The sequence below is a fragment of the Oncorhynchus kisutch genome, linkage group LG22 (assembly GCF_002021735.2).
Source record: "Oncorhynchus kisutch isolate 150728-3 linkage group LG22, Okis_V2, whole genome shotgun sequence".
Taxonomy (NCBI): Eukaryota; Metazoa; Chordata; class Actinopteri; order Salmoniformes; family Salmonidae; genus Oncorhynchus; species Oncorhynchus kisutch.
In genome coordinates this window covers 1,963,514-2,028,995 of record NC_034195.2, presented here as the reverse complement: position 1 = coordinate 2,028,995, position 65,482 = coordinate 1,963,514, and the positions used below count along the sequence as shown (strand labels likewise).

Below are 65,482 nucleotides of genomic sequence, written 5' to 3'. Positions count from 1 at the left end.
AGCGAGCCCAAGGGCCTGCATTTATATGCCCTCCAAAGAAAGATTCTAAGGTAAGATAAGGAAGGAAAAAGTGGTGTTTGATCGGTTGTGCCTAGTACATTGTACATTGAACTCGTCATTACATCTGGTTGGCAAGCAAGTGAAGGGTTTCTGTGCAGATTGTATGGTTGATGAAACACTGAAGAATGTAAGTACCAGTATGTGGAAAAGAGGAAAATATTGATGTGTAGGGTTATTGAGGTTGGTCAGGGATGGGGGGTGATTTTGGGGAGGGTTTGTTAGTAGTTAGTAAGGCTCTTTTTTAATTTATTTAGTTCAGGATTAGGTAGGAGGGTTTGTTTCTTTCTTTATTTAGTATGTATGCTGTGATTATCTACACACTCCAATACAGTAGGTTGTGGCATGCACCTCTAACGTTTATTTGGGGACATAGATGAGGACCGTTTTGCATCGGGACATTGTCGTAAGAGATTGGATTATTGTACCAGTGTTGAATGTCCAAATGGAAAAAGTGAACTAGTTAGCATGTTAAGGTTGGAATTATTTGTGGTAAACGTTGTTGCTTTTTGCTTTGTTTGTTGAAACTGTCACTGGGCAATGACGTTGTTAGCATTATCTTGTTAACTAATGTTAGATAAAACAGATCAAAGGGGACCTTGGTTAAAAGTTTCCTTTTGTGAATTTTTCTGCAGGTCATTCTATGCATCCTTCTATGCATCATTCTGTCTGTGTCTAACAATGTTAGACGTCGAACATACAGTAGGTACTAGCTAGCCACCTAGCTAGCTACATTAGCTTGACAGCTAGCTAACGTAAACACACTCACTTTTGTACATCGCCTTGGTCCGTACAATTGACCTTATTTTAGCGCCCCAAAAACGTAATACTTCCAGATCAACTGTAATGTCAATACCATTGTAAAGCACCCCTTTCCAACCAAATTAATGACATGACCCCCACACTGCACGTTTCTGCATAATTCAAGGAGACAATGAGCGCCGTCGGGTCTTTTTAAAAATGGTGGGTGGGGAAGCGAAACTAATGTGTGATAGTGAGAAGGAGAGGAGATGTGTGGGGAAAACTGTTTTTTTTCACTCGATCTGTCCAACTTATCACCTTATCGCCTCTAAAATGTGAATAAAAACCTATGAAGAGTTTATATAATGTGTCATTACATACCTTTTTGAAGGTTTGCGTCGAATTTGAATCGTGTTTTTAAGGCGGTGCTAAAGTGATCTTCAGAAGTATACAGTGGCTTTGAATGTCACTGTCCATTTCTTATTTTTAAACAATGAGAAAAGTGCTACACCTGGTGGAGAGAGATTGTAAGACAGAAATAGTTGCTTGATGTGTGCTGTACGTTACAGCATGACACGTCACGATGTAACGGAGGGTTAGTTTTTTCAACTTTTCTCCAATACTACAGAGCCATTATCATGTTAATCAACGCTTGAATAGAAACGTAGTTCACACCCCAGATTTTGAAGTCAACACAGTCGCCACAGTCCCATTAGTTTTCTTTGTAGTCTCGTTTGAATGTCGCGGTTGCGCACATTTGTACGGACTGTGGTAGGTTACTTTAGGTTAGATAACGATGTTTGAATGTTGACAGCTAGCTAGCTCCCGGAGCGAAGAGGCTATCCTGTTAGCTGATAGTTTTTCCTGTCAGTAAACACGTCTAGTTACAAAAACATATGATGTTGGATACCTACCCAGTTATTTAGCTGGCTAATTAGCTATTTAGAGAGCATTAGGAAAGTATTCAGACCCCTTGACTTTTTCCACATTTTCCAGACTTATTCCAAAATGGATTAAACTGGTTTCCCCCCCTCATCAATCTACGCACAATACCCCATAATGACAAAGCAAAAAGTGTTTTTTAGAAGTTTTTGCAAATGTATTAACAATAAAAAACAGAAATACAGATTTGTCCAGCATCGTCCGTGTTAGGGTTTGGCTAGAGTAGGCCGTCATTGTAAATAAGAATTTGTTCTTAACTGACTTGCCTAGTTAAATAAAGGTTCAATTAAATAAAACATTTACATAAGTATTCAGACCCTTTGTTTTGAGACTTGAAAATTAGCTCAGTTGCATCCTGTTTCCATTGATCATCCTTGAGATGTTTCCACAACTTGACTGAAGTCCACCTGTGGTAAATTCAAATGATTCGACATGATTTGGAAAGGCACACACCGGTCTATATAAGCTCCCACAGTTGACAGTGCATGTCAGAGCAAAAGCCAAGCAATCAGGTCGAAGGAATTGTCAGTAGACTTCCTTGACAGGATTGTGTCGAGGCACAGATCTGGGGAAGAGCGGGTGGTTAGGGCTCCACAGAGCTCGCATTTCACTCGCATTTGTAAATAAAAATAGCAAAGTATGATCTAATTTACAGCAAAATATATCCTGCAGTAGCTGTTTTCAAAGTATTTCTGCTGTTTTGTTTTGTAGCTGGTAAATTAATCACATGACAAGTCAAAACTAAGAATCCTATAGCCTATCCCACCTCATGCGGAAAACCTGCCTTGGGGCTGTGCAGACGTGAAATGCTGAGTGAAAGATGCATTTTTAGAAGTGCTGTACACAGGCATAACAGTTGGTCTTATTTACTTCAAACTAAAGTCTACTTAGAGTTTGTCCTTGTGTTTCGTTGCTATTTACATTGTTTTGTTCACAAGCTAGGTGGTTTTTCAATGTTTGAGTTTCAACTGCTAGGGAAGTGAAGATGAAGTGGCTACTAGTCAAACTCTCTCAATCTCACAGGCACAAACAAACACCATTAACATCCCGCCCTTAAAGGGGCAGGTAAAAATGTTTGTCTCATCTGCGATTTAGGTTAAAAGACAAACATTTATAGAAATTCAACAATATACCACCTTACTAAATATGAAGAATTGTTTGTAGATAGTGTTATGTGTATGTGTGTGTGTTCACAGACGCAGCGATCAACTTGTAGGGGGTGAACTGGAAGCACATTGCTGTAGCGATGGGACAGAGGAGATGGCAAAAGAGAGGGCTTCGTCCTGAGCCCTATATACAACTTGAGATAACAGGTACCATGAAAGTGTCTTGACCTTTAGCCAGGAACATTTCTATGTCAATGAATCCTTCAGGACTGAACTGCTGTGGGTCATGGCTAACTCATGGCCAACTCCATGTATCCTGAATGAAGTGTTGAGGACCAATGAATTCAGATACCCTCCCTCTCACCAAGATTGTCGTCATCCCTTTATGGGAGCAAGACGACTAATAAAATATTTTATTAATCAAATGTTTTTTATGTGTGTAAAAAAAAAGTGATGGTAAAATACCTATTATACATCTAGTAAGGACAGCATTTGCTTTCCAAACTGTACATTTCTCCACAAGTGTATTTGGAAATTTGTGAAAGGCAAACTGACAGGCGCAACCAACAACATTCAAGTCAAGACAGTCAGCCATTGCGAGTGTACCCATGAGTTTAACAGTCAAAATGCCAGGGTTAGAGGTTCCAAAACCCTTCTAGGGATTATATGTCTATGGCCACGACCCAACAAGCTGTTCCACAAGGAGCAATAGGAGTGGGGAAAAAGGTGACAAATTTGTTCAGTTTCCTGAGGTTGAAGAGGCAGTATTGCTGTTGCGCCTTCTTCACCATACTGTCTGTGTGGGTGGACCATTTCAGATTGTCAGTGATGTGTACGCCGAGGAACTTGACGCTTTTCACCTTCTCGATATTGATGGGGGCGTGCTCCCTCTGCATGATCAGCTCCTTCGTTTTGTTGATGTTGAGGGAGAGGTTATTTTCCTGGCACCATTCCACCAGGGCCCTCACCTCCTCCCTTTAGGCTGTCTCATTATTGTTGGTAATCAGGCCTGTGTGTCGTCCACAAACTTGATGATTGAGTTGGAGACATGTGTGGCCACGAAGTCGTGGGTAAACAGGGAGTCAGGAGGTGGCTGAGCACGCACTCTTGTGAGAGCCCTGTGTTGAGGATCAGCGTAGTGGAGGTGTTGTTGCCTACCTTCACCACCTGGGGGTGGCCCGTCAGGAAGTCCAGGACCAAGTTGCACAGGGAGGGGTTTAGACACAGCATTCTTACAAAGGTATTCCGCTTGTCCAGAATGGATAGAGCAATTGCATCATCCATGAATCTATTGGGGTGGTATTATTTACCTTTATTTAACTAGGCAAGACAGTTAAGAACAAATTCTTATTTTCAATGACGGCCTAGGAACAGTGGGTTATTTTATTTATTTATTTATTTCACCTTTATTTAACCAGGTAGGCTAGTTGAGAACAAGTTCTCATTTGCAACTGCGACCTGGCCAAGATAAAGCATAGCAGTGTGAGCATACAACAAAGAGTTACACATGGAGTAAACAATTAACAAGTCAATAACACAGTAGAAAACAAAGGGGGGGTCTATATACAATGTGTGCAAAAGGCATGAGGAGGTAGGCAAATAATTACAATTTTGCAGATTAACACTGGAGTGATAAAAGATCAGATGGTCATGTACAGGTAGAGATATTGGTGTGCAGAAGAGCAGAAAAGTAAATAAATAAAAACAGTATGGGGATGAGGTATGTGAAAAGGGTGGGCTATTTACCAATAGACTATGTACAGCTGCAGCGATCGGTTAGCTGCTCAGATAGCTGATGTTTGAAGTTGGTGAGGGAGATAAAAGTCTCCAACTTCAGCGATTTTTGCAATTCGTTCCAGTCACAGGCAGCAGAGTACTGGAACGAAAGGCGGCCAAATGAGGTGTTGGCTTTAGGGATGATCAGTGAGATACACCTGCTGGAGCGCGTGCTACGGATGGGTGTTGCCATCGTGACCAGTGAGCTGAGATAAGGCGGAGCTTTACCTAGCATAGACTTGTAGATGACCTGGAGCCAGTGGGTCTGGCGACGAATATGTAGCGAGGGCCAGCCGACTAGAGCGTACAAGTCGCAGTGGTGGGTGGTATAAGGTGCTTTAGTGACAAAACGGATGGCACTGTGATAGACTGCATCCAGTTTGCTGAGTAGAGTGTTGGAAGCCATTTTGTAGATGACATCGCCGAAGTCGAGGATCGGTAGGATAGTCAGTTTTACTAGGGTAAGCTTGGCGGCTTGAGTGAAGGAGGCTTTGTTGCGGGATAGAAAGCCGACTCTTGATTTGATTTTCGATTGGAGATGTTTGATATGAGTCTGGAAGGAGAGTTTGCAGTCTAGCCAGACACCTAGGTACTTATAGACGTCCACATATTCTAGGTCGGAACCATCCAGGGTGGTGATGCTAGTCGGGCATGCAGGTGCAGGCAGCGACCGGTTGAAAAGCATGCATTTGGTTTTACTAGCGTTTAAGAGCAGTTGGAGGCCACGGAAGGAGTGTTGTATGGCATTGAAGCTTGTTTGGAGGTTAGATAGCACAGTGTCCAAAGACGGGCCGAAAGTATATAGAATGGTGTCGTCTGCGTAGAGGTGGATCAGGGAATCGCCCGCAGCAAGAGCAACATCATTGATATACACAGAGAAAAGAGTCGGCCCGAGAATTGAACCCTGTGGCACCCCCATAGAGACTGCCAGAGGACCGGACAGCATGCCCTCCGATTTGACACACTGAACTCTGTCTGCAAAGTAATTGGTGAACCAGGCAAGGCAGTCATCCGAAAAACCGAGGCTACTGAGTCTGCCGATAAGAATATGGTGATTGACAGAGTCGAAAGCCTTGGCAAGGTCGATGAAGACGGCTGCACAGTACTGTCTTTTATCGATGGCGGTTATGATGTCGTTTAGTACCTTGAGTGTGGCTGAGGTGCACCCATGACCGGCTCGGAAACCAGATTGCACAGCGGAGAAGGTACGGTGGGATTCGAGATGGTCAGTGACCTGTTTGTTGACTTGGCTTTCGAAGACCTTAGATAGGCAGGGCAGGATGGATATAGGTCTGTAACAGTTTGGGTCCAGGGTGTCTCCCCCTTTGAAGAGGGGGATGACTGCGGCAGCTTTCCAATCCTTGGGGATCTCAGACGAGATGAAAGAGAGGTTGAACAGGCTGGTAATAGGGGTTGCGACAATGGTGGCAGATAGTTTCAGAAATAGAGGGTCCAGATTGTCAAGCCCAGCTGATTTGTACGGGTCCAGGTTTTGCAGCTCTTTCAGAACATCTGCTATCTGGATTTGGGTAAAGGAGAACCTGGAGAGGCTTGGGCGAGGAGCTGCGGGGGGGGCGGAGCTGTTGGCCGAGGTTGAAGTAGCCAGGCGGAAGGCATGGCCAGCCGTTGAGAAATGCTTATTGAAGTTTTCGATAATCATGGATTTATCAGTGGTGACCGTGTTACCTAGCCTCAGTGCAGTGGGCAGCTGGGAGGAGGTGCTCTTGTTCTCCATGGACTTCACAGTGTCCCAGAACTTTTTGGAGTTGGAGCTACAGGATGCAAACTTCTGCCTGAAGAAGCTGGCCTTAGCTTTCCTGACTGACTGCGTGTATTGGTTCCGGACTTCCCTGAACAGTTGCATATCACGGGGACTATTCTGAACTGCCTGTTCAGGGGCAGAACGACAGATTTGTACCTTGTCAGCTCGGGGATGTGAACTTGCAACCTTCCGGTTAGTTCAACGCTCTAACCACTAGGCTACCCTGCCACCCTGTATGTGAATTGCAGTGGGTCAAGTAAGGTGGAGGTGATCCTTAACTAGCTTCTCAAAGCACTTTATGATGATAAAAGTGAGTCCTATGGAGCGACAGTCATTTACATAGTTCCATTCACTTTTTTGGAACAATGATGGACATTGTGAAGCATGTGGGGACAGCAGACTGGCATAGGGGGAGATTGAATTTGTCCGTAAACACTACAGCCAGCTGGTATGCGCATAGTCTGCACACAAGTGTGGGTTTGTGACAGAAATGTGTTTGTGTAAGAGGAAACTAAAGGAGCTGTTTATAACACAAGCACAAAAGATCCACCCCCGTTTTATAATGGAGTTCATAGTGACAACCAAACCCACGTTCCATGTGACAACCATCCACATTTTTTCCTGGCTAATATCCTTTCTGAATTTACAAGTATTCCAAGAAGTAATCATCTAGTATATCTGTAATCCTATTACAATATTTTAGCTGGTAACGTAACTGTTTACAGGTCCAGTTTTGGGGGGATAATCAGATTACATGTAACTGATTACATATGTTACTCCCTAACCCTGGCCGAGACACAACACTAGCAACTTCAAACACACTTCAAACAATATCATGAGAGAAAGTGAGACTAAACAAAGTTGTCAAATTGGTAGAACAAAGGATAAAAGTGTATAACATGAATGTAAGCTCACCTGTTCTAGGGATTTTCATACAAATTCCTTGCCAACCACCACACTCTGTAGGTCCCCTTTTCCTGCTCAAAATCATTAACCCCTCACTACAAACCTTCATCTGGGAGTGTGATAAATAAGTTATCTAAATCTCTAAATAAGTTCTGCAATATCTTTAAGTGGAAACTTGTCACCACAGAAGACGTATGTATGTTTGATTTATGATTTATTAGTTTTTCTGATTATCATTTTTTAGAGTAACTGATGTAAACAGGCTTAAAATGACCTCTTGGGGCTAGGGGGCAGCATTTTCACTTTTGGATAAATAACGTGCCCAATTTCAACTTCCTGCTACTCATGCCAAGAATATAAGATATGCATATTAGTAGATTTGTATAGAAAACACTCTAAAGTTTATAAAACTGTTTGAATCATTTCTGTGAATATAACAGAACTTATGTAGCAGGCAAAACCTCAAGGACTAACCATTCAGAATTTTGTTTTGTTTTAGGTCACTGTCTATTCAATGAGGTCTCATTGGGAAACGAGATTTCTAAGGCACTTGTTTGCAGTTCCTACCGCTTCCACTGGATGTCACCAGTCTTTGGAATTTGGTTGAGGTTATTCCTTTGTGGAATTAATAAGTACGGCCAACTTGGAACAGGGTAACGTTATGTGTACTGTTTGAGAGTTGCGCAAGACTTGAAAAGTAGCGTTAGTATGTGATCCTCCTGTATTGAAAACAGGTAGACCCGTCTTCAATTTGATTGATTATTAACGTTTAAAAATACCTAAAGTTGTATTACAAAAGTAGTTTGAAATGTTTTGGCAAAGTTTACAGGTAACTTTTGAGATATTTTGTAGTGACGTTGCGCAAATTGGAAGCATTTCTTTTCTGTATCAAATGCGCCAAATAAATGGACATTTTGGACATATGTGGATGGAATTAATCGAACAAAAAGACCATTTGTGATGTTTATGGGACATATTGGAGTGCCAACAAAAGAAGCTCGTCAAAGGTAAGGCATGATTTATATTTTATTTCTGTGTTTTGTGTGGTGCCTGCAGGGTTGAAATATGCTATTCTCTCTTTGTTTACTGTTGTGCTTTCATCAGATAATAGCATCTTATGCTTTTGCTGAAAATCCTTTTTGAATCTGACATGTTGGCTGGATGAGTGTAGCTTTAATTTGGTATCTTACATGTGTGATTTAATGAAGGTTTGAATTTTATAGCTTTTTTTTTTTTTTTTTGGCGCTCTGCATTTTCCCTGGCAATTGGCCAGGTGGGACATTTGTGTCCCGCCTATCCCAGAGAGGTTTTAAAATGAGTGTCTGTGTGCCTGGAAGGTGATATGAGAAAACAAGTGTATAAGAACACCACCAAATATCCTTGCTATGTGGCATGACACGCAACCCCTTGGGCCCAGTTCAACATCTATTTTTCATTTGTCAACTAATTGGAATTCAATGTGAAATCAACATAAAATGTCATCATGTCGTTACAAAAAAATATGAAATTCCCTTGAGTTGAAGATGTTTTACAAATCCAATCAGTTCTCCACGTTGATTCAACGTCATCACATTGACTGTTTTGGTTAAAAGGACGTGGAATCAATGTTAATTCAACGTGTTGATGCACAGTAGGAAGGAATGATTTGTTCCTAGTATTTTTCCTTCTATATGCTTGGTCAGCATAAGTTGAAAATTTACTGCTGAGTAATTGTAGATACTTAGCCAGTCATTTCATTATATATTAACCAAATATGTTAACACAGTATTTCTTTCATCGCAGTACCATTACTCAAAGCCCCTAAAAACGTTGGGGTTATTGGGTTAAATGTTACAGGCTCTGCATACTGTCCAAAGGATATCAAATAATACTCACAACAATGCAAAATATTTTAGAATTTTATTTTGACATAAATATGTAATGTATTTAGTGATTCAGATTCTCAAAAAAATTGTTAATCTAAAAATTTGAACTTTGATTATTTGCTTCAATCATATACACGTACCCATACTGTGAATGCATTCATCAGATTTTCTAAGAGTGAGGCTATACTTGAATAACCATTGGCGTCATGGGACGTGATAACTGGGGTGAGCAGCTACTGCCTGTGTAGCACTGGCAGGTGAACTTGTCTGCTAAGGTGAGTAGGTCAGCAGAGGAGGGTATTCCGATGGCCACGTACTTTCGCTGGGACTTTAGGAGGCGGAAGTTGTCCGGGTTCAGGTGCAGGTAGTCATTGGAGTTGTAGTCCTTTCTGACACAGCGGCCATTGCCCTGGCAAAGGACGTCACTACAGAGTTTGGCGGCAGCGGTCACGTTAGCAATGTATGGGTTGAGGGTGGATGTCAGGTATGTGGATAATGCTTCACATGAAGCCTGAAAGGAGAGAGAGGGGGTGGGGGATGAGATATTAATGAACTTGTTCGTGGGATGGAATGTTGGATGAATTATATAGAGGATAGAAAGAAGGGGGCTACAAATGGACATGTCATATCCAAGTGTTGTGCCACCTGACAACATGTGAAAGGTGATATGATAAGCATAAACATTCCGTACTTTCCGTTTTTTACATAAATAGCTAATGTAACAGCGTGCCATCATTGGTCAGCACTTCCTTACGGAAAAAACACATGAATTTCACATTTCAGCAATTTCATATTTCAACAAGTAGTGATGAAGTCCATCTATCTTCCACGTTGAGCCATGAGAGATTGACATGCATATCATTAATATTAGCTCCCTGTGTACATTTATGGACCACCCGCTCTGTTCTGAGACAATTGTAATTTTCCTAAGTCCCTCTTTGTGGCATCTGACCACATTACTGAACAGTAGTCCAGGTGTGACAAAACTAGGGCCTGTAGGACCTGCATTTGTCACGCTCGTCTGATGGAGTGGACCAAAGCGCAGCATGGTACATGTTCATGATATCTATTTAAATCTGAACACTAGAACAAACATAACAAAGCGTGAAACTAACAGTTCTGTAAGGTAACTAAAAGTATACAGAAAACAGATACCCACAAACCCAGGTGGGAAAAAGTATGATTCTCAATCAGAGACAACGATAGACAGCTGCCTCTGATTGAGAACCACACCCGGCCAAACACAAACATAGAAATAAAGAAACTAGCATGCCCACCCTAGTCACACCCTGGAATAACCAAAATAGAGAATAAAAGCCTCTCTATGGCCAGGGCGTGACAGCATTGTTGATAGTGCTGTTAAGAATGCAGGGCAGCGATTTATTATAGACAAACTTCTCTCATCATAGTGCTGTTGTATCAATATGTTTTGACCAGGGTTACTCCAAGCAATTTAGTCTCCTCAACTTGCTCAATTTCCACATTATTCATTCCAAGACTTAGCTGAGGTTTAGGGTTTAGTGAATGATTTGTCCCAAATACAATGCTTTAAGTTTCTGAAATATTTAGGACTCACTTATCCCTTGCCACCAATTCTGAAACTAACTGCATCTCTTTAAGTGTTTCTGTCATTTCAGTTGCTGTGGTAGCTGACGTGTATAGTGTTGAGTCATCCGTATACATAGACACAGTGGCTTTACTCAAAGCCGATGGCATGTCGTTAATACATTTTGAAAAAAGTAAGGGGCATAGACAGCTGCCCTGGGGAATTCCTGATTCTACCTAGATTTTGTTTGATAGGCTTCCATTAAAGAACACCCTCTGTGTTCTGTTAGACAGGTAACTCTTTATCCACAATACAGCAGGGGTGTAAAGCTATAACAAATATGTTTTTCCAGCAACAGACAGTGATCGATAATATCAAAATTCACATTAAAGTCTAACAAAACAGACCCCACGATCTTATTATCATCAATTTCTGTCAGCCAATCATCAGTAAGTGTTCTGCTTGTTGAATGTTCTATCCCTATAAGCATTCTGAAATCTTTTTATCTTTTGAAACATTTTATCTGGTCAAACACAATTTTTTCCAAAAGTTTACTAAGGGTTGGTAGCAAGCTAATTGGTTGGCTATTTGAGCCAGTTAAGGGGGCTTTACTATTCTTAGGTAGCGGAATTTGTTTCCCTCCAGGCCTGAAGGCACACATTTTCTAGTAAGCTTAAATTGAAGATATGGCAAATGGGAGTGGCAATATCATCTGCTATTATCCTTAGTCATTTTCCATCCAGGTTGTCAGACCCCGGGCCAGGTCGATTAGAAAGGCCTGCTCACTGAAGTATTTTAGGGAGCGTTTGATAGTGATGAGGGGTGGTCATTCGACCATGGACCCATTACGGACGCAGGCAATGAGGCAGTGATCGCTGAGATCTTGGTTGAAGACAGCAGAGGTTTATTTGGAGGGCAAGTTAGTCAGGATGATATCTATGAGGGTGCCCATGTTTATGGATTTATGGTTGTACCTGGTAGGATCTTTGATAATTTGTGTGAGATTGAGGGCATCTAGTTTAGATTGTAGGATGGCCGGGGTGTTAAGCATATCCCAGTTTAGGTCACCTCACAGTACGAACTCTGAAAATAGATGGGGGGCAATCAATTCACATATGGTGTCCAGGGCACAGCTGGGGGCTGAGGGGGGTCTATAACAGTGAGAGACTTATTTCTGGAAAGGTGGATTTTTAAAAGAAAAGTTCAAACTGTTTGGGCACAGACCTGGATAGTAAGACCGAACTCTGCAGGCTATCTCTGCAGTTTATTGCAACTCTGCCCCCTTCGGCAGTTCAATCTTGACGGAAAATGTTGTAGTTGGGGATGGAAATTTCTGAATTCTTGGTGGCCTTCCTAAGCCAGGATTCAGACAAGGCTAGCACATCAGGGTTATATATGATAGATGTTAAAACTATGTATTGCTACCACTGTATCATCAAAGGCATTATCTACATTTCCGAGATAGTCGAAATGTAATCTGTTACAAGCAAGTTATGAACTGTCACGCCCTGGTCTTAGTATTTTGTGTTTTCTTTATTTATTTGGTTAGGCCAGGGTGTGACATGGGTTTATTTTGTGGTGTGTTTTGTATTGGGGTTTTAGTAGGTATTGGGATTGTGGTTTAGTGGGGTTGTCTAGTAAAGTCTATGGTTGCCTGAGGCGGTTCTCAATCGGAGGCAGGTGATTCTCGTTGTCTCTGATTGGGAACCATATTTAGGCAGCCATATTCTTTGAGTGTTTCGTGGGTGATTGTTCCTGTCTCTGTGTTAGTTTGCACCAGTTTAGGCTGTTTCGGTTTTCACGTTACGTTTATTGTTTTTGTATTGTTCGTGTTTCATCTTCATTAAAACCTCTTGATTCTAGCCATCCCGGATCCGGGATCGTGAATACAGCCTCAAGCTCATTAGCATAACGCAACGTTAACTATTCATGAAAATCGCAAATGAAATTAAATAAATATGCTAGCTCTCAAGCTTAGCCTTTTGGCTACCCCAAAAAAACGCCAAACTTTTTTCCAAATTAACTCCATAATATCGACAGAAACATGGCAAACGTTGTTTAGAATCCTCAAGGTGTTTTTCACATATCTCTTCGATGATATATCGTTCGTGGAAGTCTGCTCTCTCCTCTGAATCACATGGAAGAATGCTTGCAGCTGAAGATTACGCACCAATTTCGACAAAGGACACCGGGCGGACAACTGGTAAATGTAGTCTCTTATGGCCAATCTTCCAATGATATGCCTACAAATATGTCACAATGCTGCAGACACCTTGGGAAAACGGCAGAAAGTGTAGACTCGTTCAGGGCGCATTCACAGCCATATAAGGAGACATTGGAACACAGCGCCTTGAAAATCTGGGCCATTTCCTGTTTGAAATTTCATCTTGGTTTCGCCTGTAGCATCAGTTCTGTGGCACTCCCAGATAATATCTTTGCAGTTTTGGAAACATCAGAGTGTTTTCTTTCCAAAGTTGTCAATTATATGCATAGTTGAGCATCTTTTCGTGACAAAATATCTTGTTTAAAACGGGAATGTTTTTTTATCCATAAATTAAAAGAGCGCCACCTATATCCAAGAAGTTAAAGATGTATCGAATTAACCACGCTGCATTTTGGTCCGACTCTCTTTCACCCGAAGAAAACCGTAACATGAACCTTGTTTCTTAAGCTACATCGCCTATTTTTAGCACCTTTCTGGATTGTTGGCGCATACAAAAATATATTTTGCTGTTTGAAAAAAAAAATCTCCATAATTCTGCATAAGAATGGAAGGTTGGGGATTGGCCCGGAAATTTCTATGAGCTGAAGAATCTAGATTACGTTTCTTCAGAAGGGGATTCACCATAACAGTTTTTAGTGCGGTTTGGAAAGTGCCTGTGAATACGGAGTGATTAACAATACCTTGCAATTAAAAACTGTTTTGAAGAAGGTGGTGGGGATATGATCGAGAAGGCAGGTAGAAGGCCTAAGTTGTGATGTCACTTTCCTGAGCATGTCTGAGTAAAACAGGGAAAATAAATCCACAGTGCCTTTACATGTTAGGCTAGGGCACATATCATCACACTTCTCTTCAGGTCTTGCTTCTTTAATTTATTCTGATTAATAGTGATCAAGTAAGAAAAATGAGTCAGTCTGGCATTTCTAATGGCCTTGTTAAATATGCCAAGATGCTCTCTCAGAATATCATAATGGACCTGCAACTTAGACTTTCTCCCCTTCCACTCTGCCTTTTTGCAATTTCTCTTTAATTGATTTAGTTTCCTCACTCATCCAAGGGGCTCTCCATTTGGACTTTTTCAACTTTACTGGAGCTATGGTATCAATGGTTACCCTTAATGTGCTATTAAAATCATCAACTAAATCATTATAAGAGGAAGGCAGAATAGGTAGTGTTGTTCATGCACTCAATAAAATCTGTAGCAACTTCAGAGGTAAGATAGCGTTTCTTAATAATGTGTTCAGTATTACCCTGCGCTATTGGCAACAAGGTAATAAAATACACAGTGGTGACCAGATAAAGCTACATCAACTATAGAGGATATGTCAATAGAAAGCCCCTTGGTAATAACCAGGTCCAGAGTATGGCTGCAATTATGGGTGGGCCCAGTAGAAAGCCCCTTGGTAATAACCAGGTCCAGAGTATGGCTGAAGTTAGGGTTGGGCCCAGTAACATGTTGGATAAAGTCCATAGAGCTCAAAATATTCATAAATTCAATTACCTTGGAGTCAGTCTCTTTGTCGACATTTATATTAAAATCGTCCAACACAATGATTTTATCATAGTTCTCCGGGACAATAGACAATAGCTCAGATAAATCAGTAAAGAAAGTTGGTTCAGTGCTTTGGTGGCCTTTACAGGGTTTTGGCCAGCACTGGTGGCTAACATTTAAACAGTATAGCATGATGCTCAAAAGGCCCAAAGTCGACAAACTAAATTTCCTTACAGCCGAGAGCATTAGTAAAAGTAGAGGCTGTCCACCCACCCCTTTTCCCATTTCTGATAGAGTATCAAAAGCTGTAGTCCAGCGGGGAGGCTTCAATAAGAGCGGCACTAGAGTCTGACAGCCATGTTTCAGTGAGAAACATGCAATCAACTTTGCGCTTAGTAATGATGTCATTCATGAGAAAGGTTTTACTAGTGATTGCTCTAACATTTAAACGCATATTCAACGGGGCATCTGCCTCGAGGTGACACATGGAATAACATCCAAATTATTAACGTTACAACCATGTTTTCTGACCGTCTCCAATCTAACAGAATGGTAGGAGATGACAGTTTGTATAAACTCACTAGAAGGCGGAGTTAAAGGAAGATAAATTAGGTTACTCACAATACCCGTAGTGACATTTCCATAAGATTTTGTATGCTTTCCAAGTCTTTTGTTACTTATTCTGACAGGGAGAACTGGAGCACTACCAGACCCTGTCCGCCAGTCTCAAAAACAGTTTGCGATGATGGTGGAAATAATCCTGAAACATCTCCGCACTTAGTAAAACTATGCTAAAAGCACTTGTGTGTATCATAAAGACTCATTTTTGTTTGCAGGGCATCGCCTGTGAAATCATGTGTCATATCATCAAATGGGAAGTGTTCCAAAAACATACTGTATAGTTTCACATGATTTCACAGGTGAAAAAATAATAATAATAAATAGATTTTTCACCTTGTCGGCTCAGGTATTTGAACCAGCAGCCTTTCGGTTGCTGGCCCAACATTCTAACCCAGGGCTCTTCCACCCTGTTCCTAGAGAGCTACCATCCTGTCGGTTTTCCCTCCGACCCTAATCTAGCGCAACTGATTATAATTAATTAGCTGGTTGATAAACTGAATGAGGTTAGTTCTAACTGGGGTTGAAGAGGAAACCTACAGGAGGGTAGCTCTCCAGGAACAAGGTTGGTGAGCCCTGCTCTAACCACTAGCCTACCTGCCGCCATGCCAAGATCATCACATATGAAGGGTTCCAAAAACATGTTTTCACATGATTTCACATGTGCAGAACTGGTGTATGTCATGTGAAATCATGTGATTTCTCTGTGAGGGTACTGCACCACCACTCAAAAAAGCTTTTTACATTGAAGTATTCAATGACATTTAAGCAAAACATAGTACAAATTAAATAAGTGTACTTTAAGTAAATAAGTGTACACGGGACATAAAATAAGAAATGTGGAGGGGTGTATTTGAGATTACCTTGTCAGTATAGTCGGCACTGGCTCCCCAGAGCACTGACCCGGAAGCCCCCAATGCTGCACTTTCTCCAATACTTCTGATCAGATCCTCCTGGGAATGACAGACACACAGAAACTCCTGCATGAAACTCAGCTGAAGTAAAAAATACATTTGTAATAGTGTGTGCACTGCATGTCTTAAATGTTCTTGTGAGTTATCAGCATTTAGTGAGCACACGTTTTAATAGCACAAAGGTAAAGATAACATAAAAGTCCATTGAAATTGTGTAGCACTCAATATTGAACTATTAAATAATTGACATCTAATGCCCTCACCGTACTGAGAAACTTATTTCGGTCACGGTAGAGTGGGCATGAGTACACATAGATGGGCACAGTGTAGGGGCGTTTGGGCAGAGCTGCCACCCTCACTGCCTCCTGAACGCGGTTTCGGACGAAAAGTGCCACGTTGGCGCTGTTGTTCAGCGACGCAGGCAGGTAGACTGAAGGGTACAAAGCCGTGCTGGACTCCCAAAGCCACAAAAGCTCGTCGTTCTGGCTCTTGGTCTTGTCGGAGCATTGCCCTGTGTAGTCTGGCTTCTCCCAGCCATAGTTGTAGCAATCGGGGAACAGATAGAACCCCCATTGCTGGCTGGGCCGCTGGCTGATACCTAGCATCATGGTTCCCTCCATGTAGTTGCGGGCTGCAGTCTGAAACTGCTTCTTGGCCTCAGTCGTTGCTTGTGATGGGGACAAAGAGGGGTCCTTCTCTCGAGCGTAGGCGATGGACAGTTGACGGTAAATATTCTTGGACCCCCAGTTTCTGTCCCACAGGGGGCGCCAGTCTTCCCAGTCGATGACGGCCAGACCCGGGATCGTGTCAGAGGGGATGTAATGATTGATGTCACCGTAGGCCTTAATCAGGTGGGCCGTCAGGTTGCCCTTTTGGGGGATGCCACCATTGAACTGGCGATGGTTGTTGGGGTCAACGTGAGGGTACAGGCCCAGGCGGTCGACGTAGAACAGGGTGAGGAACTGACCGGGAACAGCAGCAGGCGTGGTCACTGCTTTGAAGGACCAGGTGTCCAGTGGGATCTGCAGCCTCTTGCATGTAGGGGTCGGGGTATTCCATATACCCACAAACGGATGACCGTCAAACAGTGGGGGCTCCGTTGTAGGTAGGGGGGAGACAAAACTAAGACACGCCAGAAGGGAGAGGGCAAGGGTGGGGAGTAGCTGGGGAGCGCCCCTTTTCATCTGGGGGAACTGGTCCATCGTGACTCCTCTGTGAGAACAAAAATACATAAATACATGTATGTGGCAACTGGCAGTGGAGGAATGTGACTTCCCAACCATCTCTGTATAGCTACAGTGAGGTACCTTATTTACATGTCTTTTCAGATATCTTTACATCTTAGCCAGTGATGGTCATAGCAGAGAGAAAAGGTGATAGAGCCAGTGGTGGCAGTTATTAGAACATTCAGTACACAAGCTGTTGATGACGATGTTCAACTGTTACAAAGTCAGATGACAGACTAATATTACGGATGTTACCAAACAGCCAAAAGGCGGCCTACTAGTCCTTACCTGTGCGAAATACGCGGTTGGAGCACACTGACACAGTAGAGAAATCATATTTTTATACATTTGGGTTAATCTATCCCATTTGATGTAATCTTGTGTCAAGTGCTCATTAAACATGTTCCTGTTTGTTGTACATTATGGTTTATCATTCAAGAGCTTTATCTGTGGTTCCAAGAAGGACTGTTATTGAATAGACCGATTAGAGAGCGACAGAGCAGAGCAAGGACATACAATGGTTCATATTTGCAGAATTTCAATCTGGCTGTCAAGGTATACTTGTCTCTGGTATCTGAAAATAACAGGAGATGATATATCACCTGTTATTGTGAAGCTATTGCTCAACCTTTTGACAAACCTCAGGTCTTGAAGGAATTCTTGACATATGAAATGGGAGTGGGTAGAACAAAAACCTAGTACTTTAGGCCTAAGTTCCAAAGCCGGCCTGATTGGACAATATACCCTATGCACTTATATCACTTTCTGCAAATCAAAAATTTTCCATGACCTGATAGATAAAAAAAATAGGCATATTAATAATATAATTTTCTTCTCCTCTGGATGGGAGCAAGTTGCGGGCACGTCAAGCTCCGAATCAGATTGCAGGCTTTGGGTTGAGAGAACAGTTAAGTGCTATGATCAAGCAGCCACCACACTTATGTCAACCAGTCCAACAGGTCTGGTACATTTCTGTGACACTATTTATTTTACTGTTATCTGGTCTCCTATCTCTTTTCTGTACTCAGGAAAACACAGATGCCCTTCAAGGCACCTGACCTCTGGAGTGTGCGGAGGATATCAGTGTTTGTCTGCAGTTAACAGCCTAATACACTGTTACTTTGCGTGTGTGTAAGAGACAGAATGTGGCCAAATAATCATGTAATAGAATCCAAGTGTTAGAGGTCACTTTCAGGGACACTTTAATGGTAATTTAATGGCTTCTAAGGGCTGATTTAAGTGCTACTAATGGCTAATTTAAGGGCTACTAAGGGCTGATTTAAGGGCTACTGTACTAAGGGCCAAGAATCTTTGAGAATCGTCATTGATACATTAGAAAATAGTCAGCCATGGTTCTTGATATAAGCATCCATTTACTGTGATTTAATTAAGTTGCTTTGATCAGGAGGAAAATGAAGAGACAAATGAATGTATTCAAAATTATTTACATTTTTTGGTAACACTATATTTTAAGATGCACATTTTAGCTACAAATGTGTGGTTTATAAGCGTGTATACACGTAGCTAATAAGTCCTTTATTATGTCATATAAGCCTTAGATAAGGCCTTCATTTGTGTTTTTTCTTACTCCAACATTATAAGTCATGTGTTAATTGCCAATCCTTAACCTCATTGTCAGTCATAATAAAGACATATGAGTATTTAATAAAGAACAAGTTACACAGTAAACAAACTCATAGTATGCTGTCTCAATATAGACCTAATAAAAGCATAGTATCGTAACATATGTTCCCTAAAGTGCTACCTTACATTCTCTAATATGTTGACATATATAATTGTTTTAAGATGGTCATACCATGGATCATTTAGCTATGTGATTTAACATTGTACGACCCTTTTAGGTATCCCCCCAAAATATCTACAAAAATGTTTGATAAAATATTGAATTTGACCTTTACTACCGAATCCCATAAAAAACGCATTGAGTAACACATGCATAAAGAAGGCAGTCAACATTATTTTATAAGGAATAAGTGTTTGTCCTATATCTAGGAGATATAATAAAGCTTTAACAAGGCACACCTGTTAATTAAAATGCATTCCAGGTGACTACCTCGTGAAGCTGGTTGAGAGAATGCCAAGAGTGTGCAAGCTGTCGTCAAGGCAAAAGGTGGCTACTTTGAAGAATCTCAAATAGAAAATATATTTTGATATGTTCAACAATTTCATAGTGTTGATGTCTTCACTATTATTCTACAATGTAGAAATAGTAAAAAATAAAGAAAAACCCTTGAATGAGTAGGTGTCCAAACTTTTGACTGGTACTGTGTATATATATAATTTTTGTACACATTTAACACCTTTTTTGGGGTAGGGACAAAACTACCTCAATACTTCCATTCATTTTTTTAACCGTTACCGGTTACTTTCAGACGAGTCCCGTGACACTTGTGGGGGTCGTAGAGCAAAACGGAGAACACCATGTTTGGAATCTCCCCTTCCCACATTAGTTTGTAGCTCAAATGCTTCAGGCGCTACAAACAGAAGATGGCACATCAACGATACAGACTTCAGATGAGTCCTGTGGGGCTGGTGGGGGTCAGTCGTCGTGTTCTTTCCATAGAGTGGTCATAAGCCATTCAGACTCTACAGCCATTTTCATGAGAAGATAGATTTTCGGGATGACAACACTGCTGTGTCTTGGCCACCTTCCACCACAGTTGCGGAAGGCCTCCATAGGCGGATGCGATGGATTGAGACGCAGCTCATGCAACAGATGTCTCTCTAGCTTCAAGCAACAGATTTTAATGGGGATTTTTTTTTATGGTACTTAGATTGGCACACCGGTAAATCCATAGACTCTAGGGGTAAGGATTGGCCAGCTACACTTGACTAATAATGTTCTTTATGTTTTTTTATGGTACTTAGATTGGCACACCGGTAAATCCATAGACTCTAGGGGTAAGGATTGGCCAGCTACACTTGAAGAAAACATTTAATAAAGGCCTTATAAATGTCTAACAAGATATAATAACAACCTTATTAGGAATTTACACACTTACATCTACAAATTAGTTTCTAATATGTGTCCCTTAATCAAATAAAGTGTACCATTTGTATGCATTTTTTTTCAGTACATTTACATTCAATCAACACTTTTCACATGTTGCATAGTGTATTTGTTTTACTATCTTGGAATCTTTAAACAAAAAAAAATCGCAATTTGGCTGAGATGAGTAAGTTACCGTGAGCTACCGTCATCATCAATCACTTCACTTAGTACACTTAGTAATTATATATATATCTTTTTTTATTTAACCCTGAATTAACAAGCAAGTCAGTTAAGAACAGATTCTTATTTACAATGACGGCCTACTGGGGAACAGTGGGTTAAATGCCTTGTTCAGGAGCAGAACGACAGATTTTTTTTACCTTGTCAGATCAGGGATTCAATCCAGCAACCTTTCGGTTACCTGCTCAATGCTCTAACCACTAGGCTGGCTACCTGCCGCCCCAATATACTGTATGAGCCAGCTCCATTGCCTGCCAATCAAGACTGATGTGATTCTGAGATTAAATCATCCACTCATGCATTAAAAAGTAGACATAATGATAAATATATGAAATGTTTGAACTACTTACAGTTGAAGTCGGAAATGTACATAAACTAGTTTTAATGACTCCAACCTAAGTGTTTCAACCACTCCACAGATTTCTTGTTAACAAACTATAGTTTTGGCAAGTTGGTTAGGATGGTTCACAGACAGATTATTTCACTTATAACTCACTGTATCCCAATTCCAGTGGGTCAGAAGTTTACATACACTAAGTTGACTGTGCCTTTAAACAGCTTAGAAAATTCCAGAAAACATCATGACTTTAGAAGCTTCTGATAGTCTAATTGACCATTTGAGTCAATTGGAGGTGTACATGTGGATGTATTTCAAGGCCTACCTTGGAACTCAGTGTCTCATTGCTTGACATCATGGGAAAATCAAAAGAAATCAGCCAAGACCTCAGAAATAAATTGTAGACGTCCCCAAGTCTGGTTCATCCTTGGGAGCAATTTCCAAATGCCTGAAGGTACCACGTTCATCTGTACAAACAATAGTACGCAAGTATAAACACCATGGGACCACACAGCCGTCATACCGCTCAGGAAGGAGACGCGTTCTGTCTCCTAGTGATGAAAGTACTTTGGTGCGAAAAGTGCAAATCAAACCCAGAACAACAGCGAAGGACCTTGTGAAGATGCTGGAGGTAACATGCACAAAAGTATCTATATCCACAGTAAAACGAGTCCTATATTGCCATAACCTGAAAGGCAGCTCAGCAAGGAAGAAGCCACTGCTCCAAAACTGCCATAAAAACAGCCAGACTACGGTGTGCAACTGCACATTGGGACAAAGATCATACTTTTTGGAGAAATGACCTCTGGTCTAATGAAACAAAAATAGAACTGTTTGGCCATATTGACCATTGTTATGTTTGGATGAAAAAAGGGGGAGGCTTGCAAGCCGAAGAACAGCATCCCAACTGTGAAGCACGGGGGTGGCAGCATCATGTTGTGGGGATGCTTTGCTGCAGGAGGGACTGGTGCACTTCACAAAATAGATGGCATCATTAGGGAGGGAAATTGTGGCTATATTGAAGCAACATCTCAAGACATCAGTCAGGAAGTTAAAGCTGGGTTGCAAATGTGTCTTTCAAATGGACAATGACCCCAAGCATACTTTCAAACAACAAAGTCAAGGTATTGGAGTGGCCATCAAAAAATCCTGACCTCAAACCTATAGAAAATGTATGGGCAGAACTGAAAAAATGTGTGCGAGCACGGAGGCCTACAAATCTGACTCAGTTACACCAGTTCTGTCAGGAGGAATGGTCCAAAATTCACCCAACTTATTATGGGAAGCTTGTGGAAGGCTACCCTAAAAGTTTGACCCAAGTTCAACAATTGAAATGCAATGCTACCAAATGCTAATTGAGTGTATGTAAACTTCTGACCCACTGGGAATGTGATGAAAGAAATAAAAGCTGAAAAACACATTCTCTCTACTATTATTCTGACATTTCACATTCTTAAAATAAAGTGGTGATCCTAACCGACTTCAACTGTATATGAACCGCTTATCCATACACATTACACATCAACAAAAAGTAAAGCATCCACAAATAAACTTGCCTTATATTGTTGCTACATCAGTTATAAGACTAGCTGTCACGTTCTGACCTTTATTTCCTTTGTTTTGTATTTATTTAGTATGGTCAGGGCGTGAGTTGGGTGGGCAGTCTATGTTTGTTTTTCTATGATTTGGGTATTTCTATGTTTCGGCCTAGTATGGTTCTCAATCAGAGGCAGGTGTCATTAGTTGTCTCTGATTGAGAATCATACTTAGGTAGCCTGGGTTGCACTGTTTGTTTGTGGGTGATTGTCTATGTTGTAGCTTCACGGTCGTCATTTGTTTATTGTTTTGTATACAGTGTCAGTACTTGCTTTATTAAAGATTTACCATGGACACTTACGACGAAGCATTTTGGTCCGATCCTTCTCGCCTCTCCTCTTCAGATGAAGAGGAGGACGGCCGTGACACTAGCCCTTGGAAAGAACATTTGGAGTACATTGTACAGTGCCATCGTGGGTAAACAACAACATGAGCAAAACTTGCAAGATTTTAAACATTTCTATTCTTTCCATTCAAATAAAATATTGGCCATATGTGACATATAATGGTTTACATTCCAGTTTAGTATGAAAATTGTACATAAATCATTTTACACAGTTTTCAACACACATTTCAAGAGTAACCTGTGTAGAAGACACTGAATTTGATGTTGAAAAAAAAAATAGCTTCTAAGTGTCCTAATTAGTATTGACAAAAGTACTAAGGATGAAAGGCAAAGGGTGATGAGATCAAATACCTTGTCTCTTCAATTGCTGGTTACCCTTTCTATCTGCACTTCAAGCTTCAATGTCAGAGTGATAAGTTTGGGATTATTTTTTGAACGGTGAATCGATGAGATGTTCCGTCTGAATATGACTTTGCTTGAACACCAATGTTTGCAGAAAGGTGTGGGAAGGAAACAACTGTCAACCTCCATAGCACCGATGTTGCACAACATTCTTATGTCACCTATTACACATGTGGAAGGTCTTGTGGCCCAAATGTGGTTCCTAACATGATCGCTAAAAAAATACACAAGGCTTTTTCAAATTGCGCAGTGTCTAGGAATTGTTCTACTTTATTGTGCCTTTAATAGCCAAATTAGATCATCTATTGAAATGAATTATCATTCAATGATAGGCTTACCATTAAAAAATAAACTCATTTGAGTTGTGCAAATGTCAAGCTTATTGCTATATGAAACTACACAGTATTAGGGAAGACTGGAGCAAGACTCCCAGATACCTTTTCATTGTCAGTGCTTACAATGGTACCAGTAGTGATAGCGGTGAGGTGACAAGTTAGGAAGTTAGCTCACTTTCAGCAAATAAATGCTGTTGCTGGCAACACATGCTTAAATGCAAAATGACAAAAGAATTGCCCAGATTTTATATTGGTCCCATTGTTATATATAATCAGACTTTACAAATGAAGTGTGTATGAGTTATGGATGTGTCATGTAGTCATTATGCAGGTACCCTTCAAGTAAAGCGTTACCCACTATAATACAGGACCCTGTAGGACGACGGCACAGCATTACATAATACCAGTTCCTATGGAGGTGACTTCAAGCTCTGTCTCCCCAAACAACACAAGACACTTCAAGTGCTATTATCATACCACAGTCACACAAAGGAGACATTCAATAGAAGGAGCAACACCACCAAGCTAAAGCTGTTCCCAGTTTGTGGAGCGGCACTTTCCTTCTGCTCCTTCTCCCCATCCTCCGCCTCTCCCCCCTCGTCCAACTCTCCCCCCTCCTCTTCCTCCTCTTCTGCCACCACCTTGTTCAGGCTATCACACTTCTCCCCGGTGTGTCCCTCATAGCAGTGACAGTGGAATCTCTTGGCCAGTAGTTGGAGCTCATGCAGCGAGTGCTTGCCCGTGACCGCAAAGTCCCCGTCCCCCGAGGGCTGAATGTGGTAGCTGTCTCCGCTCAGGTGGAGGTAGTACGGGGCGTGGAGGTCCCTGCGGACACAGCGGCCGTTGCTCTGGCACAGGAAGTCACTGCAGACCTCTGCGGCCCGTGTCACATTGGTGATATATTGACCCAGGCGGTGTTTGAGGAAGGACTTTACCTTTGTGCAGTTGTGCTGAACATGGGTGAGAGAGAAAGAGGGGGGGGAATGGGAGCAAGAAAGAAAGAAAGAGTAAGCAGAGTAAGCAAAAAGAGTCGACTAACTTTTTTTATCCCTCTTTATATTCATAGCATTAGCATGTAGTTTTGTCCAGATTTTTTAAATACTTTCTACAGCAACTCAAATTTCAAGAGAAGAATGTTTGTAATACACTTAGGAATGCGTGACCTTTCTTCTCAAAGCCTCATTTTGAATGGCAGATGTACACAGGCCTTGGAAGTGTTGACAGTGAAAATAAGTCTAAACCAAATTAAATTGATGTGCAGCATATGCTAAAGGTAGCACTTTATTTTCATAGCTTTAATTAAGGATTTTCCTTTGTCAGAGCTGTTAATTGCCTTATTGCCAGTCTCTTTAGCTCTACCCCATTCTAGCTTGTGTAACACTTTGATAGTCAAACTGTAACACTAATTATACATTATACAAAGGGTGGGTCTAATCCTGGATGCTGATTGGTTAAAACCACATTCCAGCTGGTGTCTTATTATATAATAGATCATATACAGTAAAGATTTATAATGAGACTCACTTTGGATGAAGTGAGGTTGAGGTCTCCCCAGATCACAAAACCTGCAGCCCCCAAAGCAGCACTCTCACCAATGGTGTGGATCAAGTCTGTCTGCAATACACACAAAGACACGCACACAGGATATTCCACCACATTCTATATTACACCAGATGTTGAACTTCTTTGTACAGCCACAAGATGGTGCTAATGTCTCCTCAAGAGAGGCAGGATTGCCTGCACTCAACTGACTAGACAGTTCACTAAGTAGTGTTGACTGCTGAGAGAGACAGAGAATGGCAAGATAAATTTAAGAATTCATTAAGAAATAAATGATGTCATTACTGATCCTGTATATAAAGGATTACACAGGTTTTATAGTGTGGAATATTAATCAGTGAATTACAACCCTATTTGGATCATGTATTATGAAGTGCAATGTTTTGTTCTAGCCCAACTAAAACACACCTGGTGGCCTTGATGATTAGTTAATTTGTTGAATGAGATGTGTTAATGATGGTCTGGATTTTTTTTAAACTACACATCCTGTAGCTCTCCAGGACCAGATTGATAACCAACTGGTCACTTGATTTTAGACCTTTGGGTTACTAAGTGTAGCAGTCTTACCGTGGTGAGGAAGGCCATAGCCTCATCCCTGTACCCTAGGCGTGTGTACACAAATGTGGGCAGCTCAAAGTCGTGCGAGGTAAGCCCAGCTATCCTCAGAGACTCCAGCACCCTGAACTGGGAGAAATGGAGGTTGCTGACACTATCTTTTTGACTCTTCCTGATAGCCACTGAGGGGAACAATGCTGTGCTGCTATTCCACAACCAGAGCAGCTCGTCGTTACGCAGGCTCTCTAGCAGGGGGCAGGAGCCTGTGTAGTTGTGCTCATGCAGGTTGTAGTTGTGGCAGTCTGGGTAGAGGTAGAAGCCCCAGAGTCCATTGGGGCGAAGGCGCGTCCCTAGCTGGACTGTCCTCTGCATGAATGCCTGGCCACTCCTCTCAAAGCGTTTTCGTGCCAGCACCTCAATTTGTGATGGAGTCACGTTGACATAGGCCTGTGTGATCATCTCCCGGGACTTGCATCGGTAGATGTCCTTCTTGTGCCAGTTGCGGTTCCACTGAGGCCGCCAATACTCCCAGTCGATGACTGCCAGTCCAGCAAAGTCCTCAGAGGGGATAAAATGGACGATGTCCTTGTACGTCTTGAGGAGGTGGGCCTCCAGGCTGCAGTTCTGGGGGAGGCCTCCATTGATGGGGACGCCCTGGTCCGTGTAAAAAGGGTAGAGGCCCAGCCGATTGGCATAGAAAATGGTGACATTCTGGCCAGTGCGGATGGCCCGCGGGCTGCCACTGATGTGGAAGAGTTGCTCCAGGTTGGTGTGGACATTGTACTTGACAGTGCACAGGTCCAGCGGTGCATTCCAGGCAGCAATGAAGGGCTTGCGGCCCACCAGGGGCAGCTTGGCGGGCTTCTGGCCAAAGACGGCATGAAAAAGTGGCAGGAGCCAGAAGCAGGTGAGGGCACAAGCCACAGGCACGACGTGGTGATAGTGGCCACCGCTGACGGGCAACATGATCATCCTGGGGCTTGGTTCAACTGAAGGGGTCGTCAATCATCTTGGAGAGAAAAAGGAAGAAGGGAGAGAGTAAGATAGTGGATGATTCAGACAGAATAAGGAAAGAGAGAGAAAGGGAGGGAGAGAGGGAGTGAATGATATAGAGGGCTGACGAAGAGTGACAGAGAGGGAGGGTGGGGAAGAGAGTAAGAGAGAGATGCAGTGAGTGAGAAAGGAAGAGAGAGGACATCACAGATCATAGATTAGGAGTCGTTTGATCATGTAGTGTTTCACAATAATGTTAATCAGCTTAAAGAATATTCAATATTGTACAACAATGTTAATCAGATTACAATATAGCCTTTACGACAGTGCAGGATGTTTCCACAGAGGCGAAGAGTTTGCACCAGTGCTTAAAACTTGTTGAGGATAGGGGGCAGTATTTTCACTTTGGATGAATTGCGTGCCCATAGTGATCTGCATCCTACTCTGTCCTAGATTGCTAATATATGCATATTATTATTACTATTGGATAGAAAACACTCTGAAGTTTCTAAAACTGTTTGAATTATGTCTGTGAGTATAACAGAACTCATAGGGCAGGCAATCTTCCAAACAAGAAGTGAATGTGGGGCATTCTGAATGTGGGGCAACTTTGACATCATCGCCCCCTCCTTTCCCAACAAGATATGGATCTGGTAGCACTTCCTACGCCTTCCACTAGATGTCCTCATTCAGTAGAAACTGGTATGGAGCATTTGCTGTGAACTTTGACCGAATGGGAGGGGAAATAGTCAGTGTCCCGACAGAATGCCATTTTCCTGTGGTGCATTTCTCTGTGGGTGCTACCGCCTTTCCATTTGGCTCCAGCTGAAAACGTATGATCCGGTTGGAACGTTATTGGATATATATGATAATAACATCCTGAAGATTGATTCTCTACTTAGTTTGACCAGTTTATTCGACCCGGAATATATATTTTGGAAGTTTTCGTGCGAGTTATCCTGGACCAGCAGTCAGTTTTTGGGCACGTGAGCTGAAAGTGATAGCAACTGCAGCTACTTGGACACTAGTATTGGAAATTATGGAACAAAACAATGATTTATTGTGGAACTAGGACTCCTTGCACTACATTCTGATGAAAGATCAAAGGTAAGGGAATATTTATGTTGTAATTTCGTATTTCTGTTGACTCCAACATGGCAGAGAAATACTTTTACGTCAGAGCGCCGTCTCAGATTATTGCAATGTTAGTCTTTTTCCGTAACATTTTTAAAAAATCTGACCCAGCGGTTGCATTGAGAACCAGTGTATCTTTAATTATATGTAGAACATGTATCTTTAGTCAAAGTTTATGATGAGTATTTCTGTTATCTGGCGTAGCTTTCTATAATTCCTCCGGATATTTTGGAGGCAGTTCTGAACATGACGTCAATGTAAACCGAGATTTGTGGATATAAATATGCATATTATCGAACAAAACATAAATGTATTGTGTAACATGTCATATGAGTGTCATCTGATGAAGATTTTCAAAAGGTTAGTGATTCATTTTATCTCTAATCCTGCTTTTGTGACTATCTTTGGCTGGAAAAAATGGCTGCGTTTTCCTTTTGATTTGATGGTGGTCTAACATAAATATATGTTGTGTTTTCGCTGTAAAACATTTAAAAAATCGGACATGATGGGTAGATTAACAGGATGTTTATCTTTCATTTGCTGTATTGGACTTGTTAATGTGTGAAAGTTAAATATTTCTAAAGAATATTTTTGAATTCCCTGTGCCACCTTTTCAGCTGAATGGGGGAGTTCCCTGAGGGGAAGGAGGCTGACGTTTTACGTGGTTTTTGTTCATTTATTTGCATTGTTTGTAACTTTTTTTTAAAACTTATTTTGTACATAATGTTGCCTCTACCGTCTCTTATGACCGAAAATAACTTCTGGACATCAGGACTGCGATTACGCACCACGGACTGGCAGAATCATTTTTTTCCTTCAGACGAGCCCCACGCGAATGATATACTGCTTTCTCGGGAACAGTCCCAGATCCCCGTGATTTGCGCGAAGAGGAGGCAGAGAAAAAGGGGCCAAAGGGTGAGCTGCCTTCTGAGAATTCGTAGGCGATCAAATAACCCCCACCTCCTTCCATTCTGCTTGCAAACGTGCAATCTGTGGAGAATAAAATCGATGACCTACGCGGGAGATTAAACTACCAACGGGACATTCAAAATTGAAATATCTTATGCTTCACGGGGTCATTATCAACATACAGCTGGCTGGTTATACGCTGTACCTACAGGATAGAACAGCAGCGTCTGGTAAGACACACTATCTACCTAGAGAGTTTTCATCTGCATTTTTCATAGCTGCTTACATACCACCACAGATTGAGGCTGGCACTAAGACAGCATTGAATGAACTGTATTCCCCCATAAGCAAACAAGAGAACTCTTACGCAGGGAAACTTATATCAGGTTTACCAAATTTCTATCAGCATGTTAAATGAGGGAGAAAAAAACTCTGCACCACCTTTACTCCACACACAGAGACGCATACTCTCCCTCGCCCTCCATTTGGCAAATCTGACCATAATTCTATCCTCCTGATTCCTACTTACAGGCCAAAATTAAAGCAGGAAGCACCAGTGACTTGGTTGATAAAAAAGTGGACAGATGAAGCAGATGCTAAACTACAGGACAGTTCTAGCACAGATTGGAATATGTTCCCGGGATTCCTCAGACGGCATTGAGGAGTATACCACATCTGTCATTGGCTTCATCAATAAGTGTATCGAAGATATCATTCCCACAGTGACCGTACATACATATCCCAACCAGAAGCCATGGATTACAGCCAACATCTGCATTAAGCTAAAGGCTAGAGCTGCCGCTTTCAAGGAGCGGGACTCTAACCAGGAAGCTTATACGAAATCTGACGAACCATCAAACAGGCAAAGCATCAATTCAGGACAAAGATCGAATCGTACAACACCGGCTCTGACGCTCGTCGGATGTGGCAGGGCTTGCAAACCAAACTACAAAGGGAAGCACAGCCGAGAGCTGCCCAGTGACACGAGCCTACCAGCCGATGTGAGTAACACCTTTAAACAGGTCAACATTCATAATGCCGCAGGGCCTGATGGATTACCAGGACGTGTACTGCGAGCATGCGCTGACAAAATGCCAAGTGTCTTAACTTACATTTACAACCTCTCCCTGTCCGAGTCTGTAACACCAACATGTTTTAAGCAGAACACCATAGTGCCTGTGCCCAAGAACACTACGGTAACCTACCTAAATGACTAACGACCCGTAGCACTCACTTCTGTAGCCATGAAGTGCTTTGAAAGGCTGGTCATTGCTCACATCAACTACATTATCCCAAAAACCCTAGACTCACTCCAATTTGCATGCCCCAACAGATCCACAGCTGATGCAATCTCTACTGCATTCCACACTGCCCTTTCCCACCTGGACAAAAGGAACACTTATGTGAGAATGCTATTCATTGACTAAAGCTTAGCGTTCAACACCATTGTGCCCTCAAAGCTCATCAATAAGCTAAGGACCCTGGGACTAAACACCTCCCTCTGCAACTGGATCCTGGACTTCCTGACGGGCTGCCCCAAGGTGGTAAGGGTAGGTAACAACACATCTGCTATGCTGATCCTCATCACAGGGGCCAATCAGGGGTGCATGCTCAGTCCCCTCCTGTACACTCATGACTGCACGGCCAGGCACGACTCCAACACCATCATTAAGTTTGCAGATGACATAACAGTGGTAGGCCTGATCACCAACAACGACGAGACAGCCTATAGGGAGGAGGTCAGAGACCTGGCTGTGTGGTGACAGGACAACAACCTCTCCCTCAACATGATCAAGACAAAGGAGATGATTGTGGACTACAAGAAAAAGAGGACCGATCATGCCCCAATTCTCATCGATGGGGCTGCAGTTGAGTAGGTTGAGAGCTTCAAGTTCCTTGGTGTCCACATCACCAACAAACTAACATGGTCCAAGCACACCAAGAAAGTCATGAAGAGGGCACGACAAAACCTTTTCCCCCTCAGGAGACTGAAAAGATTTGGCATGAGTCCTCAGATCCTCAAAAGGTTATACAGCTGCACTGTCGAGAGCATCCTGGTTGCATCACTACCTGAACGACCCAGTACATCACTAGGGCCAAGCTTCCTGCCATCCAAGACCTCTATACCAGGCTGTGTCAGAGGAAGGCCCTAATAATTGTCAAGGACTCCAGCCATAGACTGTTCTCTCTGCTACCACATGGCAAGTGGTACCGGAGCACCAAGTCTAGGTCCAAGAGGCTTCTAAACAGCTTCTACTCCCAAGCCATAAGACTCCTGAACATGTAATTAAATGGCTAACCATACTATTTGCATTGCCCCCCACCCCTCCCCCCCTTTTACACCACTGCCACTCTCTGCCACTCTCTGTTGTTATCATCTAATAACTCTACCTACTCTCCCTACATGTACATATTACCTCAACTAACCAGTGCCCCCGCACGTTGACTCTGTACCGGTACCCCCCCTGTATATAGTCTCACTATTGTTATTTTACTGCTGCTCTTTAATTACTTGTTACCTTTATTTCTTATTCTTAACCGTATTATTTAAAACTGCATTGTTGGTTAGGGGCTCGTAAGTAAGCATTTCACTGTAAGGTCTACACCTGTAGTATTCGGCGCATGTGATTAATACAATTTGATTTGTTAGGTCAGTAATATGAGTGATTAAGTGAGTTTCTGTTTTTATTTCATTTATTTGCAATAAACATGTTTAATACGCAAACTGGAAATACAGAATTCCTAGTGTAGTCACCATAAATAAATCTGAATGTTGGCTTGCATGTTGCCAAGGTCTACAGGTCCAAGGTCATAGGCAGGATGTCAGTTGACATACAGGGATCTGACTAAACCATAGGCTTGGCAGACTGCTCATGTCCTCACCACATCTATGTTCCCTGGCCAGAGGGATGCCCACATAGCCATAATCGTTCCTGCCCAGACACCAAACGCCTCTTCCTAAAGCTTCATCGCTCATTGTCATCAGATAACTATTGAGTTTTCTACTGGTGTTTAACAACATTGTACCTGCTGATTTACCTATTTGAGTCAGCCTCAAGCCCACAAGAAAGTACCAGTAACACATACAGTATGTTAAAAAGGCTAAATAGAGAGTTAATGGAATAAATTGTAACATTACATGATATCTTCATATCATGCTTCATAAGTCATGTACAACAATGTGTTACGGTCTAACCTCCCACCTATAGATGGATAAGTCAACGCCCAAGCCACAGTTAGTACTAATGTCACCTGCTGAACCCCCCCCCCCCTCTTACTTTGGTCTTGGGTTGGAAAAAAATTCACCCAAATATCCGAAGAACAACCTAGTCCCCATTTTTATTTTTTTAACAATGAATAAAAAACTAGCACATGCATTATATATAAATAAACCATAATCCAATACCAAATAGCAGCAGGTGCAATTATCAGCAGTTAATGTACAGTTAGCATTATCATTTGGAGACAAATAGCAGCATATTTTTTCCCTTTCCCTCTCTTCCTACGAAGCAATGATAGTTGCTGTGTCTCAGGATGCCCAAACATCTTTTGAAAACTTTTTCAAATAAAGGACAGTAGAGGAGACCATACTTTCAGGAATGTGGGACCACGATTTTGTAAATTCATTGTATATTTTTCTAATGCTAAAGAATTCTGCAACTTGTTTTAACCACGATTGCAAAGTGGGTGGGTTTTTGCTGTTCCAACACATAAGAATACATTTCTTTGCAAAGTATGAAATAGTTATAAGCAACCTTGTCACGTCTGAGTCAAGCTTAATATTTGGCATTTGATTAAGGAGGAAAAGGCTTGCAGATTCTACCAATTTTATATAAAAAATGATCTTCATATGCATGAATAAAACACCAGAAAAGCATTTGCATATTGCACTGCCAAAGTACGTGCAAAATAGTTCCTTTTTTGGTCTTACATTTCGGGCAATTTGTTGAGGTGTCTGGAAACATACTTACAAAAGTAAAACTTGAAAATGAATTTGTAGTTAGATTCCTTAATATTCAAACAAGTAAATGGGTATCGTATCTTGTTACAGATCTTAAGCCAAACCTCATCAAATTCCGTACCTAAATCGTTTCTCCACATCCTTTGAAGAGGGATAAAGGCGGATTCACATTGTCTTGATAATGTACAGTACATCTTATCAATTATTCCTGTGATAGATATATATGTGGTTGTTAATTCTTCAACTTCTGACAACTGAGATCTCAGCTTTCCTTATTTGATAATCATAAGGATAACATTGTGATTTGAAGATACTATTTTTTTTTAAGTCCTCTTCTGAAGTCTCACCCTAAATGTCTGTTATCCTCTGAGACATTCAGTGTTTCTGTCATCTCTCCCTTTACCTCATATAGTTTTACAGCTAGCTGGGTTTGGGTGTCTGTCATCTCTCCCTTTACCTCATATAGTTTTACAGCTAGCTGGGTTTGGGTGTCTGTCATCTCTCCCTTTACCTCATATATTTTTACAGCTAGCTGGGTTTGGGTGTCTGTCATCTCTCCCTTTACCTCATATAGTTTTACAGCTAGCTGGGTTTGGGTGTCTAACTTCCACTGTTAGTGGGCTCAAGGCATAATGAAACTTCATCTTCAAGTTATGGTAAAACATGCAGGTGCTTTGTGTTTCACCACAGAATCGTCCTTCCTTCCACCCCTCTCTGTAGGGGCTGGCGCAGGGTACCCCAACTGGCGGCCTTCGGCCCGCTGGTGGCTTTATTTGGCCACCCCAAAGTTCTCTGTTGAATTTTCATTGTTGGACATAAAAAAAACTGTAAAAACACAAGGAAATCAGCTCCAAGTGATTTTAATTTGTGAAATCTGGGTGGCAGGTAGCCTAGCGGTTAAGAGCCAGTAACTGGTGAAAGGTTTGTTTGAATCCCCAGGCCTACTAGGGGAAAAATCTGTCTGTATCCTTGAGCAAGGCACTTAACCCTAATTGCTCCATTAAGTTCTCTGGATAAGAGTGTCTGCTGAATAACTCAAATGGACGTCTTCACGTGAGAGAGACACGTGATCAAATGTAAGCAAGGTTTGAAATTGTTATGTTTTAGTCATATTATATCTGTTTGTGCTTCTTGTGGTAAATTTACGGTCTACAAATGATTTGTAATTATGTTCCGACCCCCCAACCATCTGCTCAAGAAGAAATCAGCCCGTGGCTAAATCTAGTTGATGATCCCTGGCGGTCGACATCACCAGCCTTCTAGCCTTCGCCGATCCACTTTTCATTTTCCATTTGTTTTACACACCTGGTTTCAATTCCCCAATTACATGTTCATTATTTAACCCTCTGTTTTCCCCATGGTTTTTGTGCGTGATTGTTTATGTATGTTCGGTCCCTTATTGTGGGCTCGGTATTACGACATGTTATTGGAATATTTGAGTAAAGTTACTTGTGTTACTCATTTCTGCTGTCCTGTGCCTGACTCCTCTGCACCAGCTACACCCTGACCACCACACGAGGGGTTGAATGGGTGATGGTCGGATCCTTGTATGGGTACACCTAATTTACATTGACATTTAAATCCCCCCATCGACATTAAAGTATGGTGTCTTTTTTACACTGTTATTTGTTTTTCTTTGCCATTACTTCCATGTCGTTTCACTTTCCTCAAGTATTTTGCTGTACATATTTGGTGAGAAAGAGCTGCTTTCACATTTCAAAGACAGCCTTTGCTAAAGTTGAAATTCAGCAGTATATAATGTCTGGCACTTAAAAAGGGCTTTCCGTTTCAGCTGATGAGGGAAACCACTTTCTCTGAATGATGTTTGAAATCTTGCAGGGGGATGGGGATCAGTGTAGACTACTGATTCAGTCTGCTCAGGGATTGGTGGTGGTGTGTGTGTTTGGGGGGGGGGGGGGGGGGGGGGTGTACATCACAGGAGGTTGGTGGCACCTTAATTGGGGAGGACGGGTTTGTGGTAATGGCTGGAGCGGAATTTGTGGAATGACCTCAAAAACATCAAACATATGGTTTCCATGCATTTGATGCCATTCCATTTGCTCCATTCCAGCCATTATTATGATGCATCCTCCCCTCAGCAGCCTCCTGTGAACATGCTTCCAGACATACAGACTCCTTCAGATAGACACCACACGTATTGAACTAACAATGTATCTCAACATTATAAGTTCCAGAATCAGAAGGTTGAACTGTGTGAGTGAGTGTGTGACGCATGGTGGGGAATAGGGGCATGAAGGACAACAGAGGAGTCCCTTAGTGTTTATGTTATTGAGTGGAAAATGCCTGGCTAAAAGCTGAGGCTCTGGTGTATAACCAAGAGGGGGAGAGATAAACCACATCCTGTGAAATCAGTCTATTCCTTTTCAGCAAGCCCCATGGGTTAACTTTACTGTATATTACGTACAGTTGATACAAACTGTTTAGAGTACAGTTTGATTTAGACTATAAAATGAATGGGTATAATAAATATTAGTTGTTTAAATGTACTGTTCATTATCTGTGTTATAAAAATTGACTAACACTTTCCAAGAAGAAGCAACCACAGATTTTGTGTATCGGAAAGAGCATATAAGTTTGGCTGACTTTCAAATTGAATGATTTAACTTCACTTCCCAGAACCCGCATCCCTATCTGGTAGCAATTAAGATAAGAGTTTGTTGATGACTGTGGTTTACATAGAATCCTTCTGACCAACATAAACAACTTCTAAAACTAATACGTATGTCTTCTAGCCAATTACATTAGATTTTCTTTACAATTTAAAATACATAAACATGTGCTGCACCTCAGCAAAAGATACATATACGAAATACTGTCGAGGATCCAAACACAGTAAAGTCAAAATACTTGTTTCCATTGTGGTCCCCTTTGTTGGCAAGGGCAGCAGGGCAAAAAACAAGTGACATGGGCAACAATGTCAAAGTATTTACATAAATAGAGGGGTCTGAAATGGTTGACTCCCTTGATAAAGATGAGCAATAATGACTGTATAAAATAAATAATTGAAATACTGAGCTACTGTCTATTGTGTTGCCAAACAAATGGGGGGAATTCTATTATTTGAGATTTATACAAATGCTCAGAGAAAGAGATTTTGTTTAAGAAGTAATATTTGTTTTTCTCTCAAAAGGTATGGGTCCAAATGATTGATTCTTGTAAATACATTTGTCAGAAGTGTAGCATATGCTCCCATATTCCTAGTGTGTAATGACTACATAAAGCTTGTGACTTGTTGGATGCATTTGCAGTTTGTTTTGGTTGTGTTTCAGATTATTTTGTGCCCAATAGAAATTCATGGTAATTAACGTATTGTGTCATTTTGAAGTCACTTTTATTACAAGAATAGAATACGTTTCTAAACACTTCTACATTAATGTGGATGCTACAGTACCATGCTTATGGATAATCCAGAATGAATCGTGATTAAGTATGAGTGAGAAAGTTACAGAGGGTCAAAGACCATACCCCCATGCCATGCTAACCTCTCACAATTACAATAACAGGGGAGGTTAGCATGTCTTTCAGACCCCACTGTATATGCAAATAGGCAAACATACACACTTAGCAAGTCACTTACTAGCGCAGGGTGGTTTACATCATTAACCAAGCCCTGCATGAGTGTTTGAACCTATGACTGGCAGAAACAGTTTTTATCCCAGCCGGGAGTTTGTTATGCTCTATCATTACCATATATAAAAACTAGGTCTGTGTAACACTCGTCAATATGGGTAGACCAAGGCGCAGCGTGATTTGGGTTCATCATAATTTATTTTAATGTGAACCAGCAACAAAAACAATAAAGAGAAACGAACGAACGTACAGCCTTGTAGGGCTCAAAAGCAACAATACAAAAACAAGATCCCACAAACAACAGGTGGGGAAAAGGCTACCTAAATGTGATCCCCAATCAGAGACAACGATAGACAGCTGCCTCTGATTGGGAACCATACCAGGCCAACATAGAAATACAAAAACTAGACCACACATAGAAATAATAAACTACAACACCCCCCAGTCACGCCCTGACCAACTCCACCATAGAAAATAAAGGCTTTCTATGGTCAGGACGTGACAGTCTGCCCAGTACAACTCTTAATCTAATGGTGGAATGGCATCAAGTACATCAAACATATGGTTCCCATGGCACATCTACCTAGCCTAATCTTAGAACCAAATACTATTGACTCCGTTTTCCCCCAAATGAAGAGACAATTTGTCCAGTTATGCACTAAGCTGGCTTTCTATCAAACTCTTTGTCTTTGTGTGAGACTGAAAGAGCTTCATTTTCTGCATACAAAAAAAAGAAGCTGACAGCAAGCTGGAACAAGCTGATTTCATATCTTTGATATATCATCTACGATTCACAGTCGTTGTTTTAATCCTCTCTGTATATCTTACTAAATGTTTATATACGGAAGCACGAGTGTTGGAACGTCTATTGGATCACGAACTCTCACTGTAAACTGAAATGTAGACTTAAAGTGATTTGTAGGAGATAATGTGACTGGAGATGTTTATCCCGTTTTACTTCATTTAAAACTGTGAGTTTTGAAATAGGTTGGAGCAGCACCCGGCATAACCAGGGGTACTGAGAGGAGGAGGGGGGGGGGGGGGTTGAGAAATGCTGAGCTAATATGCTGTCTTTTTGGTTTGAGGTGGATCGTTCCCTGCTGGATGGCTAAAATAGCTGGGTGACCTAAGAGAAACCATGAAGACAGTACTTTTGGTGATTTGATGCGCTCACCACAGCAATTTTGTTTTCCCAAGGACAGAGAAAGGAAACAGAAAATTAAATTGTAACAGACAGACAGTTGATAGCAAGAACAAAGACAAATAGAGAGAAAGATAAAGAGGGTCCGGAGGACAGAGACAGAGAGCGACAGAGAGGGAGAAAGAGAGAGAGGGTCCGGAGGACAGAGACAGAGAGCGACAGAGAGGGAGAAAGAGAGAGAGGGTCCGGAGGACAGAGACAGAGAGCGACAGAGAGGGAGAAAGAGAGAGAGGGTCCGGAGGACAGAGACAGAGAGCGACAGAGAGTGAGAAAGAGAGAGAGGGTCCGGAGGACAGAGACAGAGAGCGACAGAGAGGGAGAAAGAGAGAGAGGGTCCGGAGGACAGAGACAGAGAGCGACAGAGAGGGAGAAAGAGAGAGAGGGTCCGGAGGACAGAGACAGAGAGCGACAGAGAGGGAGAAAGAGAGAGAGGGTCCGGAGGACAGAGACAGAGAGCGACAGAGAGGGAGAAAGAGAGAGAGGGTCCGGAGGACAGAGACAGAGAGCGACAGAGAGGGAGAAAGAGAGAGAGGGTCCGGAGGACAGAGACAGAGAGCGACAGAGAGGGAGAAAGAGAGAGAGGGTCCGGAGGACAGAGACAGAGAGCGACAGAGAGGGAGAAAGAGAGAGAGGGTCCGGAGGACAGAGACAGAGAGCGACAGAGAGGGAGAAAGAGAGAGAGAGAGTGAGAGATAGCTAAATGTATTTGTAAGACAGAGCACATGATGAGAGAGAGTGGCAGACAGACACAGAGATTAACGCAACACCTCAGGTTGTGCCAGTACCTTTACCCCCTCAGTGAACTGTTCCCTACAGGAAGCAGCCAAAACATTGTCAACACAATCTGTCAGTCCTGCAGAGTGTCTGGCCCATCTCTCTGCTTGTGTGAGGGCATAACTCATCCCTCGTCACTATTATCCCAGAGAAGCGCTTTATCCACGAGCTAAAATCCCCTCAGGTATTTAGTTACCTAACGCTCTTCTCAGAGACCATTGTTAATACTCTTATTTTCAACCCCATAGGTTGCATTGTTACTGTTTTGTTTTTAATGTGTGAAGAGAAGATGAAAATATCTGCAACCCTGAAATGAAATGTCAATTGAATTCCGCTGTTAAAAATGCTTGTCTCGCTAACCTCGATCTCACCTCTTACCTCTCTGTTTGAACTTTGAAATGTCCCTTTTCTTGCGTTAAGTATGAACATGAACAAAGACGGCAGACATTAAAAGAGGTTGTAGGAACGAGAGCCGTCTAAGGCACAGTGACAGACTTGCAGTGTGTCGTAGTGTATGAGTGAAACACCCCCCCCCCTGGACTGGTCCGAAAACAGAACTTTTCCCATGCTACAATGGCATCCTTAAGGCCACCTCTTCCTGCCACTGCAGAGTGATTTAAAAAAAAAACACCTGCGTTATCTAAACGTCAAGCTGCTGTTGTGCCACTACAACAACTTTTGACCCAAGCTGGAAAGCTGTTTAGCAAAAGCTTAGTGTTTAAAAACATTGAAAAAGTTGCTAAGCTTTTTTTGTTTTGGTGTGTTAGGGCTATGTCAGAATATGACAAATTAGAAAGATCTCTCACCTGTAGATTCCGTATGGCGACCATCACTGTCAGCCAATCCAGGGGGAGGCACAGGGATTGTGCCCCTCTCCATCTGTCCCACACTCTGGCATTCCTTTACTCTGTCTGACACACAATCCACCCACCACACTTATATACAGTGAAGGAAGAGAGCGAGGGAGAGGGAGCAGGAGAGGGAAAGCGAGAGTTTCCTGTGACGGGGTAGAAACCACCACCACCAAGCTTGATCTTACACCACAACACAGCGATTAGTTGGGAGGGAGGGAGGAGTGGAGCGGAGGAGGAGAGAAGGATGAAGGGAGGGAGAGCTTTAAATCCCATTGACTGATCTGAATGTGTAAGTCTGATCCTCTCTAGAACTTCTTACAATCATCCACATCAATCAGTATTAGCCGGGTTTACATATGGATGAGTGTGAGTGTGTCTGTGTGTGTGTTTGTTTGAGGGTCTCCTGGCCTTCATGTGAACCAGTGTGCTTTCATGTCGCAGAATTAGCCAACCTTTGTTGTGGGACAACCTCTACCGTGAAAGGTACAGTAGAATTCAAATTTAAGTGTTCTGCTATTACATGTTAATAGATAAGGAAAACCTTTGTACGTTGTGATCCTTTGTAAATTAAGGCAACCAATGAGGGACTATGACATAATCAGTATTAGCCAGGTTAACATATGGATGAGTGTGAGTGTGTCTGCGAGTGTGTCTGTGTGTGTGTCTGCGTATGTGGATGTGTGTACGTTGTCATCCTTTGTAAATTAAGGCAACCAATGAGGGACTATGACATAATGTTGACATCCAATGAGGACAGATAACAGGTTGTAGGTCTGGGAATTCAGAAAGCCAATAGGAGGCCGTATCAGATTTGATGGCTGTAGTTAGATGGATACATTTCATTTTGTGAGTAGGAGTAATGAGTGTTGCTGCATTCACCTGCTATCGGAGTTATCAGTAGCTCCTAGTTCCCAGTGGGAAATGTTTATTGAATGACCCTCCAAGTTGGAATTAGAAGTGGGAAACTCTAAGAAAATGTTGCTACCTGAGGTTCCGAGTTGTGACATCTCACCGCTGACTCTTTACCTTGTCAACAATATGGATAATGTAGCTAGTCTGACCATATTGTACATGTTAAGCAAGCTAGCCAACTTTATTATTAGCAATGTTATCAAGCTAGCTAAAATCTTATAATTTGAAGACTTGTTCCAAATTCAAAAGCACTTGAACACAGTCATGTGTAAATGTAACCATACCATTACAGATGTAGGATCTTAATTGGATCACTCTGTTGCAGGATAACTTTCCTACAATACAGGCAATTTAAAACGTGTAGTGTATTTAAGCCTTCTGAAGATGGTAATTTCTACTTAGAAATTTCAGACTTGAATCACCCCTATTGCTGCAGAATTATTTCCCTGCCTCAACTTAAGATCCGACATCTGTTGCATTACTGCATGTCTACTTTGAACACATTATTCTGAGTAAACTCTTGACAAGCTTATCCACCTGCGTGTTAAGAACAGATATTGAATCTGTATAAACCTGTTTGAATGATATTCCAAATATTCAAGAGGGTGGATTTTTGAGTGTCCAGAGGAGTATAAATACCAGTGCCACCTGTCTTGCCTTATGTTAGAGCTGGTGCTCCACATGAGCTGAACATGATCTTCCTGTTCATTGACTATCAAGTCTAATTCAAATCAAAGCCAATTCAAAATTCCAGTTTCCGTTTATGCTACTCAACTTTTACACGAGACAGCTTCTCACACAGAACAGATGTAGGATCTTAATTTTATAACCCTGTTGCAGGAGAACTGTAATGAGTACGATGGGAGACGTGGTTGTAGGTGCAGGGCGCAGCAGGTGTATTAATAAAAAGACCACAGGAGGCAGGAAGCTGGGTCCAGGGGCAGGCATAAGGTCATACACAGGGACTCCAAAGGGTAACAGTACAGGCAGGGGAAAGGCTAATAATGTAGTCCGGGAGATCAGGCAGGCAAAAGTACAGGCAGGGAATAGGCAAAAAGGCATCAAAGAACTGAACTCAATGTGTAATTGACAGGTGTGTGAACAGGTGATCAGAATTCAGGTGATTGGGATCTGGAGAGTGAGCTGCGTTCAGGGGATCTGTGTTTGAGAGTGAGTTGGAAGCAGACGTTACAAAAACCTTCCTGTAATGTATTTGAGGTTTTAATTCTTCTAAAGTTTGGAATTTCCACTTAGAAATGTGTTTATTTTCCCTGACAATTTATTTTTAAATGTCCCCTTATCTGAGATTTACTGCAGCCCTCATTCTCCAGATACAATACCCGTTCTGCCAGTCACATTCTGTTTTTATTTATTTATCCGTTATTTTACCAGGTAAGTTGAGTGAGAACACATTCTCATTTGCAGCAACGACCTGGGGAATAGTTACAGGGGAGAGGGGGATGAATGAGCCAATTGTAAACTGGGGATTATTAGGTGACCGTAATGGTTTTGAGGGCCAGATTGGGAATTTAGCCAGGACACCGGGGTTAACACCCCTACTCTTACGATAGATGCCATGGGATCTTTAATGACCTCAGAGAGTCAGGACACCCGTTTAACGTCCCATCTGAAAGACGGCACCCAACACAGGGCAGTGTCCTCAATCACTGCCCTGGGGCATTGGGATATTGTTTAGACCAGAGGAAAGAGTGCCTCCTACTGGCCCTCCAACACCACTTCCAGCAGCATCTGGTCTCCCATCCAGGAACTGACCAGGACCAACCCTGCTTAGCTTCAGAAGCAAGCCAGCAGTTAAAGGTCCACAAAGCACAAACATCCTTGTCTGTGCCCAATAATGTTTTGTGCTGCTGCCATGTTGTGTGCTACCATGTTGTCATGTGTTGCTTCCATGCTATGTTGTTGTCTTAAGTCTCCCTTCATGTAGGGTTGTGTGTCTTGTCATATATAGGACATTTTTAGTCCCAGCCCCCATCCTCACAGTAGGCCGTCATTGTCAATAAGAATTTGTTCTTAACTGACTTTTATTTAAAAGGCTAAATAAAAAAAGGAAAGACAAACAATATAATATGAATAAATCAATAACTTTATTGAAACAACTTTTAGGGGAATATATCTCATTCAAACCTAAGAACAAAGTGCAAGTTATAGTACATTGAAATGACAAAATATTGTAAGAAAGGCTTATAACAATTGTCATTTACAACTTCAATTTCTATTGTACATAGCGTACCAGACAACAGTTTGGTAGCTTCATTAAATAGTACTCACCAAACAGTGAAGAGGCGACTCCAGGATGCTGGCCGTCTAGGCAGAGTTGCAAAGAAAAGGCATATATCAGACTGCCCAATAAATATAAAAGAATAAGATTGGCAAAAGAACAGACACTGGACAGAGGTATTCTGCCTAGAAGGCCAGCATCCCAGAGTCACCTCTTCACTGTTGACAGATGTTTTGCGGGTGCTATTTAATGAAGCTAACAGTTGAGGACTTGAGGCGTCTGTTTCCAAACTAGACACTAATGTACTTGTCCTCTTGCTCAGTTGCACACCAGGGCCTCCCACTCCTCTTTCTATTCTGGTTAGTGCCTGTTTGCGCTGTTCTGTGAAGGGAGTAGTACACAGCATTGTACAAGATCTTCAGTTTCCTGGCAATTTCTCACATGGAATAGCCTTCATTTCTCAGAACAAGAATAGACTGACGAGTTTCAGAAGAAAGTCTTTGTTTCTGGCCATTTTGAGCCTGTAATCGAACCCACAAATGCTGATTCTCCAGATACTCAACTAGTCTAAAAAGGTCAGTTTTATATATAACACGCAGCATGACAGCTGCTCCACCTCATAGGTACTCACACCACCAATGGACATGGGAACAATAACCGACAGAGGGAACAGAGGGCACATATATAACATGCTAATCAGGGGAAATGGGAACCAGGTGTGTGTAATCAGACAAGACAGGCCGGGACTGATGACAATGAGTCCCGTTCAGTAAACCCTAGAAAGCCGATGATGTAGACCTCCGGAACTGGTGAACAGAATGAGCATGGGATGGGGGAAACGTGACATATAGGTTCAGAAATGTTACGAAACATTTACACATAGAACATCAGAAATAGAGGAAGACTAAAAACAAACAAAATATAGATTTTGTCTGTAAAATATAGTATGTATAAACTGAAGGTTAAGGCTTGAAGCCTAAGGGTTATTTATTAATTTACTCCAATTGTGGGCGGAATGGTGGGTTTTTATGTAACTGTACTTATTTGCAATGCAAAGATTTGCAATGCAACGTAGTAAACCTCCAATTGGTCGCCACTATTCCACCCGTAAAACCGCTCTTCATCCCCAGTTGGGTTGTCATCCCAATGCCCGGCAGACCACCCCTGACCCCCCCGGATCCCATGGCTCCGGAGAGACCGGGACCCATCCTTCGAAAAGAGCACACAGTTCCACCCACAGAACAGAAGCAGATCAACCACCGAATGCATTTCCATCGCCCTCACCTCGATTTGTATTGTATATAACCATTAAAAAATATGTATATATTAAAAAAATCCAGTTTTTCTTATTTTCCATAATTAACAATGACTATTTGTAGTAATGTAGCCAGATTATGCAAATGATTTTTTTTTATCTCTCACCAAAATGACATGATGGCAAGCGTAGCCTAGTGGTTAGAGCATTGGACTAGTAACCGGAAGGTTGCGAGTTCAAACCCCCGAGCTGACAAGGTACAAATCTGTCGTTCTGCCCCTGAACAGGCAGTTAACCCACTGTTCCCAGGCCGTCATTGAAAATAAGAATGTGTTCTTAACTGACTTGCCTGGTTAAATAAAGGTAAAAATATATATATATATATATATATATATATATATTATTTTAGCAAACAATTATTGTGATTCATCCTATATTTCCCCTAAAATATTTTACTCCCTTGCAAAGGTTTTAGGATACACACACACACACACACACACACACACACACACACACACTCAACCTCTTTCCCCCACAACAACCATAGACTCAGATTCTCAACAGTGTCACCATCCCAGAGCTCAACTCAAGAAAGGTCTTGATTTACAAATTCATATACAGTTGCAGCTGTATGAGGGGGCCTGAAAAACAGAGCAAGAAATGGGGAGATTTAACCATTGTCACATCCTAGGTGATTGAGGTCAGATATACCCCTTTCCCCTGAAATATCCAGACACGGTCCCCCGTATTGACCATATTCCCAAGCATCTCCGTGCAGTCAGACCTTTGATTTTGTGCCACCATGGCCACAATAAATTGCCCTCTCTCTGAGTGTCTGAGTGTGACCCCCTCCCCATGGGTTACTGCAGCTAGTGTTGCCAGCACTTCCACTACCTGAGTTGGGGTCTCCATCGGAATTCCCACTGGCTAGATGCAAGGTCGTCAAGGTTCTCATTAGCAGCTTTGAGAATTTCCTTGTATATTATATTCTCCCATAGGAGGGCTCAGGCTTTGCAGGACCAATCCTGCCAGGCAGGCTCCGAATCTTGAGGGGGCGGTGTTGTCTCTAACCACATTTTGGCTGCAATTCAAGGCACACTTAACCAGCATGGCTACCACAGCATTCTGCAGCAATACACCATCCAATCTGGTTTGCGCTTAGTGGGACTATCATTTGTATTTACAAACAGGACAATGATCCAACACACCTCCAGGCTGTGTAAGGACTATTTGACCAAGAAAGAGAGTGATGGAGTGCTGCATCAAATGACCTGGCCTCCAGTCACCCAATTGAGATGTTTGGGATGAGTTGGACCGCAGAGTGAAGGAAAAGCAGGCAACAAGTGCTCAGCATATATGGGAACTCCTTCACAACTGTTGGGAAAGCATTTCAGGTGAAGCTGGTTGAGAGAATGCCAAGAGTGTTCAATGCTGTCACCAAGGCAAAGGGTGGCCTACTTTGAAGAATCTCAAATATATTTCGATTTGTTAAACACTTTTTTGGTTACTACATGATTCCATATGTGTTATTTCATAGTTTTGATGTCTTCACTATTATTCTACAATGTAGAAAAACACTTGAATGAGTAAGCATGTCCAAACTTTTGACTGGTACTGTATATGGGTATCATACATTTTACTAGTAAAATAGCAAACCTGCAACAGCCCTCTCTTAGTCTTAGTTGTGGCTGATTAGCTAGCTATTTATTTTGTACAGTTATTAAAGACAACATTAACATAAAAAAGACATGTGAACAGCTAAATCAAGTAGGCTAGCAAACTAGCTAGCTAGCTACCTTGCCTTATTTTTGGCAAACTGGCCACTTGGCTTGTTATCAAAAAAGTATTTCACAGACTCATTTCACAGGGGGGGGGGCAATGCTTTTGTTAGTCAGTCTTAGATACCATATTAAAAACTGCAATATTTTCTCCCACCCTATGGCAGGATGTGTAGAATTGCAGGAAATTAGCTGTAAAACAGCACATTTCCCTCTCCATTCCATGGCAAAATTAATAGAATTGCATAAAGATGAACTCTACAACGTTTTTAAAAAAAGATCTCCACTGTGTGGTGGGGGATGGATGTGGGTACATTAGCCACTGCGGCCCCTCATGATGTTAAGTTTGGTGTCTTAAAAAAATAAGTAAACTTTTAACTAACTTTTTTGACTATGTAACACTAATTCTTAAAATAATCTTACAAAATCTACTTCAAGCACGAAAAGTCATATTCACTCTTTAGACTAACAATACTCCCTAAAGAGATTGAGAAAATAAAATTTATTCATTCAAAGATGGCCACACTATACCAGCAGATGCAAATTAGCACATATGCTTCTATCATGAATGACACCAAATTGACATATGTCGCAGGTCACAACTTCACAGGAGAGCCGTTATTTTTTGCTGAAATGCCATTATGGACATGTGAACTTTCATGTGCCTTAACAAATTTGTCCTCTGTAAATATGAAAAAATGTGTTAAATTACAGTCCTAGTTGGTTTAGCCAGATAATAACCGTTTCTAATTTTGACATATTGTATTTTAATTTCAAGTTAAAGTGTACTGTTAGCTAGCTAGCTAACTTTAGCTGACTGGCTCGCTAGCTAACGTTACGTTACGTGTATGATTCTTATTATTTGTATCGCAGAACCATTTGCTTGGCTAGTTAAAGCCTAATGTTAGCTCACTAACATTGAACCTGGTTGGTTAGCTACCTGCAGATATACAGTTGAAGTCGGAAGTTTACATACACCTTAGCCAAATACATTTAAACTCAGTTTTTCACAATCCCTGACATTTAATCAGAATATAAATTCCCTGTATTAGGTCAGTTAGGATCACCACTTTACTTTAAGAATGTGAAATGTCAGAATAACAGTAGAGAGAATGATTTATTTCAGCTTTTATTTCTTTCATCACATTTCCAGTGGGTCAGAAGTTTACATGCACTCAGTTAGTATTTGGTAACATTGCCTTTAAATTGTTTAACTTGGGTCAAACATTTCAGGTAGCCTTCCACAAGCAATTTTGTCCCATTCTTCCTGACAGAGCTGGTGTAACGGAGTCAGGTTTGTAGGCCACCTTGCTCTCACACACTTTTTCAGTTCTGCCCACAAATGTTCTATAGGATTGAGGTCAGGGCTTTGTGATGGCCACTCCAATACCTTGATTTTTTTGTCCTTAAGCCATTTTGCCACAACTTTGGACGTATGTTTGGGATCATTGTCTATTTGGAAGACCCATTTGCGACCAAGCTTTAACTTCCTGACTGATGTCTTGAGATGTTGCTTCAATATATCCACATAATTTCCCTACCTCATGATGCCATCTATTTTGTGAAGTGCACCAGTCCCTCCTGCAGCAAAGCACCCCCTCAACATGATGCTGCCACCCCGTGCTTCATGGTTGAGACGGTGTTCTTCGGCTTGCAAGCCTTCCCCTTTTTCCTCCAAACATAACGATGGTCATTGTGGCCAAAGAGTTATATTTTTGTTTCATCAGACCAGAGGACATTTCTCCAAAAAGTATGATCTTTGTCCCCATGTGCAGTTGCAAACCGTAGTCTGGCTTTTTTATGGTTGTTTTGGAGCAGTGGCTTCTTCCATGCTGAGAATCCTTTCAGGTTATGTCGAAATAGGTCTAATTTTACTGTGGATATAGATCATTTTATACCTGTTTCCTCCAGCATCTTCATGAGGTCCATTTGCTGTTGTTCTGGGATTGATTTGCACTTTTCGCACCAAAGTATGTTCATCTCTAGGAGACAGAACACGTCTCCTTCCTGACCGGTATGATGGCTGCGTGGTCCCATGGTGTTTATACTTGCATGCTATTGCTTGTACAGATGAACGTGGTACCTTCAGGCATTTGGAATTTTCTCCCAAGGATGAACCAGACTTGTGGAGGACTACAATTAATTTGTGAGGTCTTGGCTGATTTATTTTGATTTTCCCATGATGTCAAGCAAAGAAGCACTGAGTTTGAAGGTAGGCCTTGAAATACATCCACAAGTACACCTCCAATTGACTCAAATTATGTCAATTGGCCTATCAGAAGCTTCTAAAGCCATGACATAATTTTCCAGGAATTTTCCAAGCTGTTTAAATGCACAGTCAACATAGTGTATGTAAACTTCTGACCCACTGGAATTGTGATACAGTAAATTATAAGTGAAATAATCTGTGTGTAAACAATTATTGGAAAAATGACTTGTGTCATGCACAAGGTAGATGTCCTAACCAACTTGCCAAAACTATAGTTTGTTATCAAGACATTTGTGGAGTGGTTGAAAAACTAGTTTTAATGACTCCAACCTAAGTGTAGGTAAACTTCCGACTTCAACTATATGTAGGGTAGTAACGTCATGAGCTACTACTGTACATGTCTTAACAAAAGATTTCACTATGCAAGTAACCATTTCGGGTGCGTAAATTCAGTCTGGCCGTCTACTCCGATTTCAGAGTGCTCTCGTCTGAGTGTGCCAGAGCGCAGAATAACTGATGAATTTACAAATGCTCAACACCCCATTAATATGGCCGGTGTCAGTAAACATCGGCAAAAAAATGTCATTCAATTGTTGCCAGCAGCACAGTTACAGTCACTAACGCTCTGGATGACATAACAGCCTAACCAGATTTGCTAGGACGAGTAAAATGGTAAGAATGGGGTGTTCTCTCATTTGTGTCTGGAAGTAGCTAGCAAGTTAGCTTGGGTGTTTGACTGCTGTTGTTATTACAGAAGACTTGGATCAACCCTTAAAGAGATGGGTGGGGCTAAAGCTTAAGAGGGTTTGAATGATGCTGAATGGGTGTAGACAAAGAAGGGCTCTCTGGTAGTAGTACTAAAACATTCAAAGGCCCTTTTCTCAAAAGTGAGTTTACAAGTTTATCAACTTTCAAAGCAGAACTACTTTCCAATTGATCCTCAACTGTAGTGTAGGATATTTTTTTTTACTTTTATCCAATGCAAAAAAAAAACAATTTCAAATTATGGTACATGAGACCGATTTGAGCCGGTCGGGTCACAATTTGGAATGCAGGCCCATGGTACACATCTTAACTTAGTTAGAGAAAAGCTAATGGATTGATCAAAAGATTGAGTTAAAGAGTTGACAAATCAACAATCAGATTTTATGTGTCAATTTAAACCACTGTAAATCCACTCCATAGTGGCCTATCAACATGCAACTTGTCATCACTATCATGGACGTCCCTGAGATGAACCCTACTGAACTTGGTATTGATATCTCAGAAAACAAGGAAACTATTAACAATTGCTTCTTTGCATATGTAAAGCTAATGCTCAAAATCCTTTGCAATCATCTTCTCACTATGTCAGATTCACTCCAGATTGTATATTTAGACTCATTACATCAGTATTTAATGGTTTTAGAAATAATAGTTGCTGCATTCAAATATGTCCCCACCGTACATACAGATGCAGGTTAGCACATATGCTAAAGCTAAAAATACCTCAACTTCAAAGTCAAATTGACTCCTGATATAGTATATAGAATACATTAATTAGCCTCTAATGAATTTGATTGGCTGCTGCCAATGTCACCATATCACACCAGGGCTATCAGAACTGAACCGATAGAACCGATTGGGCTGTAAAATTTGGTATGTAACCCTTATGTGTATGTCCTTAGAGGATAACCTGCTGCATTCAAAGATAACCAACCTACAGCTCTAGACTCAACTTTACTTGTGGCATTGAGAGAGAAACATGGTAAGGCTTTCACTGATTGCAAATAAAGGAAGATACAGTGCATTCGGAAAGTATTCAGACCCGTTGACTTTTTCCACATTTTGTTACGTTACAGCCTTATTCTAAAATGGATTAAATCTGGAGTCATGTGGGACCATCGAAAAAGATGGCAGCACTTTAAAGCACTCCTAATATCCGCATGTAAATACTGAAGTATAACAGCACACACTTTCATTTTTGTCTTAATATATGCATTTGAAGTACAGTTTAATATAGCAATCATTTACATTTTGAAACATCCTAAAGTGGCGTTATCGGAATGTTGGTTGACGCTAAAAACATCTTCCATCCTAATACGCGGTATTCACAGAAGGCCACATCGACTAGCAAACAAACACGTTAACCCAGAGAAATCGCTAAATCTGAAGAATCTATTTGAGCAAATGGGAAAGATTAACACGATTTTGTTGGATGTTGCATCCGATGTCTCCACGATAATAACAACAACGACCGAGCTAAAGGCAAAAGTTGATGCGACACAAGACAGGATGGACAGGATGGAAGATACCGTCTCCAGTCTGAAGAAGGGTCATGTGAATAAAGAAAAAAAGCTGGAATCGTGGAATCGTGTCGAAGAACTTGAGAACAGAAAGATACGGTGGGATTGGTTAATCTGAAAGAAGGAGGTGAGGTAAACTCTACAGCCCGGGACAAGGTACTTCGAAAAGGGTGGCGTTCAGCGGGAAGACCGCCAGCTGTCTTTTATCCTGGACTTGTCCAACAAAGTTGCAATGAAGAGGAATACGTTTGCAACGGCGAAAAACAACGACACAAGAAGAACTTCAGGCAGACACTGGCATTCCCAGCGACCCTGCTCTCTACTTGGAAGGGAAAGTAAATCATTTTCAAGGACAACCTGGAGGTAGAGCGATTCTTGCTAGAACAAGGTAGATGAAGAAGATGAGACAAGGTAAAATACAAGTTGAATTGTATGCCATTTACTATACAAATGAAGGTAGCCTATGTGTTTGCGGGACTCTGGGGAGTGTTGCTAATTTAGCCTTCCAAGCTCCGCCTCACAGACCATTAGGAATTTTGAGTTGAGACTGCAGGTTGTCTTCTGCAGCATCAAAGACAGTTCTGTGATGATTGACTCATTGAGAAGCACAGTTATGTTCCTATTTGCTTTGTTTTGTTTTAGGGTTGGTTTTCTACGTTTAATTACACTATGTTATTGTAGAGCTGGAGCATATATTGTGAAATGTTATATAATGATTTTCATTAGAGTTGTCACGTGTGTTAAATGGGACACTTCACGCTCATAGGCTATAACTACTCTGCGCAAATATGGCTAATGGTTATGTAAAAATAGTCTCTTGGAACATAAGTGGTTGTGGTAACCAAGTGAAGAGGAAAAATATTTGGACATATTTAAAATCAAAACAGGTGGATATTGTGTTCATACAGGAATCACCTTTAACAGATACAGAGGCACTGAAATTTAGAGGAGGCTGGATTGCAGAGGTTTATCACAGTTTATTTAATTCCAAACAAAATGGGTGATTATTCTGATAAGCAAAATACTTCATTTTGTAATGTTGAAGCAACACTCTGATGAGTTTGGCAGGATTATCTGCATTGAGGCTCTTATAAATGGGATTAAGGTAGTGTTATGCAACATAAATGCTCCCATCAAGGAGGACCCTGATTTCTTTTCACGAGTTCAACGTTACACTGGGAAATATGGAGGGGCAGATCATCCTTCCTGGAGACTTTAACAAAGTGACGGACAATATTATTGATAGTAGTCAATTTACAGGCAACTCCACGCCAAATGATATACTTCCAATACATATGCTCGCAGAAGATACAGTATGGTCCTTACAGGCATATGGAGATGAATCCATCCTAATGATAGAGAATATGTTTTTTTTCTCCCACTGTCATAAGAGAGTGGGAGAATAATGTGATTGATTGCAGGATTGGGCCCATTGCCCTCACAGATCAGGCTATATTAGAGTTACATGTTGATATAAACTCTGATAATGTGAGGAAGGGTAGATTTAGGCTCAACACCATGCTATTACAAGATCAGATATTTAGCCAATCACTAGCAGATGATCTCAGATCCTTTTTTAGATCAAATGGGGTTCAACCGAAAAGATTTCCACAGAATGGGAAACCTCTAAAGCATATATTTGAGGGGAAATAATGGCACATGTGTCCAAACAGTAGAAACAGAGATATGTGTCTTGGAAAGGGATTTGGCAAGGCATTTCACAGATAGCACATTTTCAAACTGCCTGCAAATTGAAATTTCAGTTGCACGAAATGTATAACAAAAGTGCAGAATCTGCACTGTTTAGAACCAGTTTTTATGAGGGAGGTGAGAAGACAGGCAGGCTACTCGCAGGACAGCAAAACATGCAGAATCTGCACTGTTTAGAACCAGTTTTTATGAGGGAGGTGAGAAGACAGGCAGGCTACTCGCAAGACAACAAAACATGTGGAAGAGTTCTAAAGTAATTCCAGCCATTTAAGAAGAGCAATACGATGGTGACCTCATCCAAAGAGTGTGTTTCAATGTTTTTATGAAGATGTATATACATCCTCCTGTTCAGCTGCACCGTAGATATGGATACTTTTTTTTAATCCGGTATAGAATTACCTAGATTATCAGATACTTGGACTGGACTATTACAGAAGAGGAGGTTAGAGCAGCCATTGTATCTATGAAAGCAGGGAAATCACCTGGTCTGGATGGCATTCCTGTATTGACAGTGGTTTACCAGGAGGCATTTAAAATGGCTCCTTTCTGGACAACTTTAATGAGGCTCATTCCTAAAAAGGATAGAGATAGTACAGAACCTGGGAATATTAGAGCTATCAGCTTCTTTAGTGTGGATTGTAAGATTCTTACTAAGACCCTTGCGATACGCTTCGAGGAGGCACTACCTAATATCATACATAGTGACAGAGTAGGATTTATTAAGAACAGCACCTCAACTGATAATATGTACATCTCATGTACAAATTACCTCGACTAACCTGCACCCCCGCAAATGAACTTGGTACCGGTATAACCCTGTATAGAGCCTCGTTATTGCTATTTTATTGGGTTACTTTTTATTAGATTTTTTACTTTACTTTATTTAGTAAATATTTTCTTAACTCTATTTCTTGAACTGCATTGTTGGTTAAGGGCTTCTAAGTAAGCATTTCACGGTAAGGTGAAATGTTGTATTCAGCGCATGTGACAAATAAAGTTTGATTGGATTTTATTTGTCATCTCTGCCAAAGGTTCTTCAAAAAGGACTGAGTAAAGGGTCTGAATACTTATGTAAATGTGATATTTCAGTTACTAGTATTCTTTTTCCCGTTTTTTGCTTTGTCATTATGGGTATTGTCTGTAGATTGATGAGGGAAAAATGATTTAATACAAGGCTGGAACATAACAAAATGTGAAAAAGTCAAGAGGACTGAATACTTTATGAATGCTCTGTAGTTCCTACATGATAGAGTGCTACAAGATCGGAATGTTGGTTTCGTATCAAACTACCGAGGGACCACCCCAGACCCCACCTTCCTCCATTTTATCCACCCCAATTTCCCAGTGCCCCAGCTCACAGACGTCCTTTGCATGCAGTCGGTTTGGAGACAAGCGTCTCCCCAACAAGCGAGAGTCTGGGGGTGGGTGGTGGTTATGAGCATTTCAGAGAAAACCACATTCCCACAGTCAGAGGGGTGGGATGATTATTTTGGCCTGGGGTTGAAATACTCACTCCAGTCTCGATATTTACTATACCACCACCTTGGATGAAAGGCTGTTTCTTGACATTAGAGCCAATAGCTCACTCTTTCACTCCCCAACTTCCTCTCTCTCTGTCTTTGGTTCTAAAATGTACATGTCCATTGAACACGCGGCATGTGTTATGATTATGTCCAAGGTTTTACTGTAAATTGGGCTCAAGATACCTTGTCTATCTAATACTATAAAAGGAAAAGGGGCATCTCTCGCAGTGTCTTGGTGTCCAACTAGTTATAGTTAGCATCCTGTATCCGGATACATTACTCCAGTAAATCCTATGTTACCTTTCAACGGACAGCTGGCTGAGGAAAGGTTATGTCGACGCTCTAATCAATTGAGTGATTTTCCCAACCAATATGTCACAATAACAGATTAGCTTTCACCTGTCAGGGCCAAGCCTTAAGAAAATATCCAACATGTTGAGGCTGGGAAACAGTGCTCTGAGTGAGGACACCCAGACCCATCCAGATTCCAGGAGACATTTATCATCAACACTGGATGAGGACCCATACCACAGAGGCTTGGTCAAGGAAAAGACCAGTACTGAACACAGAACCCAGCACTAACCCAGGTTTTGGTTTCTCTCTCACTCACTCACTCACTCACTCACTCACTCACTCACTCACTCGCTCGCTCGCTCAGGTTTTGGTTTCTCTCTCTCTCTCTCTCTCACTCACTCTCTCACTCACTCACTCTCTCACTCGCTCGCTCGCACGCTCACACACACACACAAACACACACACACACACACACACACACACACACACACACACACACACACACACACACACACACACACACACACACACACACACAAACACACACACACACACACACACACATACACATACACACACACACACACACACAAACACACAGCAATTCCATCCACATTTTTGCAATCTTCCAAATGATCAGAATGTTTCTATTAAAGGAATAAACATTCTTCACGAGGCTCCAAAGACTTATTTGCTACACTAAACATTATTTTGAATGTTGTTTGCATATTAGTGGGTGTTATCCTGCACCCTGAATTACTATCCTAGGCCTTCACATCATCAGATGGTTTTGAATAGTCTGTAATGCCCAGAAAATGCCAACAAGAAAATTTGGCAAACTGGTCGGGGTCGCTTCAAATCAGCTGTTTGTATCTATAGCGGTATTTCATCTGCTATTAGAAACTTTGATGACCTCAACCCGATGACAATTCACTCCCGTAAAACTATGATTTAGTTTCTTCTTTTCTTCATTCACAGCTATTGTGAAGAGCACCTGATTGTTTTTTTAACAGGCTTTGTAAATGCATTTAAATATATATATATATATATATATATATATTTCACCTTTATTTAACCAGGTAGGCCAGTTGAGAACAAGTTCTCATTAAGGCAGGTATTACCAAAATGGGGGGGTACGTGCAATGCCGTCAGGGGGTATGCCAAATAAAAATGTTATTCATGCGTAAAAAAAAAATTATAACATCAAATCACATTAACCGTTACTCTCTCGCAGGAAACCTTCACTGTTCCGCAGACATTTAGAAACTAAACATAACAATTTGAAAAATAAGCCACGGAAGTTTTTTGAGAGAGAATAAAGACGACTTTCGAGTAGTAAGACGTGTATAGAAGCAACAGATACCATTAATAAGAAGGGGCTAGAAGCGTCTTATATAGTGAGCTACTGAGAGGTTAGGACAGGAACACCGCATACTATTGTGGAGGACTTAATTCTTCATGCTGCCATGGAAATGACTGGGACAATGCTGGGGGAAAAGGCAAAAAAAAACTAGACATGCAATGCCTTCATCAAACAACACTGTTTCACGACGCATCAGTGACATGGCAGGAGATGTTTTGAAACAGTTACTGCTTCGCATACAAGCCAGTGAATTATTTGCGTTACAGCTGGATGAGTAAACAGATGTGGCGGGCCTGGCACAGCTCCTGGTATATGTCTGTTACGTTTATGGGGGGTCAATTAAGAAAGACATCCACTTCTGGAAATCAGGACAACAGGAGAGGATATTTTTTAAATACTTTGTGACATCAAATGGACTTTGGTGGTCAAGACGTGTTGGTATCTGTTTTGATTGCGCAAAAGCCATAACAGGGAGACATAGTGGAGTGGTAACGCGCGTGCAAGCAGTTGCTCCTGAATCCACTTGGGTACACTGCAGCATCCACCTAGAGGCTCTTGGGTACACTGCAGCATCCACCTAGAGGCTCTTGCTGCCAAGGGAATGCCTGACAGCTTGAAAGACGTTTTGGAAACTACAGTAAAATCGTTTTTTAACTTTGTTGAAGCAAGGCCACTGAACTCTCATGTATTTTCTGCATTATGCAATGATATGGCGACCATGTAACGTCTTTACAACATACAGAAGTGGTTATCTAGGGGTAAAGTAAAATTGAGAAACAAGCTTAAAGTGTTCTTAATGACCATCATTTTCACTTGTCTGACCGCTTGCATGATGATGAGTTTCTCACACGACAGGCCTATATGGGGTGATGTTTTCTTTTCGCCTGAATGATCCGAATCTAGGATTACAGGGACTCTCCGCAACTATATTCAATGTGCGGGACAAAATTGAGGCTATGATTAAGAAGTTGGAGGTCTTTTCTGTTTGCATTAAGGACAACACACATGTCTTTCCATCATTGTATGATTTTTTTGTGTGTAAATGAACTCAAGCTTACAGACAATGTCAAATGTGATACAGCAAAACACCTGAGTGAGCTGGGTGCGCAATTTCACAGGCACTTCCCGAAACAGACGACACAAACAACTGGATTAGTTATCCCTTTCATACCCTGCCTCCAGTCCACTTACTGATATCTGAACAAGAGAGTCTCGTCGAAATTGCAACAAGCGGTTCTGTGAAAATAAAATGTAATCAGAAGCCACTGCCAGATTTCTGGATAGGGCTGGGCTCAGAGTTTTTTGCCTTGGCAAGTCGCACTGATGCCCTTTGCAACCACGTACCTATGTGAGAGTGGATTCTCGGCCCTCACAAGCATGAAAACTATATACAGGCACAGACTGTGTGTGGAAAATGATTTAAGACTGAGACTCTCTCCAATACAACCCAACATTGCAGAGTTATGTGGTAATTCACAATTTTTGATGAACACATAAGGTTTTATATGTAAGATGGCTAAATAAAGAGCAAAATTATTGATTACTATTATATTATTATTTGTGTGCTGGTCCTGTAAGAGCTCTTTGTCACTTCCCACGAGCCGCGTTGTGACAAAAACACTCATTCTTATGTTTAATAAATGTATCGTATAGTGTTTGTGTGTGGCAGGCTTACACTGATGGCAAAAAACAACATTTGAGAGTGTGCTGACCCTGGTGCTAGAGGGGGTACGCAGCTGGAGGTTGAATGTTTGAAGGGGTACGGGACTATAAAAAAGTCCTCTACAGTAATTACCTCAAGCAGACGAGCCTGATAGTCAGACCGCAGAAATGAGAGACCAACAGATAAACACACACACACACTAAAAGTAGAATACTAAATTGTCACCCAGTGCTGTATGCTTTGTCTTGAGACCCCTACTTTCTCATAAAACTGTTAGTATCAGGGTTTATGTGTTTTGGTGTTCGATGAAAATATCAAGACAAACTAGGTAATGATATAAGCTTTAGTTAGCCCCCTGAGCTGTCAATCACCATAACCCTTTAACAGTGCTGAACACAGAGAAATGTGAAACTCGTTCTCACACTCTTGATGTTAGATGGTTCCTCACCCTGAAAGTAGTCTATGGGCCAGAATAAACTGTAATCCATGGTTCAGTTCTCTTTAAACAGCTATGACATAACTTTAGCAACTGCTAGCTAAAAATCTATGGAAGTGATCGGGGAATGTGTGCATGTTTAAATTTTTTATGGCCAAATCACCTTTAAGTACCATCAAACCAATTATGGAGTTGATTTCAGGTGATTTTGACATCATTTTTAAAACATGCACACATGCCCCCATTACTTTTATTGACGTTTTAGCTAGCGGTGGCTAAAGTTAGCTGAAGATTGTAAGGACTCCATAACAGCGTCTACCCCTAAGCCATAAGACTGCTGAACAATTAATCAGACAAGTTGTATTTACCCCCCCTACCTACATGTACATATTACCTCAATTACCTCGACTAACCTGTACTCCCCCGCACGCACATGCTCAGGTGTAGCAGACATGGATGTATGAAACTTACTCTTCAGCATGAAATGTCCCAACTTGTGCCAGTGAATAGCTAGCTTATGGCTGCGACTGGTAAGACTCTTCAGGAGGGTGGTCTTTTGTGCTGGCATGGCAGAGGTCCTGAGTTCACGCCAGGTATAGGCTGAATTGGGAGGAAGTGGTGCTCACTAAGCAAGCAGCGCAATGTCCTTAAACTTTACATACACATGCTATTCCTTTGAATTCCCCCAAGAATATTGGGTCATATGGTCTTCATGGCCTTTGTGTTGACATTTCTTTCCTGTCTTCCCCCCTGTGGGTCTGTCTTTGCTAGTATTGGATGTGACTTTCATACTCCACCAAAAGTCAAAGAGCAATTCCATAATCTACAGATCCTGTAGCTTTTTCCTGTTACGGGATCTGTCTGCAGCCAAAACACAGCTGCTAGGTGTGTCCTGCCACCCTTGAACCTCTGATAGTGGGTGTTCAGAATGTTCTGTACTGATTCATGATTGTTTCAAGACTTATAAATGAACGGAGACTCAAATAAATAAGTTCATCTCTGACAAAGGTAACAGTTTATGTACTGAACACGGACATGGTGTTATTGTCCGTGTGTCTGCAATCATATTGACCTACAGTCAGCATTAAAGTTGATGTTAAGATGCTTGAGACAGACCGCTTCTAGGTTTATTTTACCTCTCCTGGAAGGGAAGTGTTAAATCTGGGAGTTATGGGTTAGGATTTGATCTTAAGACAACAGAGGTGTGCCTGCTTATATTACGCACCCAATCCGAACATTGTAAGCAGATGTAGATTTTCAATGTCAAGGTTAGGGAACATTATGGTTAAGTAGTTAGGCTGACTTGACATTGATTCTAGTATTTCCTAAATATCATCTAAAAGTTTAACAATGACGATATAAGTTCATGCAATTCATGTTGGTTCACTTTTACTAACCGGTACAACAATTTGTAAAGATCAACTTGCCCTATTTGTTTTAAAGGATGGCTGTGGTATTGATGTTGTGGTTCCGTGTCACTCAGTTGGTGGAGCATGGCACTTGCAACGACAGGGTTGTGGGTTTGATTTCCATTGGGGACCAGTACGAAAATGTATGCATTCACTAATATTAGTCGCTCTGGATAAGAGCGTCTGCTAAGTGACTAGTGACCTTCAACAAGGGGACCATTGTTGTTGTCCTTATATTTTTCTATTTATGTCAGTTCCTTTCAGCCAATTTGTATCTTTAATATATAACAGGCAAACAAGTTCCCTACCTTCTCCCTTTTCTACTTGCCTCCTCCATTTTTGTGGTAGTGCTGCAATCAGTTGGTTGTAAACTCCCATATATTTACGAAAACTGCATATGTGACATAACCCCTCTGTTTCTATTCATAATATCATTAACAAATATAATACCATTAAAAACAATCCATGAAGACTGTTTTTTCAATTAATCAGTATATTTGAGTTTAACCATAACATTTGTTGTATCTTTTCTGGAGGATAAAACTGAAGCATTTATTTGGGCTGCAATTTCTGAGGCTGGTATCTCTAATGAACTTATCCTCTGCAGAAGAGGTAACTCTGGGTCTCTTTTCCTGTGGCGGTCCTCATGAGAGCCAGTTTCGTCACAGCGTTTGATGGTTTTTGCGACTGCACTTGAAGAGACGTTCAAAGTTCTTGAAATGTTCCTTCATGTCTTAAAGTAATGATGGACTGTCATTTCTCTTTGCTTATTTGAGCTGTTCTTGCCATAATATGGACTTGGTCTTTTACCAAATCTTCTATATACCACCCCTAACTTGTCACAAACGCATTAAGAAGGAAAGGAATTCGACAAATTAACTTTAAACCAGGTACACCTGTTCATTTAAATGCATTCCAGGTGACTACCTCATGAAGCTGGTTGAGAAAATCCCAAGAATGTGCAAAGCTGTCATCAAGGCGAACGGTGGCTACTTTGAAAAATCTCCAAAATGAAATATACTTTGATTGGTTTAACACCTTTTTGGTTACTACATGATTACATATGTGTTATTTAATAGTTTTGATGTATTCACTATTATTCTTTAATGTAGAAAATAGTAAAAAAGAAAGAAAACCCATTGAATGAGTAGGTGTGTCCAAACTTTTGACTGGTACTGTATATAGTTATGTCCTTAAGCTGTTCTTGTCTATTAATGTTCTGTATTATGTCATGTTTCATGTTTTTTTTTAGCTATCAATGAGTCAATTAATCATATTGTTTATAAAGCCCTTTTTACGTCAACACCACAGCAGAACTGTCCACCCCAGACCCTGACCATAGCCTCAACATCACAGCAGGACAGACAAATGAAGAACATCAAGCCCAGGGGATCCCAACCCCTCTGAGCACCCCCCTGTCAGCCACCCAGATAGCCCTCCTGACAACCCCCCCACAACCACTGAGGACATACACAAGCCACAAATTGTACTCCTTATGGACTCAAACGAGAAATATATACAAACTTTTTCCCAAACACACAGTCTCTAAACGTTGGTGTCCAAACACCCAGCGCGCCCTAGACCTTCTGTCTGAGGACCAACTAGAGTCACCCAGCCACATAACAATACACACAGGCATAAACGACCTGAGAACACAGCAGGAAGGAGAGTGATTGAAAAATCTTCTTCTACTTTCCCCAATGCACAAGTGGTTATCTCCACCCTGCTACCATGAAAATACTTACACACTACTATCATACAGCGGATAAATGCAAGTATTTCCCATAACTGTGCCTCAAAACCAAATGTTTACCTGGCCCCTACTCCACTCTGGACTTGAACAGCCTTTACAACCATGTCCACCTATACAAGGCAGCAGTGCCCACCTTCGCCCGTTCCCTAAAGGACATCGCCTTCAACCGCAGCCCCAACACCTAACACAGGAGCATCAGCTCAACAGACACCCCGCCCAGACTAGCGAGACACTCTCCAAGACCTGAAGGAAGGCCTAAAGAGCAGGAACCTGGACTTCTCCAAATAAAAATTAGAAATACAGACATTATCATTCTTTAAGAAACATGGTATAGAGGAGATGGACCCACTGGTTGCCCTCTAGGTTACAGAGAGCTGGTAGTCCCATCCACCAAACTATCAGGTGTGAAACAGGGAAGGGACCTAGGGGGTATGCTAATTTTACTAGTCCAACGCTCTAACCACTAGGCTACCCTGCTGCCCCAGGCACATGCTGGATATGTACATAGTCAATGGTAGGCTTCGAGGAGATTCCTACATCTCTTGGCAGTAGTATTGTAGACTACTTCAACCCAGAGTCTCTCAAAGCGTTCACAGTCAGTCCACTGACACCCCTATGAGAACACAGCAAAATCACAGTCTACTTGAACAGAGCATTACTCAATCATGAGGCATCAAAGCCAAAAGGAACTGAATAATATTAACAAATGCTATAGATAGAAGGAAAGTCATGTGGAAACCTAGCAATAAACAATTAGGCAACAACAAATTAAATTCCTTTTAGACAACTTCCTGGACAAAATGTTTCACTGTAATAGTGAAGGTGTAAACTTGGCAGTAGATAACCTTTACAGTATATTTGACGTCGCAACGTCCCTATCAAATCTAAAAATGTCAAACAGAAAACGGATAAATTAACAATGATGAATGGTTTGATGAATAATGCAAAAACCTAAGAAAGAAATTGAGAAACCTATCCAAACAAAAACATAGAGACAGAGAAAATCTGAGCCTACACCTTCACTATGGTGAATCACTAAAACAATACAGAAATACACTGCGGAAAAAGAAGGAACAGTACATTAGAAATCAGCTCAATGTAATTGTAGAATCCTTAGACTCTAACCACTTCTGGGAAAATTGGAAAACACTAAGCAAACAACATGAAGAGATCTATCCAAAATAGAGATGTATCGGTAAATTACTTCTCCAATGTTTTTGGCCCTATAACAAAGAACAAACAGCAAAAACATATAACATGATCAAATACAAATCTTAGAATCAACTATTAAAGACTACCAGAACCCACTGGATTCTCAAATTACATTGAATGAACTACAGGACAAAATAAAACCCTCCAACCCAAAAAGGCCTGTGGTGTTCACGGTATCCTCCATGAAATTATAAAATATACAGACCACAAATTCCAATTGGCTATACTAAAACTCTTTAACATCATCCTAAGCTCTGCCATCTTCTCCAATATTTGGAACCAAGGACTGATCATCCCACTCCACAAAAGTGGAGACAAATTTGACCCCAATAACTACTGTAAAGGTTTTCCTCCTCTTCGTCTGAAGAGGAGAGGCGAGAAGGATCGGAGGACCAATATGCTGTGTGGTAAGTGTCCATGGTTCTTTTAATAAGAAATACTCAACATGAACACAACTGAATACAAAAACAATAAACGTGGACTTCAAAAAATATTTTGACTCAATTTGGCATGAGGGTTTGCTATACAAATTGGTGGAAAGTGGTGTTGGGGGAAAAACACAACATTATAAAATGTACACAAACGTTGGCAAAAACACACACACAATTCTTTCCACAGCGCCGTGGGGTGAGACAGGGATGCAGCTTAAGCCCCACCCTCTTCAACATACAGTATATATCAAGAATTGGCAAGGGCACTAAAACAGTCTGCAGCACCAAGCTTCACCCTACTAGAATCTGAAGTCAAATGTCTACTGTTTGCTGTTGATCTGGTGCTGCAGACTGTTCTGTTCTAAACACCAAATTGAGACTCTGCATGCAGAATTCTGCAAAAACATCCTCTGTGTACAACACCAAATAATGCATGCAGAGCAGAATTAGGTCGATACCCGCTAATTATCAAAATCCAAAAAGAGACGTTAAATTCTACAATCACCTAAAAGGAAGCGATTCCCAAAACCTTCCATAACAAAGCCATCACCTACAGAGAGATGAACCTGGGGAAGAGTCCCCTAAGCAAGCAGGTCCTGGGGCTCTGTTCACAAACATAAACAGACCCTACAGAGCCCCAGGACAGCAACACAATTAGCCCCAACCAAATCATGAGAAAACAAAAAGATAATTACTTGCTTGACACATTGGAGAAAAAAAAATCAAAAAAACCCAGAGCAAACTAGAATGATATTTGGCACTAAACAGAGAGTACATAGTGGCAGAATACCTGACCACTGTGACTGGCCCAAATGTAAGGAAAGCTTTGACTATGTATAGACTACAGGCTCTCAAGAGAAGGTAGGCTATGTGCACACTACCCACAAAATGAGGTGGAAACTGAGCTTCACTTCCTAACTTGTCAAATGTATGACCATATTAGAGACCCATATTTCTCTCAGATAACACAGATCCATGAAGTATTCAAAAACAAACCCAATTTGATAAACTCACATATCTATTGGGTGAAATACCACAGTGTGCCATCACAGCAGCAATATTTGTGACCTGTGCCACAAAAAAGGGCAACCAGTGAAGAACAAACACCATTGTAAATACAACCTATATTTATGTTTATTTATTTTCCCTTTTGTACTTTAACTATTTGCACATATTTATGTTTATTTGCACATAATATGACATTTGAAATGTTTTGATTCTTTTGGAACTTTTGTGAGTGTAATGTTTACTGTTAATTTGAATTGTTTATTATCTACTTCACTTGCTTTGGCAACATTAGCATATGTTTCCCATGCCAATAAAGCCCTTTGATTCAAATTAATTGATAGAGAGCGAGAGAGCGAGATAGCGAGAGAGAGAGACGAAAACAGCAGGTCCGGGACAAGGTAGCACATCCGGTGAACAGGTCTGGGTTCCATAGCTGTAGCACGACCAGGTGGACTAGGGACAGCCAGGAGTCATCAGGCCTGGTACTCCTGAGGCATGGTCCTAGGACTCAGGTCCTCCGAGAGAGAGAGAGAGAGAGAGAGAGAGAGAGAATTAGAGGGAGCATACTTAAATTCACACAGGACACCAGATAAAACAGGATAATTACACCAGATATAACAGACTGACCCTAGTCCCCTGGCACACAGATTATTGCAGCATTGTCACGATCGTCGTATGGAATGGACCAACGTGCAGCATGGTGAGCGTACATTCTTCTTTATTTGCAAATGTCGTCAACAAAACAATAATACAACAAAAACGACCGTGAAGCTCTGTAAGGCTATACATGCACAAACAAAGACAACTACCCACAACTACCAAAAGGAAAAAAGGCTGCCTAAGTATGATTCCCAATCAGAGACGATAGACAGCTGTCCCTGATTGAGAACCATACCCGGGTAAAACATAGAAACAAACAACATAGAATGCCCACCCCAAATCACACCCTGACCTAACCAAATAGAGAAATAAAACGGCTCTTTAAGGTCAGGGCGTGACAAGCAAATATACTGGAGGCTGAGACGGGGGAGTATCGCCTCGTCCGACGATACCCCCGGACAGGGCCAACCAGGCAGGATATAACCCTACCCACTTTTCCAAAGCACAGCCCCCACACCACTAGAGGGATATCAACAGACTACCAACTTACTACCTTGAGACAGGGCTGGGTATAGCTCACAAAGATCTCCTCCACCGCACAGGGACCGAGGGGGCGCAAAACCGGACAGGAAGATACGTCAATGACCCAACCCACTCAAGTGACGCACCCCTCCTAGGGATGTAGGAGCACTAGTAAGCCAGTGACTCAGCCCCCCTCAGAGGCATAGAACCCCATTGGAGAGAGGGGAGCCGGCCAGACAGCGAAAGGAAGGGCGATTAATGGGGATCCTAATCAAATGCCAAATACCAAGCTTTGGTTGATTTCAAATGGAATCTACAAGTTAATAATAAATAACGTATGTTGAATTCACGTCTCCATCTCAACCAAAAACAAGTTAAAGGATAGGATTCAATCAAATCAAACTGAATTTAAAGTTAATTTGAAGTTTGATATGATTTAGTCCCATTTTTTTATTTAGATTTTTGGTTGAAATGGAGATGTGATCATCATCATATCAATTAATAATTTGAAGACAGTCTGGAATTAAAGCCAGAATCAGTGGCACTTGTGGAGCTGTCCAAGCCGAAGATACATCTTCTTCAAATGTTGATATTTGGTTGCGTTGACAACCAAACACAATTCAATATCACTTTTGCAATACGGTAAATGGCCTTATAACTTGTCAACAAATGATATGTTGGATTCACATCTCCATCTCAAACAAAAATACAAGTTAATGAATAGGATTAAGCCAGTGGCTGGTGGAACTATTCAAGCAGTAGATACATCTCCTTTCGATGTTGATATTTGTCTGCATTGTCAATCAAACACAATTCAATACTATTTTTGTAAAACAGTAAATAGCCTAATGTTAAGTCTCTTACAAACAAATGTAACAGTATTTATTCAACCTTAAAATGAGTAACACATCCATGGCCCCATATAAAGTTACTGTAACAATAAATGTATTCTTATTTAATCATAGAAAGCATGCATGTTCAGGGTCGCTGGCCTGTGGAATTCTTCACAATTGCTATAATAATCTGCACATAATCAAAAACAGCATTGATCACTTGCACCATGTACTGTAATCAGTGGCGACCCGTCATTCAGGGCAGAGCCCCACCTGTTTTGAGCCCCACCTGTGTTGCTAAGAAAGAAAAAAAAGACTTCCGTTCAAAAGTTTGTGGTCACTTAGAAATGACCTTGTTTTGGAAAGAAAAGCACATTTTTTGTCCATTAAAATAAAATAAAATAGATTTGCTAATGTTGTAAATTACTATTGTAGCTGGAAATATATTTTTTTTTAATGGAATATCTACATAGGCATACAGAGGCCCATTCTCAGCAACTATTGATAATTTAATTAAAATACTAATTGATCCCTAGAAAACCCTTTTGCAATTATGTTAGCACAGCTGAAAATTGCTGTGCTGATTGCTGAATAAAATAAATAAAACTGTCCTTCAGACTAGTGGAGTATCTGGAGAATCAGCATGTGTGGGTTCGATTACAGGCTCAAAACGTCCAGAAACAAAGACTTTCTTCTGAAACTCGTCAGTCTATTCTTGTTCTGAGAAATGAAGGCTTTTCAATGCGAGAAATTGCCAACAATTCACAGAACATTGCAAACTGGCTCTAACCAGAATAGAAAGGAGTGGGAGGCTCTGGTGCACAACTGAGCAAGAGGACAAGTACATTAGAGTGTCTACTGTCCTCAATTGGCAGCTTCATTAAATAGTACGAGCAAAACACCAGTCTCAATGTCAACAGTGAAGAGACGAAGCCGAGTTGCAAAGAAAAAGCCATATCTCAGACTGGCCAATAAAAAGAAAAGATTAAGATGGGAAAAAGAACACAGACACTGGACAGAGGAACTCTGCCTAAAAGGCCAGGATCCTGGGGTCTCCTCTTCACTGTTGACATT

General features: G+C 41.4%; 2 protein-coding genes across 2 annotated transcripts; both read right to left on the bottom strand.

Moving 5' to 3' along the window:
• Positions 1-9,175: 9,175 nt before the first annotated feature.
• On the bottom strand, positions 9,176-17,478 carry spam1 (sperm adhesion molecule 1). The gene is made up of 4 exons (XM_031802034.1): positions 17,461-17,478; positions 16,210-17,158; positions 15,896-15,985; positions 9,176-9,666 (listed from the first exon to the last, which is right to left on the bottom strand). Exons 2-4 carry the CDS (start codon positions 17,146-17,148, stop codon positions 9,337-9,339), a joined length of 1,359 nt encoding a protein of 452 aa, XP_031657894.1. The 5' UTR covers positions 17,149-17,158; positions 17,461-17,478; the 3' UTR covers positions 9,176-9,336.
• A 5,147-nt stretch (positions 17,479-22,625) lies between these two features.
• On the bottom strand, positions 22,626-39,027 carry LOC109867640 (hyaluronidase-4-like). Its single transcript, XM_020456889.2, has 4 exons — positions 38,926-39,027; positions 25,569-26,565; positions 24,966-25,055; positions 22,626-24,391 (listed from the first exon to the last, which is right to left on the bottom strand). Exons 2-4 carry the CDS (start codon positions 26,526-26,528, stop codon positions 23,924-23,926), a joined length of 1,518 nt encoding a protein of 505 aa, XP_020312478.1. The 5' UTR covers positions 26,529-26,565; positions 38,926-39,027; the 3' UTR covers positions 22,626-23,923.
• Between the last annotated feature and the right edge of the window lie 26,455 nt (positions 39,028-65,482).

Excerpts from the sequence above, each read along its gene's own strand:
- spam1 (XM_031802034.1), bottom strand. The coding sequence starts at position 17,148 with ATGGACCAGTTCCCCCAGATGAAAAGGGGCGCTCCCCAGCTACTCCCC. Across the intron at positions 15,986-16,209 it reads GAAATAAGTTTCTCAGTACG|GAGGATCTGATCAGAAGTAT; the intron begins GTGAGGGCATTA and ends TGTCATTCCCAG. Across the intron at positions 9,667-15,895 it reads GTGCCGACTATACTGACAAG|GCTTCATGTGAAGCATTATC; the intron begins GTAATCTCAAAT and ends CTCTCCTTTCAG.
- LOC109867640 (XM_020456889.2), bottom strand. The coding sequence starts at position 26,528 with ATGATCATGTTGCCCGTCAGCGGTGGCCACTATCACCACGTCGTGCCT. Across the intron at positions 25,056-25,568 it reads CTATGGCCTTCCTCACCACG|ACAGACTTGATCCACACCAT; the intron begins GTAAGACTGCTA and ends TGTGTATTGCAG. Across the intron at positions 24,392-24,965 it reads TCAACCTCACTTCATCCAAA|CACAACTGCACAAAGGTAAA; the intron begins GTGAGTCTCATT and ends ACCCATGTTCAG.